General features: G+C 44.9%; 1 protein-coding gene across 4 annotated transcripts; it reads right to left on the bottom strand.

Moving 5' to 3' along the window:
• Positions 1-18534: 18534 nt before the first annotated feature.
• On the bottom strand, positions 18535-66181 carry SLCO4A1 (solute carrier organic anion transporter family member 4A1). Of its 4 annotated transcripts, none has more exons than XM_039498342.1 (13): positions 66006-66181; positions 62708-62824; positions 39754-40691; positions 37865-37955; positions 34945-35066; positions 33692-33803; positions 27123-27277; positions 26067-26262; positions 25288-25450; positions 23760-23932; positions 23234-23298; positions 22277-22425; positions 18535-20005 (listed from the first exon to the last, which is right to left on the bottom strand). In XM_039498342.1, the coding sequence occupies exons 3-13, from the start codon at positions 40544-40546 to the stop codon at positions 19859-19861; spliced, it is 2166 nt and encodes a 721-aa protein (XP_039354276.1). In that variant the 5' UTR covers positions 40547-40691; positions 62708-62824; positions 66006-66181; the 3' UTR covers positions 18535-19858. The 4 variants fall into 4 exon arrangements, with proteins under 4 accessions (XP_039354276.1, XP_039354275.1, XP_039354277.1 ...); XM_039498341.1 differs by lacking the exon at positions 66006-66181 and adding an exon at positions 63916-64005; XM_039498343.1 differs by lacking the exons at positions 39754-40691; positions 62708-62824; positions 66006-66181 and adding an exon at positions 38268-39726.
• Positions 66182-72089: the final 5908 nt, after the last annotated feature.

Below are 72089 nucleotides of genomic sequence, written 5' to 3'. Positions count from 1 at the left end.
GATGGGATCTGATAGCACAAGCTTTTCTCTCATTCCCATGCATGGAAGGGAGCATCCCTCTCCTTCATGCTGGTTTCTGGGATGGGATCCCAGAGGGTGAGTCTTTTCCTGTCTGATTGTGAGGAAGTACTGAGGTTCTCCTCTCTTACAGGTTTTCTGGGAAGGGGCTTTTCGAGCACAGAGGCTTCCTCCTTGGCTGGTACTTCCCACTACACTATGACACGATGGTGGTTTTAGTCACCCTGGCATCACAATGCAATGACGCACCATGGTGATGCACAGACTCCATCCTGGCCAGAAGATCCTTTGTCCCGCGTCACTTTCCAACACAAAGGCAAGCTTCTCTGGGTGATAAGATAGATCAATGTACCCCAGGGGACTGTCTGTGACTCCATGTTAAGGTTGTTGTGCCCGAGCAGTTCATATTTGATACTTTGTTGGTGAAATCTGTGTATAGAGCTCACAACCAACTTGAGCCACTCTGGACAGCCTGACAATATCAAACCACTCAGTATTACGTATTATAGGCCGATATTTTTTAAAACTGTCCTTCCTTTCTGTGCCTGCAATTCATGCAGGTAGTTAATTGCATTTACAGTTCATGTCTAAGTACTTGATTGCACCCACAAATCAGGTACTGAAACGTCTAATGACCCAAATCATGCTCACAAATAATTGCAGGAGCAAAACCGGGCCCACAAATCTTTGCTCCTGCCAAGAGGGAAGTTGAGTTTAGGCTGAAAACCGTGGTCAAATCCTGCTTGCCTTACTCATGCAAAAGTCTTGTTGACATAGAACAGGATTTGGATCTGAGTGAATCCGTTTATTCAGCTCACTCTGTGCAAAATATTTAGCGTACATCTTCACTGAAGAGTTAGCCTGGGTGATTGGCACTCAGACATGAGCACCCAGGTTAGCCTAGCCCAGGGTGTGATCACTCCCACTGCAAAGCCCTAGTCCCCATGTATGCTTCTAGGATTCTACAGGCCTATCCCATAGGTCTTTGTTCTGCAGGAAGCTCTATGATTCTTTCCCAATGAATTGTGGGAAAACTTGTCTGCCCTTCTGGGTACATGAGGGAATTGTGGGAAGGCACTGGAGGACTATCAGCGCTCAAGTAGTTTAGCCTGTGTCCTCACTGCAAAGTGGGCAGGTTACCAGCCCGAGCGAAAGCGGAACTTGGGCTCTGTCTCGCAGACCCGGCCACACTGTGTGGGTGGACGAGAGAGGTGTAAGGGGCAACACCCAAGTAAGAGCTCAGGCTAACTCTGCAGTGAAGACGTATCTTTACACTGCTCCTGTAGCAAAGAGCTACTAATGATGGGTAACAGAGGGAGAATCTCTCTCTTAATCAGTAAGATTAAGAAAACAAATGCTTGGTTGATAAACGCTAAGTGCAAGGTAATTAATCTCAGCTCTCTTTTCCCAAGTCACTAAACTGTGCAAATAAAACTCCCAAATGTTTTATAATGGCACAAATTTTTGCATATTTATATATAAACCTTCCAGTTAATTGACATATTTCCAACCAAAGGCAAACGAGGAGCTAGCAGAGAAGAGACATTCTTAAAGCAAGCAGCATTCTGTTTAATGATGACCTAATGAATTAGACATGCGGAACACTGACAACAGTTGTTTGTCTAATTAGATTAATAAAATAGGAGTGGGGCCCCTTCACTTTCTTGAAGATATACAGCACGTGCATCCCAAAGGACAGCACCCATATGGCTTTGGGATGCTCCTCAGGGACGGCTCCTCTCCCTACGCACCGACAGGCTGGCTGGGATCAGCTGAGGCTCGTTTATTGACAGTCCCTTGTTGTGCACTTTTGGGGACCACCAGTGGGACATTGCCAGGAGGTGATTTCCCAGCTGCAGAAGGTGCTCCCTGTGGTGGTCCAAGGAGGCCATGTTTATTGACCTCTGGACTCCCAGCTACTACAGCAGTGGTTCTCAAACTGGGGCCGCCACTTGTGTAGGGAAAACCCTGGTGGGCCGGGACGGTTTGTTTACCTGCTGGGTCCGCAGGTTTGGCTGATGGCGGCTCCCACTGGGTGCAGTTCGCTGCTCCAGGCCAATGGGGGCTGCAGAAAGCAGCGTGGGACAAGGGATTTGCTGATCGCCGCGTCCCGCAGCCCACATTGGCCTGAGGCGGTGAACCGCGGCCAGTGGGAGCTGCAGTCATCCGAACCTGCAGACCCGGCAGGTAAACAAACCGGCCTGGCCTGCCAGGGGCTTTCCCTACACAAGCAGTGGCCTCAGTCTGAGAACCACTGATCTACATAGCCAGGCTGTGTCCATTAAAATGGGTCCTGGGGTTGAGTGGCTGATTTCCCCCACAGGGGATTCACGTTGTGCATGAAACCCACTGGACCACTCTCATGCCCATTCCAGAGGCAGCTGCCACGACAAGCCATAGAGATCTCCAACATAGTGATGACAAAGGTATGACTAAACAGCACAAGACCTTCATCCAAGATGAAAACAGGTACCCGAATGGCACTCCAGAAGCAATCATGAATCTAGATGTTAACCCTAACCAGTGGGCCAGCAAGTGCTCCCTCACCAGAAGGGCCAGATACTTAAACCTGCCATGTTGTCTGGTAGCTTCTTTCAGCTGAACAACATCACAGCTCTTATTTATGTAACTCTGGGTAAGGGACATTTAAATATTTTAGAGATCAAAAAGAGAAATCCATTCCATCCTAAAGAAGTAGTTATGTAAGTGAAACAATTTTAATGCAGGTGTACAAAATGCAGAGATAACTTATAAGGCTTGCATGATAGGAAATGGGTGTTATCATGCAGTGAAGAGGAATAGAATGTTTTAACACGTTACTAAATAAACACTAATCATGCATTAAAAAGCAGATTTTCCACCCCAGGAGTGAGAATCTGGCTCTTCTACTGATGTGTGCTTTTTTCATAGAAGTTGGTTCTTTGTCCATGCACCGAACTAACCATTAAGGTCTGTCACTGTTCCAGCTGAGCAGATATTCAGCATTAACTGCAGGTCCATTTAAAAAAAAAAGTTAGTCAGGCGACATCTAACTGATTCTGATCAACCTAAACACACGTGTGTTCAAACTGAAGAATGTTTGATAAGAGTTTGGGAAGCTATTCTTGCAATTCATCATATTTCTACAGATAAAATCAAATAAATGGAGTGAGCTGTTAGAATTTAGACTGGGTTTCTGAAAGCTTCATTTATTTCGACTGTCCTACTCTTCCTGTTATGTACATGGGCCAAGAGACTCCCAGGTGATTAGGCACCTAACTCCTATTGATTTCTATGGAACTTAGGAGCCTAAATACCCTTGAGACTTGTCACATAAGATTTTCTAACTTGCTAAAGCAGTCAGAAATTGTGGTCTATCATGTTAGTTATAAGCAGGACAGATTACCTTGTCTGACAGTTTCTGGGAGCTGCAGTTGCTGTAGTTCCTATGCAGTGCATTTTTATTGCACTGACTGCTCTTGCTATCCTATATAGATTTTATAACAGAGCATCTAAAATGTTCTGCACTAAGAAACTGTTGGCCTGATGATTAGTATCTTCTGTTAATCTCAACCCCAGTGCGTAAACTTTTAGAAGATTTCTCAGCACCATCTACTAGCCACACTGTACATGGCTATTGTGTTGCAATGTCACTTGATAATTCTACATGCAACTCATGCCTGAACTGTGAGTCAGGCATGGCCGGCTACACATTTCCAGCAAACTGTGTCTAGTGTTCCCACCTCAGGGGCATGCTTCCTCTGCCACCACGGATCTTGTGCCAAGTGCATTGGCTACCACATTGAGCCAGGTAAGCCAGCTGGTTCGGTATGGAGGTGTTCTTGTCTTAAGCAGATCTACTACACTGCACCAGTAACTTCAAGGGATAAACCCGTCTCTGCTGTTAGGGTGACATTCTCTACCAGTAAAAAAATCCTGGGAGATCAGTAACTTTGTTGCGCTAACATATTATTTTACAAACCAGGGCGTTGGGCCCAGTCTTCAGCTATGGCAAGTTCACCCCCAGCACAGTTGAGAGGAGGGTGGCAAAATGGTTCAAGTCACCTCTGGCCCTGGGAATGCTCAGGCTGGTGAAGACTGGCATCTTTTGGGCTCTCATTTCAGGTCCATGTAGCATTTTAACTACACTCTCTGAACAACAAACCCTAAACGTCCACTGCTTTCAGCCTCAGGCACTGGCATTTGCAAAACAATAGTGAAGCTGCAGGGAAGATGAGATCATTATAATGGTATTTATTCTGTTCCAAGTACAATGCCTCTGGCCAAAGGAAAAGTTAGGGCGTTCTGCTTTTTTGGATCCTGTTGTACAATTCCCTTTAAGTATAATACAATTCATGTCAACAACACAACAATCACTGTACAACAGTGGTTCTCAAACTGGGGCTGCCACTTGTATAGGGAAAGCCCCTGGCGGGCCGGGACAGTTTGTTTACCTGCTGGGTCTGCAGGTTCAGCCAATTGCAGCTCCCACTGGCCGCGGTTCGCCGCTCCAGGCCAATGGGGGCTGCGGGAAGCGGCGGCCAGCAAATCCCTTGTCCCGCACCACTTCCCGCAGCCCCCATTGGCCTGGAGCGGCAAACTACGGCCAGTGGGAGCCACGATCAGCCGAACCTGCAGACCCAGCAGGTAAACAAACTGGCCCGGCCCACCAGGGGCTTTCCCTACACAAGCGGCGACCCCAGTTTGAGAAACCCTGCTGTACAACCATCGGTTTGTGAAATTTGTCTGGTCCAAATAACCCACCCAAATTACCCTGTTTTAACCTGCTGTACTTCTCTGGCTCCACTTGATTTTAAAGCAAGCCAAAAAGAAGAGTTATTCATAAAAATCTCATTCTAAACCCAATCCAAAGTTTGTGACTGAAGCCAAAGCCTGCTCAGTTCAATGGGAGGTTTTCTGCTGAACTCCATAGGTATGTGTTCTGGCCCCATGTTAGTGTTTCTATGCCCCAAAGAAATATTTGGTATAATCTCAGGAAAGTGGCAGCCGCGTTCCACACCAGAAACCAAGAGTTTCTTGATGACATCTACAGGTTTGTTTTCTGACAGCTGAATTCTTCTCTCACATCAGTTTTGACATCCAATAACTCAATTGAATTCTGTGGAGTTATTTCCACCTTTATAAGTGAGAGAAAAATAGGACCTGAGAAGCACAAGCATCAAGCTTGGGTTCCCCATCCCAGTCCTATGCTTCGGCTACAGCACAGCTTGGCCGTCAAAACCGATTGGTGCTCAAGCCTTCTCCTTCCGAGCTAAGTGCACAGTCATCTGCGGCCTCCGCTTGCCCGTCTGATCAGTTGTTCAGTGTTGGGAAATCCTAAGTTGGAGACTGAAACGAGGTTATAATACGGTGAAGCTCTTGTGGCGAAACAAAGTTGACATCCTCCATCTGACGCTGTCATGTTACAGGAGGAGAGAAGAGGGTGCGGTTACAGCTAAAGGGACTGGGCACCAGGGGGCTTTGGCACAACCTATCACATCCCAGTGAATACAACACAAGGACGTGTAGAATGATAAGTTGCCACCTCCCCACCATATAGAGAGGTTTATGTCAGTACAAAAATCTCTAGGAAGCCTGCTTGGATGGGACAGCCAGACTAGAACATGGGAAAGACCTCTAAGTAGTCACATATAGGAATGGGTATGTGTTAACCACTTTTCCTATTTGTAAGAAGCCCAGTTATGAAAACCCTGTTCACAGCCATATCCCCAGTCTGCCAGATTCTGAGTGCAGAATGTGGTATCGCTAGTCATGTGCATCTCTCAAACAATTCCCACAATATGTGCCCTATCTCCCGCCAAAGGGTCTCCTCTGTTCTGCCTTTCCCCTTATCTAATGGAAAAGATTTTGTCTCTGATATTTCTGGCTCCCTGACTCGTTTCTGTATCTGCTGATGTTCTGACTGAACCTAGCTGGTTGCTAAATACCAAATTTAGCATCAAATATTTCTCTGGTTCTCATTTTTGTTAAGATTCACGTGTTCTCAGAAAAATGACTTTTTTATTCTTGAGAACAGAGGCCAGCTCCAAATGGCTCTTTGTCCATGGAATTCTAGTTGCCTCTCCCTCAGAAACACCGTTGTGCTTCTCCCTAGACATTGGTTTGTAGAGGAGAAACAGTGAAGATTTCCTTAAATTATATTCCATATGGGAACTCGGAGAAACCATGGTCAATGTCAGAAGGGGTAAAGCAATGGGTAAACGCTGGACCTTAGGCCTGAATACTCCTGGAACATGGTCTCCTTGGATAACAGGGAAACAGATCCCCTTTGCAGGACTAGGTTAATGCACAGACCCATGCATAGGGTCCCATGATGACCTCAGAATCTCAGTTTTCATTTTCAAATACTATAGTCTAACCCCCCAGGATGTGAAGAAATGTTTAAACACATGACCAGCGTGTAAGCAGTACAGTGATGTCATCTGCCTGAGTCTGCAGACAGCCTCCAGCAGAGGGAGAAGCACCAGCCACAAGAGCCTGGGCCATACACACCAGCAGAGCAAATCAGCCTCCCCACCCCGCCATGTAGGTCACGGATTCTGCCATTGCTTTGGGGCCCAGTTGTCACCTCCACCACTGTGGAGGAGGGAGAAGCCCACCCCCATCTGTCCATGCTCAGTTGAGTAGTGGCCATGGGCCCCCCCATATGGGGTGCGTAGGGTGCCAGGTTGCCATAATACAGCCCTGTTTATTCATAAAAAACATTTGCAAATCCTTTTTTGTATTGTCCCGTTTGCTCTAGCTCTTTCACTGCTCATGGCGACGTAAAGACTCGCTTCTCTCTCCTGGTACAACCTATTACTGCCTCACGCTCCTGTTTCCTTTCATTTATTAGCAATTTGCAAGTCTTACGCTCTGGACAGGCTACAGCCAGAGCTTTGCTGCCCTAAGGTTTGTGCATTTTCTTTGGCATGCACATTAGCAATTTTTCAGAGAACACAGTTTATATTTGCAAGCACAAACAGGAGGAGCTTGTGACAGGGACGCACTGAAAACAGGTCTAGTAGTCAAATGATCATATGTTCTGGGCATGATTTTTCCAGGCCATTTCTTCCAGAAATAAGCCCCCTTGTTGGCCATGCAATCTGGATACATTTAAGGAGAGAAATTCGTCTACGCTTTAAAAACAGGGAGTTTATTTTTATGGACAGAGTGGTAAGACGGTTTCAGTGACCATGAGAGTGAGCCTGACCTCATTTACACAACATAAGTTGGGAGTAATTCCGCTAAAGCCCCTGGAGTTAGACCATGAGGAACAATGTGAGATGAGAACCAACTGTCTTGTGTGTCATCTGGACAATCTCTAAAATACGAGCTTGATCTTATATTACAGATAGCAAGGAGACCTGGATGGGAGCAGGATCTGGCCCAGTATGCCTACAGCTTAACAGAGCAAGGCTCTTATTCCTGCCCGGGACATTTCAGATACAGTTATTCATCCACAGCAGGTGGACCAAATGGCCCCTGTCTTGTTAGCAACACAGAGCTTAACTCTCCTCTCACTTGCGCCCATTGCCCCACTGGAGCTGGTCCAAAAGGAGAATGAGCCAGTGTGTGAACTCAATAGCCAGCAGGTCACATCAAGCTCCCTGGAGCAGCAGGTTTTCAGGCTCTTTCTTCAGGGTGCAAAACAGAGCAGGTCAGCTCAAGTCATGGTAGATCTTGCAGCCCTCTGTCCCAGCTCAGCAGCCCCAGATGGCCCGCTCGCTGCCTAGTGTGTCTCCGACCCCTTTCGCAGCCACGGTTTCTGTTCCTGCACCCTACAGGCCCCTTCCAGCTCCTCTCTCCTGTTACTCCCACCAGCACCTCTCTCATACCAAGTGCAGGCTGCTCCTTATAACTCCCCCAGAGAGGTGTTAGGTCAGTTCCCTGCTGAGTCATCTGAGCCGGGAAGGGCCGGCCCACACTGTCACACCCAGGGGGTTGAGAAATTAGTTCCACATTCAAACACTCCTGAGTGTTAGTGGGAGTCAGGTCTCATTCCAGGTCTGAAGTAGAACGTTGCAGCTTGCCACGACGGGGCAGATACACAAGGTGGGTTACAGTTCCACCCACCCCTCAGATGGCATAGTGAGGTTGCAATGACCCAGCTGCAAATGCCCAGCAGGGAATCCCCTTTCGGAGGGCCACTCCCTGTTGGGGCATCTGTTGGTTGAACCCAGACCTCCAGAAGGTGGCAGGTAGGGCTGTGCTATGCAGAGTGGGCACATCGCTTCTGCCAGATAGCGACAAACAGCTCTGGTTCCAACCTGCAATCTAAACAAGTCTGACTGCACACTCAGTAACTAGCCATTATAAAAGCATACACCAGTCGCAGCATTAAAATATTTTCCACCCAGTGAATCCAGGGAGCAGGAGCATTGTTTGTTCTGATTAGCTTGGGAAATTGGCTTGGGTTTAAATAACATCACAATCCACTCTGCCATCGTTATCCCTAGCGTAGAAGTGCAGTTCATTTGTTGACAAAGCCGACAGGGGTATTTGTGGAGAACAGAACTGGAAACAGCTGGTTAACTCAGCCTCCTGAAGTCACCTCTCCTTCCAAACTTGTGTCTTCTGCCATCATCTCCTTCTTCCATGGCTGAATTTGATTCACCCAGGAGAGGAAGCCTGGGAGATCAGTATGTTTGGAGACACCAGGTAGGCAGGCTATAATACTAGGACCATCTAATGAGCAGAACCTTTTCCTTCCTAGTCTCCTGCCTCTTCCATGGTGTCATTCTGAATGGAATTAGTGTTGGAGGGAAAGAGGTTGTGCTAGCAAGGAAAAGCAAGGGAGAAAGCAGGCTACAAATATGTGCTCAGAGGAGCTGCACCTCTGTGGCCAGAAAAGGATTTTAAAGTCTATATTTTGAAAACTAATTTTACACAGGCAATTTTATGGGAGCTGCAAAATCCCACTTGTGGAGGCTACAAGGTGCCCGTGTGTGCTCAAATCAGGAATTTTGCAAATACAGGCAATTGATTGTGTGTGCATACGATTCCAGGCACACATCTAGAAACTGGCCTGACACCCTCTTGACAATTTCCCCCTAAATATCAAAGGGGCTTGACCAGGATGAAGGCAAGAAACACCAGCTGGGAAATTTGCTTGAGACTAGCACATCCTGACTCTCTCTAGCTAGGAATTTACATGCCCCTTATTTCCATATTATCTAGCTTCCCTCATAAATAATTCCAAAGGAATGGGGAGTCCTCTATCTGCCTGACACGAGATCACACTTCACTTCGGCACATTCTTCAGCACTGATAGTGCCCGAGAAATCCTAGACTGCAATTTCTGTAATGATTCCCCTGGATGTCAATAGGTGAATCTGATGCAGAGCCTGATGGAGTGCCGCACATGTAACCAGTCTGAGACGCCAGACTTGGAACATGATAGAAGAGAAAACATCAAATGCTTCCATAGGGTTTGTTACTCATTTTTAAAAACAAGTATCTCTTTATTTACACCCACCTCAGTGGCTCCTAACTCTGTCCTGGCCACTTTATTCTGTATCCATCTGACAAGCCATTTTTTACACATGGTGCAGTTATTACTAGTGCCTATATATAGTGCTTTTCATTGGCAGATTTCAAAGTGCTTTACAAGCAGATACGTACCCATTTAACAGAGGGTAAACTGAGGCATGGAGAGGTAGCATGACTAGCCAAAAGTCACCCAGCAACAGAACCAGGGATAGACCCCACATCTTCTGAGTAGCAGGCCAATGTACTGTCTGTTAAGCCACACTGCCTTCCACAGCCAAAGCTTCACAGCCAATCTACTTAAAGGAGAAAAAACACAGGGTTTGTTTTGCTTTGGGTAGGTTGAAATAGCAATTGCCAAATGTTGTGTGGCGAGAAAGTACATTCATCTTCTAGTTCGCGGCTGACGCCCTGGCGAACAGCATGGAAAGGGGGATTTCAGCCGTACCCAGTAGCTTGTGCTAACAATATGCATAATTTGTAACTAGAGCTGGTTTAAAAAAAAATCAAAAACAGTTTGAAGAAAATTGTGTCCCAATTGTTTTCCTGTTTTTTAATTTGAAATTCAAGCTCATTTTTCACTGAAATTTCAACCTTTCAACCAATTCTACCCACAACCCTTCTCAGTTCTCAGATGACGCTATCAGAGATGATAACTTCAGGAAGGGAGGTGGGACCCAATAGCTACAAGTAAATGGAAGCGAGTGTCTGAAATCCTGAGCGTGCAGGCACAGGGATGGAGGCAGGGTTTATTCACATTCGACAACAAAGCCAGCCTTCCAGGAGCAAGCTGCTGATTCAGAGGAACATTGTAAAAACATGTGGGTGCCTCGGCTTTGTGGGATGAAAATGGGTGTCCCAGCCATAGCATTTCATTTGAACTTAATGTAGACATAAAAAGAGTGCTGAGCAGGGATGTAATATTAATACAACCCGCTCCAAATGAAGGAGGCTTGAGCAGTATTGCTAGTTGTCAGGTTGCTTGGGGGAAAAACAACAGGGAAACAAGCACCACAGAGCAGCTTGCTTGTTAAGTCCATCTGAGAACACGCACATACCCAATACACTAATACATTTAACTGTTGCCCCCAAAATAGCAACCAGTTCAAGCGCTCCAGCACAACGGTGGTAATTAAAAGGTTTGCCGAGTGCTCCCAGTCATTGCTGTAATCCAAGTTTTCATTCCATTTCAGCCAAATCTCCCATTATGTTGATGAGTTGTTAATACAATCCCTGTGTAATGTTCATACTTTAGTCTAGTGGGAGCAGATTCCAGCCTGGGCCATGTAAATGGATTTATGGGGTGGGGAGGGAGAAGTGACACATATACGCTATGTGTCTGAGGCTTCATTCCGAAACCCACCTTTCACAGGTTGATGGCTGGTCAAACTCTGTGTATATAAATATTGAGCTTTAACAGTCGACTGTTCAGTAAAGGGTTCTTTAGAAAACCAAAGCCCGTGTATCCCCAGCTGGAGTATGGTGTTGGTTATATCGCAGTCCTGTTATAAGGGATAAGTCTGTTAAGCTGCAGGGAATGTTCATGGTAATGCAGATACAGTCTCTTCTTGTGGGGAGAGCAGATTAGAGTTGGGAAATGGAGGGACATTATTTCCATCTACTAGCAGGGGAAGCGAGGGGGAGGGGTTAATAATTTCAGCTGTAGTGTAGTGTCTAAGCAAATGGAGATAATCTTTCAGGGGAAAATGCGAAAAAGGTGGATCAGGATTATGGTTTCTCTGCAGCTGATCCTGATGCTGGAGTAAAACCAAGACTTCGATTTGATGTCCTCCATTGCTGCAAAGCAGCCAGGGCAGGTGCAAGGGGTTACACTGAGTGTGCTGCATTCCTTCTCATGTACCTGTTACGTCTCCTCTGATTGTGCCAAGAAGAAATGTTCAATGATTAGACCACAAAGAGAAAGGTAGGATGAATTTCTGGAAGGAAAATCGTGCATTTGCTTTTCAACCTCATCTAACTCAAAAAGGGCCGAAGGGATTTGGCTAAGAATGTAAAAAATAAAACGAGTGACCTTTGGAGAGAGACCAAACAGGGAAAGTATCATCAGAAAAGCAATTTTTTCTGAACCATTCTGAGTGCAAGAAAACAGGGGCAAGGGGGGCCTATCATTTAAACTACGCTACCAAGAGCACATTACATGTGAACTGAGCTTTAATAGAGCTGTAACTGTTACACGTCTTGGCAAAACAAGCCCAGTAAATCAGCTTGATGGTCAGTTAGTCACTCGGAAGCTGCCCCCAGAGAACTGCATTACCTGACTCTGCCGTGTCAAATAGCACGTCAGAAATCCATGCACACAGCATCAGATCTCAGCTGGGCTATTGATTAGGACTAGCTCATCCCAGTCATAATGTGGCTCGTTTTAATTAAATAACTATACAGATGGGCATAGCAGCAGGATTTTTTTTTTAACCAAGCTTTTGGGCTGGATTTCTTTTTTCCCTACATCGTGTCTGAAGGAGCAGAAGAGGAGTTCAGGGCTGTGTATTACTCTGGCATAGGATTTCCCTTCTCACTACATTGCTGGACGTTGGCTGCCTGGCATCACTGTGTAGATTTGTGTTCCCAGATTTGTGCATGCTAGAGTGCAGATGGTAACACACGCGACACACACTGCGTCAGGGTACATAAGTTGTGAACCGTGATGCTAATTTTCAGCGTATGGATGGGCCCAACAACAGTGTGAAAGAAGGCTGTGAATTCTCCAGTCAAACGCTCCAATGCAGGGCAAATCTTGCTTCCTGCAAACAGTCTGAGTTCATGGGCTGTGTATAGAGGGTAACCATTGCTTGCTCCTTTACCTTTCTCCAGAGGTTTTGGCTAGCAGATCTGAGGTCATAAGATCTGCTGGCCACACAGCTCCGTGGGTCTGCTGCATAGCTCATGGCGGAGCTGTGCTTTGCAACACACAGGGGTGTGAGGTTGCACTGCGCAGCCTGCCCCTTCTCATACAGGGGCCTTCTACAAGTGCCACTGTGGTTGGGGTCTCCTGCTGTCCCTCTGCACCCAGGGTGATGTGATCCTTAGCCACTCACTTCACGCTTGAAGGCTAAACTAATGGTTCTGCTTTGTAAGTGAAAACAAAATGAGCCAAGGTATTCAAAGGGACTGGTGATTTTGGGCCCCTCAGCTTTTGTATGTCCAAATCAAGACCCCATAAGGAGCGTGAGTTTTGGAAAGTGCTGAGCACACACCCTGAAGGCAGCTCAAGTTGGTCCTCCAAAAATGGAGGCTGCCAAAATGGCTAGTCAGGGTGTGTTTTTGCAATGGCAATCCCAACTTCCCAAATGTAGCTAGCTATTTATCCTGTGATCATTGCGGGGGTATCTGAGCCCCTTCCCCAGACACGTAAAGCCTGCAGTTTAAACACTAGTGATCTTTCATCCTGTCTCTCCCAGCTTTGCGCATGGACCTTCTGTTAGTTTGTTTTAATATTCTCTTTTCTCCCGCTTTCCTTTCCCAGAGGTTATTGTAGGAAAGCTGCCGGAACGAGTGAGCTCTGATCGCACTTTGTTCTGGTGGTACTAAGCTTCATTATAAAGCCATTTGGCAGTTACCGGCCTACTTACAGTCACACGCTGCAGAGACAAACAGCTGTATATTGCTGGCAAAATAGGCTATGGCGATCCTGCCCTTTAAATTCATTTTGAATCAGTACCGGGGGTTAGTTTTAGTTTTACAATACTGGGGTGGGTTTGCTTCTGGGCTTGTTCTTTTCAATCTATCTACCCTTCTGTTTGTAGAATACAATTTCATCAAAAGTGGCTTTAAAAAAATAAAGTGAATTTCTCTGAGGTCCCTTTTCTGATCATATGCTCAACCATTTTATGGACAGAAATCGCTTTTTCCCCATGGGAATGCCTTTGGTTTCCACTTTTATTTGTTAAAGGTTTAGCATGGACCTTGATTGGTTTATTTATTTTGAAACTGAGGAACTCCCAAGTTCACCAGTGTAAATCTGGACTAAAGCCTATTAATTTATGTTTGTATGGTGCCTAACGCATTGGCCCCTAGGCCCTACCATAATACAAACAGTAAATAATACCAAATAACATTCACTGGTTACCCATACTGCACACCTTTCCTGGTCCTTGACGCTACAGAATTTTACAAAGGCATTGTCTGTACTGCCATCTAGTGGTGCGGTGGCAGCACTACACAAATGTCGTGAATCGAGAAATAAAACTGAAAACATTTTCTGGGGTATGTATTTCACTCTGCCTGTATCATCCATTCCAGAGATAGCCAACAAAATAGTATCAGGCAGGTGATGGCTGGTACAGTGTGTGTGGCTAGCAAGGGTCAGAGAGCACAAGAACCTTCCCGTCTCCATCCTCCTCCCCGCCCCAGGATCCAACGGGAGCAGCTCCAATCCTGGGTCTTGTATGCATTGAAGACAATGGGGAGAACGCATATAAGTGCACCCAGGCCATGGCCTCTTAACCTCTACAGCACCTGCTAGCAAACTGCAGACCGTGCAGAAGGAATGCAGACCACACCTCCAAAAAGGAAAGGTAGTAAATGCTATGATCTTCACAGGACGCCTTCCTCCAATGCTTCCTCCATTGTTTACTCCACAGGCAGAATGCCCCCAGTGGAACTGTGCACCTCTGAATCCACTCCCACTGTGGCAGATGCTCACCAAGCCACAACAAAGCCATAACTATGTGTTCAAGACAGGTTATGGATGGGCGAGCTCAGTGGAGATTGACAGACATTACCGGAGATCTTCTGGGTTTCATATAATAAGCTCAATACTATGTGAAAACTTTGTCCATACATTAATTCTATAATTATTTTAATGGTGAGCCAATTAAAAACACATGCTTTCCACCCTTCCTCCCAGGACGCGTGTGCTATGGAAACAATAAAGAGACCCACAAGCGAATGTGACATGCTCTTTTGTTTTCCTGTCCAGGAACAGTGCACATGATGATACAGTGGATTAGGCCTGATAAATCCAGCCAGATGGCTCCACTTATTTGTGACACCTTAAAACAACGCAGTGTTCTGTGAAGTCAGAGAAGTCTAGTAGAACATGGAGCTGTCCCCACAAGGATTTAAGTAAGTCCTGCAATCTGGTCTTATATACAGATTCAACATTTATACTAGGCTTGTATCTCTGTAATGCATCAAGCCAAGATCTCAGATCCAAACACCCCTCACTTAAGGTTTGGGGAAGCGGGGGGTGGGGAAGAATTGAAATTTAGAACCAAATTTTACAGCTTAGGCCTATCTCTAACTAAAACACTTTAAGGAATCATCTGTGCCATTGGAAAAGCTGCTCTTAGTTTTCCCATGAAACCTGAGTGGAGAGAGCCGACTGATCTAGTAAAATACTTTATTGATACAAGAATAAAAGGGACTTGACATGTAGTTAGTCTCATTTGAAGCCATGACAAATGTAATTATGGAATGCCATAGTTTGGGAGACTGCTGAGCCACGTATAACGTGCCATAATTTAACGGTAGCCAAAATACAGAAACATCTGAATGCCTACCAGAAAATCAGCACTAGATCTTAACAAATAAATTGAAAGCCATTTTAATTTAATATTTTATTTCAATGCACCAATACAAAAACAATGCAGGCTTTTATATCTCACATATACACAATAGATTTAAAGACATTTGCAATCTGGTTGCCTTTGTATCTCTTAATGTAGCTGTACTGTACACTGTTCACCAATGCCATGCTTTAAACATCCAAGAACCTGGAGAGTTTACAGCCGTAAAGCCCAACAAAGCTGTTATTTGTCCTCGTAATCAAGAATAACAAAAGGAAGAGCAAGAGTGGAAATTCAGCCTAGCAGGTGGCAATTGGTAACAAAGGCCCTGATCCTGCAGTTGAATCAATGCCTGGTGACCTTTACGCTCACATGGAGCACTGCTAAAGTCAGTGCAGCTCCTCGTAGACCAGAGCTGTGTGTGTACAGCTCCAAGTTCAAGATCAGGTCCTAAAACAATTCACTGGGGGGAAAGTGAGGTTCTGATCTTGCTCATTTTGTTCTTCTTTGATAACCAAAGACCTCTTGTTTTGCCCTTGCAAGGCAGCTCGTCCTGCTTGTGCAGAATCAGGGCCGGGTCCCCAGTGAATGTAAAGTGCCATAGCTCCATTGACTCTGATGGAGCTACCTCAATTTACGCCAGCTGATGATGTGTCCCTCAATATTTGACAATAATGCACTTGGCACAAGAAAAAAAAACGGTTTTATTTTCTAAAAATAAACCTATCATTGCATTCAGGTTGGCACAACAAGGAAAAGAAAATGAAACGAGTCCCAACTGGGCTGAGCGCAGAAGAGAAATCTCTCCTCAGAGCAAAAGCACACTGGCATTCTGTTTCGTTTGGTTGTGCTCACACTCTGCCCTATCCTCCTTTTCCCACAAAGATCCAAGAATAGGCTCTTGTTTCTACACTTGTCCTTGACCTAAGGTTGTCCCAGGTTCTTAGATTCTCCATACATTTTGATTCTGGGAATTGCTGTTGTCCTTCCACGTTGTCTCAACTAGCGATGAACAGTACCAAGAAACATAGTTGTGTTCTGAGCTCAGTACTGTAAGATGAACCCTAAGAAGTTCAGGAGATCCAATTCCCATGCCACCAAAGCTTCTCTCTACAACAGCTCACTGACCTGAGCGGGCATCATAGTGTGCTTTTTTCTCAAAGGTACTAGACAGAAGTCTTAGTGGCAGAATGGACCTTCTCTGAAACAGAATCAGATAGCTCCTCTTAGGTGTCTGCTTACCCTGAGCCTGGTCCGATGCCCAGTTAAGTCAACAGGAGGCTTTCCATTGTCTTCAGTCTGTGCTGGCTCATATTCCCTAACCTCACTTGTGTAACCTTCCTCCATGAGCGCAGGAAGAAAGGGATAGTAGTTAAAAAGAGAACCAAAGCTGTGGTGTATCAAAACTTCAATCACAATCCAAAGAGCTACCTGGCACTAAAAAGTACTGTGTCCAGAGAGTTGCTTAGCACCACACTTCTCACTGATTTCATTGAGAGCTGCAGGTGTCTATGCCCCAACTTTTCCAGCTGTGGCTACATTATAGCTATGGATAAGCTAATTCATTCCGTTTGCCTCAAAAACACCATTCGGAATCAAATGAAGCTGATCAAGACACACACAAAGGACCTGTCAAATATTGCTTATATTTCTGTGACATCATAGGAATACAATACTTCACATGAGATGGGGAAATGGCCTTTCAGATACCACGTGCACATACATACCTTTTTATATACAAATGTTGCCCTAATAGGAACAGGTTTTTTTTTGCTATTTAATTAAAATCAAGGATTTTCAATCCCACGTCAACATAATAAAACACCACTATTCTTTTGCTCTTGAAATGATAAATTCAAATAAATTTCACTTTATAAACACCACTAAAGCATGTCATATATATAAACACTTCTAACATCATAAGTACATTATGCACAAAATATTTCCCCAAAATAATGTCATGCAACTCACCAGGCTACTGCTTGTACCCAAAGTGTTGGGACTCTTTCTTGTTTCTAGTGTACTGGAGTGGCAGACTCCTGTAGATAGTGGTTGTCTTGCTCACAGGCGCCTGAGAAAACTGTTGACGGTCATGAAGAACCGTTTACTATTGGTCAGGGTTAATCTCTTTGGGCCTAGTCACACCCCTTAAACCTCCATGGGTGTGTAAGATGGGGAGTGGGTGTCAAGCAGCAGAGAGGGGGACGCCACACCCAGAATACTGCAAGGGCTCTGTATGCACCAGTGCGTAGGCGTTTATTCTGGGCAGGCACTACCAACAGGTCCATGACTACCCAGAGCTATTGACCAGGGATGCCTTCCAGAATGTCGGTGTGCAACAGGAGTTACCATGCTATGATAGCAGAGACGTTGCAGTGTTTCCCACTACTAGCTATTCTCTTTCAGGGTAGGTGTACATGGCATTTTGGAGCGAGCCCTTCAGCCCAGGTCAATGGCTCTAAAAGTTGAGGTATAGACAGTGCTTTGAACTTGCAGCTCGGGCTGAAGCTGCTGAAGTTGTGGCTGGGGCTGGGGGATTCAGAGCCCAAGCTCCAGCCCATGCCCCAACTTCAATGTGTTACTATACAGCTATTTTAGAGCAATAGTGCGACGAGCCTGAGGCTGAGAGGCTTGCTCCAAAATGCTGTGTAGACATCCCTAGACACTGTGGTGTGACAATGGTTGGTAAATATAGGCCTTTTAACGGCAGCTTCTGCATAGTAAATCCATGGCCTTGGTGGAGGAGGATTCACGGATGGCAGAGGAACTCTTATTCAAAGCCCGTTCCCAGTGAGTGTCAAGGAAAGAACGGACATTTTACTTCAACCCCGTATCTCCACCACAGTATCACCCTCAGTAGAATGGGAAACACCAGGCATGGTATAGGGCCGTGTCTAATGGTGCCGGCTGTGCTTGGGAATGTTTGGTCCTTTGCGAAAATACTATAAACAGCTTTTTAACCTTCTTCACTCTTTTACAAAAACATAAATATAAAAAAATATACAAAGTAGCTACAAAATCTTTCTAAATATTTTGTAGTGACCATTACATGTTGATTAAACAGCTCGTTAGTGGTTGTCCTATAATTCTTCACTACGGTGTTATGCAGGGTAAGGATTTCAGGGGCCTGCATCTTCAGAGGGGCCTCAATCCAAGTGCTGAATTTTTACCTGCAATTTTTGCTTGTGCAACCATTTGAAGAGCCAAATAATAAGATTCTGACACCTGCCTGATTTCGTGGGTGCGGGTGAGACAGCCACCCATAAATCTGGCCATCAGATGCTGAAAATCCATTGCTTGGCCTTGCCAACAACATACGGTTAATACTGCAGTGCATATTTAAAGGGCACGTTTGAAAATGTGGCCCAGTTTATTTGCAAACAATGGATCAGATCATCATCTGGTGCAAATCAGCACAGGGCTGCCCAGAGGGGGGGGACAAGTGGGGCAATTTGCCCCAGGCCCCGGGCTCCATGGGGTCCCCACGAGAATATAGTATTCTATAGTACTGCAACTTTTTTTTATGGAAGGGGTCCCCGAAATTGCTTTGCCCCAGGCCCCCTGAATCCTCTGGGCGGCCCTGAATCAGCATAGCTCCACTGAAATCAACAGAGCTGTGTCTGTTTACACCAGCTGAGAATCTGGGTGATCTTTTCATTAGCTTCATACAATAAAGTCTGTCGCTATGTTAGGTTTCTCTTTAAACTAGCAGTCTAAGAAAAATTAAATTAGTTCTGATTTTTCTGCATACTTAAAAACAATGTCTTTACAAAGCAGAACAAACAAAACATTGCATAGATCCATATCTTATGTGTTTCTGTGTCAAACAGCACAATAGCTCAAGGACAACAAATAATCCAACTGCCTTTACAGGACATTACAAAATGTGTCCATCTTAAAACAATAGAAGAAAAGCAGATTGTAACTATACTGCAAATCCTGGGACTGGAATTAGGAAACCAGAGGTAGTGACAGAAAAAGGCTTGGGTAGTGAGTTCAAAATAGCCGGTGGCATTCAAGTTTCAACAGTGTGTTGTATGTGATCGACTGATGAACTTCCCAGGGAATCTGTGATCTCAAACATGTCTTCCATTGCACAGTAATATGAACTATCGCAGTTAAATGTCTATAACTGAACTGAACAGAGAGAGAATACAGCGTGCATTACGAGCAACGCTGTATGTGCTACAGCAACACAAAAGACACTGTTCCTTGTTTGTTCCTTGCTTTGTATATCGTAGCAGACTGTCAACACGAGGATAGGCCGTTGATCAGACCTAAAAAGCCTGAACACGTGTGCTTTGCAACTGACGGCTCTATGATGTATGTGTTACAGGCCAGATTCTCAGCAGAAGTGAATGGTGCCAGTTTACACCAGCTGAGAATCTGGTCCCACAGTGGTACCCTGGCTTCTTTAATGTGGTTCAGGTTTGTTACAGAAGTGCTATAAATAGGGTGACCAGACAGCAAATGTAAAACACTGCGACAGGGGGTGGGAGGTAATAGGAGCCTATATAAGAAAAAGATCCAAAAATCGGGACTGTCTCTATAAAATCGGGACATCTGGTCACCCTAGCTATAAAGCTACCAGTGAGTAAAATAACAGTGTCTAGCTCCAATGCACAGATCCTCATATGGCATCAATGTACATATCCTCTCATGTGCTTCTGCCATTCAGAAAATGTTATGCCAAACCAGAACTTACTTCAAATATCCTTCTTTAAATAGAAAAACAAAGTGTAAAGCAATAGTAATAATAATAATAATCATAAAAACAGGAATAAACAATATCTTGACATGGTATTTATGAGGCTGAGAGAAAGTCCCTTGCAGTATTTACAGTGCTAGTCAGCAGCTTGGGTCTGGAGCGATGTGTTCTCCTGGAGGACACAGTTCCCATTTTCCGATGCATCTGAGCTCCCTGGTAGGGATTCTGGGGGAGGCGGTTTGTAAAGGAAACAGGCCAGCAGGAAGAAGACTGTTCCAACTACCTGTAATCATCAAGACATCCCCTGTTACTAACAGAGCCACTTTTAATACCCAGCATGACTCTAATTTATTTAAAAACCCAGGGCCAGCTCCCCAAATAATGTAAATCAGCACAGCAACTGTGAAGACAGTGGTGTTGCTGGTGCCAATGCAGCTACGCCAATTAACAGTGGCTGAGTAGCTCCCTCCAGGTTTCCCAGATCCAGATTAAAAGAGTTTGAACACGTTCCGAGGGAGTTGTAAAGACAATTTGATATGCAGGTGATTTGTGCAGGAGGATTTGGTTGGATTATAAAGACAAGGAAGAGATTAGCCAGGAAAATATATTAGTATGTGACTCTGGGAATATGCTCCAGTTGATTAGGAGCAGGTGTGCCTGCCTACTTTTTAGAAATGTGCATGAATCCTCAGTGAGCAGCCAGTTAATCTGCACAGTTCCCTTGAATGTAGAGGCAGCAGAGCAAGACTGCACAAGGGAGAGGCCCGAAAGCCTTATTTTACAAGCTCTTGCTACCATGTGAGTAGTGCTTAGCATGAGGGAAATTACACCTCTACCCCGATATAACACGGGTTCGCATATAGCGTGGTAATCCCTGGGCTCCAGCAGCAGGGCTCAGGCGGCGCTTTAAAGGGTCCGGAGCTCCGGCTGCTGCGGGGAGCCCTGGGCCCTTTAAATCACTGCTGGAGCCCTGCCGCTGCTACCCCGGAGCTGTGGCAGCAGGGCTCGGCCATCGATATAAAGGGCCCGGGCTCCCCGCAGCGGCCAGAGCCCAGGGCTCTTTAAATCACTGCTGGAGCCCTGCCGCTGCTACCCCGGAGCTGTGGCAGCAGGGCTCGGCCGGCGATTTAAAGGGCCCGGGCTCCCCGCAGCGGCCAGAGCCCGGGGCTCTTTAAATCACTGCTGGAGCCCTGCCGCTGCTACCCTGGGGCTCTGGCAGTGGGGCTCCAGCGGTGCTTTAAAGGGCTCGGAGCTCTGGCTGCTGTGGGGAGCCCTGGGCCCTTTAAATCACCGCTGGAGCCTTGCCGCTGCTACCCCGATATAACGGGGTTTCAGCTATAACGCAGTAGGGATTTTTGGCTCCCAAGGACCGTGTTATATCGGGGTAGAGGTGTACAAATAAAACTTCATGCCATTACACACACAATTTATGGTCATACTTCTTAGACCGACACTGTACTATGCTGTGGGGTGGGGGGGGTAGCGACTACCCATTAGCATTATGAGGGAGATTTATCCACATCAAACAATCCCTCATGATGATGAAGATCACATATAAACTTCACTCCTGGCCTCCCATTGTCATCTTTCTAACCCCCAAACCCTCCATTTAAACCACTGCAGCTTCAGGAAAGTTCAGCTCTGAAGCTGAACTTCGCAGTCATGACCTATCATCACATAGCACCAAACCCTGTCTGGAAAAAGGAACCGTGCCATTATTTTGGAAACAAACTGGTTTTCTTGCAGCTGGGATTTGTTTTTAAATGAAGGACTGTTTGGATTGGGGGTGGGGCAAGGTCTGCTCTTTACCTTGCTCTTGACAATTAGCCGGAGCTAGATTCTCTGATCATCTGACTCCATGACAGTAGTGCACTGGGACCGATGCTCCAGCCATTTAAAACACCTGGAACCACACTGCACTGAGCTACCTGGATTTAGAGCAGCTGAGGATCTGACCTGTAGTATTTTGCTGTGTATACTAGCATTGCTACACATATACCTTCTCACCACAGCTGCTGATTCCTCTGTGACCTGCAAGCCAATTTGGACTGAGCTAAAACAATGCTTTCTGCTCATAAATACTGAAACATTCACCCTCTCGACATTTTCGAGCTGTGATCAGAGAATGGCTATTTACTCTTCTTTACAGCATGAGCAGAGTGACCTGAGACACACTAGCTAATAGACTGCATTTATACACTCAACTCTAGTTCTAGAGTAAGTGATTTTAATAAAATGTGGGTTTTGTGGAGTTTTTCCTCTAAAATTTTTAGAGGAAAAACATTTAGCCTGGAAAATAATATGAAGTCAGGAGAATGATGGTACCCAGAGAGTTGTTAAATTGTGAATCATAAATGGAATATTTGCATTTAGTGGCAAACACTTTGCTGTGTTTTCACACCAAAGTTGCGTGAAGATAGGATTTGTGTTGTGATCAGAACAGCATAACAGAGGTTTCCAAAATTCTGCCACAGTTGGCGCTGCTCATCTAACCAGTCGTAAGCAAAAAGCACAGGCTAGGAGATGTGAAAGTGAAATAATAACTGGGCATCACCTTGTAGACAATTCCAGCGACCAGAGTGTATCGGCTCATGGCGGAGTTCTGGTAAACGTAGCAAGAACCTTGTTCTCCACACTGGTCCTGCCACACCAGACATGATAGATCAATCATTGAGCCGAAGGCAATAGGACCGGGAATGCCTCCTGCATGAAGACAGAATGGAACATCAGTTGATATAACTTCTATCTATCATCCTCAAGGTAGCCCAAAGCACTTTCGAAACAATGTGTCAGGTTCTGCAGGTACAGTGACTGAGTAGGCTAACACTGCAACCTGCATGGCTGGAATTTCCAAAAGACCCTAAAGGAGTTAGGCACCCAAACCCTACTGAGCTGGGTGACTAATGCCCATCAGCTCCTTTGAAAACCCCAGCCTATGAACTCAGCAATGGCATATGTAGTTATCCAGGGCCTTGGACAACACAGCCCATTTTCTTCTTGGAATGAGCAGTTGCCCACCGCTATTGCTTACTGCTTTGGAAACCTGTTATGGGAGTTGTAGTTTTCCGTCCAACAGCCAGCTTACATGGTTAACAAGAGAGCTCACTTCAGCATATGACACTTGTAAGAGTTCAAATCTGCATCCCCACCGGGACCCCCAGGAACTTTTGGTGTCCTGGCCAGGCTGGCGCCCTGAATTTACTAAACTCAAGCTAATGATATTGTATAAAGCTTTGCTGTTCTGTATTAAGTTACTCTACAGCTGGGTGAGCTATTCACAGTGAACAATCTAGCTGCAAAATTGAGCTATTTTTTTTTCTGCTTGCAAATTACATGCAAACAGGACTGGATGTTTATGAATAGTGTAGGTAGGTGAGAGAAAACATCCTCAAGCATCACATATCCCCAGTCCCCTGCCCTTAAACTATCTGTATTCGGCCCATCGACACTCCTGTGATAAGTGGTTTATAAATACAATAGGAAAGACATATACATTCACTCCATACTATACCTAGAGTTCTTACTACAATCCACTGGATTCCTAGTGCAAACGACCTCTGTCTGTCGGAGACACACCTGGAGTACACACAGGTAGAATTTTAAAATGTTGACATGAAGCAGCAGCAAAGAGAAAAGCCTCTCCACACCCCGTAACACCATCAAACAGTGTACTCTGATGATAAAGGGATATTCTTTCAGCCAGAATGAGGCTCATTCTCCTCTTTTGTGGACATATTGTGCACCAGCAAAATTTGTGTCCACGCTTTTGGGAATTGTGAGGGCAAGTCTGGGTATTTGCACATCTAACTACCTCACTGAGGGCACAAATGAGCTACATACAGGCACGAGCGCTCAGATTGTGCTCACAATTGGACCGAATGGAGAATCACGCTCGATATCGTCAACACACTGAAAACTGGGCCATTTTCATCAGGCCCTGTACCACAAGCGCTAGGATAAAATGAAAATGTTTGCGTTCAATTACTTCCCGCCGAAACAGGGGCTTTGTACGGTAAAGAGAAGGTTCCGCTGCTTACCGTAGAGTTGCGGTCAGCGCCGGAATACTGCATAGGAATGTAAAGAAAATCACAAAAAACATGAAAACCAGAAGGACAGTCCTTCTCTCACAGGAGGAAGTGCATTTCCCTGCTATCGCTTGGGCAGAACCAGTGGGATCATTCTCCAGGATACAGCTACACTCATGGTAAACCTGGGAAACAAACACCTCGTCAATTTCCCAAAGAGACAGTGTTTCAATAGTCATAATTTGGGCCATGACTAGAATTGCACATGGTCAGATCAGCTATTTTTACAGCTGGCTTTTGCTCCTGGAGCAGAATAAGGCAACCACAGCAGGGCCAAGAATTTGGCCTTATGCCAGTTTCCAGTGCAGATATTATCAGGTCGGGTGGCAATGAACTTCACAAGACTGCTCTGAACTCTGGAAACATTAGTTATTGCATAGTGTGAACACCCTCACACACACTGTCCCCTATGTGCACAAAATACCAACAGGGGATTAAGAGCACACAATGGGACAAACTTTGCTCTGAGAATGGGAATTATGTGCACACAACGGGACAAATTCAATTCCCAGTTATACCCGTGTAAATTCAGAGTTCAGTTATCAACAAATATAGGCTTGACATTAGATGAAGATGTCTGACCATCAGAGGAATAAAGTTCTGGCACAGCCTTCCAAGGGGACCAGTGGGGGCAAAAAACTTAACTGGTTTCAAGACTGAGCTTGATAAATGTATGGAGGGGACGGTCTGATGAATTTGCCTACAGTGGCATGTGGTCCATCTGCAACTGCTAGTAGCAAATATCTCCAACCTCTGGAGATGGGACATCAGATGGAGAGGGCTCTGAGTTACTACAGTGAATTATTTCCCAGGTGTCTCACCAACATGTTCAGGGGCTAACTGATCATCATATTTGGGGTCAGGAAGGAATTTTCCCCAGGTCGGATTGGCAGACACCCTTTGGGGGGGGGGGGTTCGCCTTCCTCTGCAGCGCAGGAGCATGGGGCACAAGTGGGTTTGAACTAGAGTAAATGGTGGATTCTCTGTCCTTTAAATCATGATGTGAGGGCACAGAGGTTGGGGGTCTATTACAGACGTGGGTGGGGGAGGTTCTGCGGCCTGCAATGTGCAGCAGGTCAGACTAGATGATCATGATGGTCCCTTCTGGCCGTAAAATCTATGAATCTATGAGTTATGCAGGATTTACATCAGTGCAGCTGAGAGCAGAATCTGACCCATTGCATGGAGTCTAGACCCTTAAGTAATAACATTTGGAATGTCAAACTCCAAAATGGAACAGCAGGACTAGGTCAGTGCTGAGCAGCAGAAGCATAATCAGAGTACTTGCATCTCAGTTGGTGCCCAATGCTCACAAATCCTATGTATTCACAGGGGGTCCTTCTACAGTTTATATCAGCTTTAAAGCAAAGCTCAAAACCTGAATAAACTTAATGTAACTTCATCAAGGCTGGCCAGAATTTATGAAGGCGGATGTGCTAACTAATGTTCTTTGCTAACACCTGGGTTCTTCAAACCATACCTTCTTGCCACTATCGAGGATTGATATTTTTTTGCACCCTGCGTGGCAGGCAGAGTAATACATGATGTCATCGCTTCCACAGACTGGACTGTAGATCTCCCTTAGACAGTCACATTCGGTATTGCACGCTGCAGTCAGGTTTAGGCTGCTTTCCAGTAAGATGCTAAAGGAAAGAGTGGATTAGTCAGCAGATGTTCCTTTAACCGTATCTTCCAGGGCTGGGTGGGGTAGAATAAGGGCTTGTATACATTACCCGCTGCATCAACGGGCAGCGATCGATCCAGTGGGGATCGATTTATCGCATCTAGCCTAGACGCGATAAATTGACCGCTGAGCACTCTCCCATCGACTCTGGTACTCCACCGGAGCGAGAGGTGCAGGCAGAGTTGACGGGGGAGCGCCAGCTGTTGACTCACTGCAGTGAAGACACTGCGGTGAGTAGATCTAAGTACGTCGATTTCAGCTACTTTATTCACGTAGCTGAAGTTGTGTAACTTAGATCAATCCCCTCTTCCCCCCAGTGTAGACCAGACCTAAGAGGAAAAGCAGGGCACAGGAGTGTGTGAGAGGGGATGCTAAGGCAGTGGGATGCTGGAAGGTGCTAGGCTGTGTGTAGTCATACACTTGGAACATGCCTATAAGGTTGGCCTTGCAACCATGCAGCGACATTATTCTGTAGTGCATTAATATTACCCTCAGTGTTGATCGCTCAGGTTTATCCTTGTGTTTCTATACCCTCACAACACACGACTGACGGGAACTGTGATCATTATTATTACCTTCGGTCGTACATCTGCGTTACTCCCGCCATAGGCATGTTAGGGCAATGAATGAAAAATATGAAAACAGCCAGTAGACTTGTCACTGTGCAAAATAAACACAACTTGATGATTCCTGAACAACGAAGCTTAAACTTATTCACGATGAATCCTCCCAGGAATGTGCCTCCTCCCCCCGCTGGCACAACAAGATAACCTAGGGGAAAAGAAACAAGCCTATAAATGTCAGGAAGGGAGTCTCTATTCATCTGAATGAATACACTACAGAGTTGGCATAATTGTAACTCCTTCTGTGCCACTGTTTCTTGACGGGAATTTATAGGACTTGAAAAGAAAAGAAAAGAAAAGAAAAGAAAAGAAAAGAAAAGAAAAGAAAAGGATACCTTCTGCCTTCAGTAGCTGCTCTGAAAGCCTAGCCCCAAAACTCAGAAAATAAGGAAATATTTTCTGCATATAGTGCAGTTCTGCCCTGAAAAATGACTCTCTAAGAATAGCATTATGGGGTTCCATGTTTTTTGTATCCCATTGAATTCAGATCAAATTTGCTCAGTTTGCCAATTTAAATGTATTAACCTATGTGTGTATGTGTGTATATATCAGCCTGGGATCTGAGAGTGAAGCTGGGTTCTTTCCAGCTGTATGTTACCAGTAATACAGGTTCCATAACTCAGATACTCTCCTCATTTGCACTTGAGTAATACTTAGATACCACTATTGACAGTTCTCTTGATGGTGCACAAAGAGGAACAAACCCCAGCTCACTCTGTGTTGGTTTGGCAGGATCAACTGGTGTAAAAGTTGGAAAAACATTTCCCACTAAAGTTAGTAGATATAACACTGACTATGCACACGGTGCAGGTCTGCTGGGTCGGATGGTGCCATTTATATCTAAGATTGCAGCCACATTTTACATGATACACACAGCATCATTACCGCATAGGGTCAGGACTGCATTTGACTCTGTGATAAAAGAGATCATCTCCCTGATCATGAGATTTTAGTATTTTTAGACAATATAAAATTTACATGGGCATTATTGAAAATCTGTTTTCTTACCAAACAAGGTAGCAGCTTCAGAGGCACTTAAACTATACTGTGACTCGAGGAACTTGGGTCCAAAAGTAGACATTCCCGCAATAAGCGTGGCTTCAGTTGCTCCAGCTAAACAGAGGAAGATGAAGGTCGGGTTCTTCAGAAGCAGCAATAATGATCTGTCGAGTCCAAGAGGCGTACAGAAAAGACAAATATGAGGCAATTGCACTGGGTGGTGCAGTTTTACTTTGTTATTGTCTCTTTGAATCTAAAGGCCTAGAGGGGGGTCTTTAGGCTCATCCGTGCATATGGGTGGTACCCAGCAGCCCCACCTTTCATTGGAAGAAAAAAGAAAGGAAATAGTTGATGCAGCTCTTTGAAAATGCAGCGTGCTTCTCTCCTCATGCTGATTCAGTCATGGCACCAAGGAGCAGCACCCCTCTCTGACCACTCCCTCTCCACCTACTCAGGGTGGGGACTATTGGATGAACATTGTTGGGTAGCATCGCCTATCGGCAGTCTCCTCCCTTGGAAGTGGAAAATCTCGAGTTTGTCCACTGAGTTGGATCCACGTTGTAGGGGTTTCTCAGTATTTTTTTCCACTTGCCTATTCATGTAGAATGATGATTTCCCTGGATTGCACCTGCAGACTTTGTGAATGCATCTGTTGTGCCCACCTAGCTGATATTTACATAAGCAAACAGGGACCAGCATATGCAAAATGGGTGTTGCATATGCAATCATTGACATCATAGGTACAAAATAATGTGGGTCTTGCAGACACCAAATGGTGAAATCACAAATTCTGTGGATGCAGTTTAGATGGTGAGTTTTTAAAATTCGGGGCTTGTGTCTGCAAGGTGTTGAGTGTCCTCAATTCCCATTCAGGGCAATAAAATCTGAGGGTGCTCAGCACCTTTCAGAATTGGGTCGGAATTGAAGGACAACGTATCAATAAATACCACTTTTAGATCCTGATTCTGCTAGCTGTTGAATACACTCAGTTCTCATTACAGTTTATGGGAATTATATCAGTAAGCAGTGATCTTAATCTTTGTAACCCTAACCCAGACCAAGTGACTGGGATCAGGAAATAAAGCAGTGTCTCTTATCAGCACTCCTGTGTGTCACATGTTTACTATTCTACAACTCAAACCTAATACGTTTTTTTCCTGCTCTAAGTACTTTCATAAAGATGTTATCGTCCTACTGTAAAGCAGCAATCAACACAGGCCAGACAAAGTGGGTCCCAGTTTAAGTTTAACTAGTATGTTTAGCAAATACATTTTCCTTTTGACTAACTGGAATTTATTAGGGGAAAGCAGACATTCCAGACAATTTGCCATGTGCCATATTTATGCAGAAAGATGATCCAGCAGTGATCCTTCTGTTGGATACAGAAAAAGCCCCAGGCTTGCTTGATAGTCTCAATTCTGCAATATTGATTTAGGAAATCTACACTGCTTTGCTGGGATTTCTTTTGTTAACTGACTTGAAATTCTGTCATGTAACTCTATTAGCCTACTCCAATTGCTCCCCTCTGAGGCTGTTATGTGTAATGAAAAGTCCTGCCAGAAGCAATTTGGAACATACTGGTTATCTCTGGAATGACAGAGTGATGTACTCATCAGAGTTCTCCATACAGACAGATGATGTGTGTGTGTGTTTTATGTCAAAATCACTTGACAGTTGCTTATTGCTTTGGAGAGAATGTGGAATGGGGGCAAAACTACTGCCATGCAACTAGATGTCACATGAGTAGAGCTGGTCAAAACATTGCTGATGGAACTCTTTTCTGCTGGAAAATGCTGATTAGATGAAATCAAAATGTGGGAGTGTATTGATTCTGTCAAAACTTTTGATGGAAACCAGGCAGGTACGTAGGTGGGCCAGCCTCCATATGTTTCCCAGGCAGCTGCCTCCTGGAGCTTCTGAACTCCTGGGGCAGCCGCTTCCCAGGGCTGTCTGCTCTGGCTCCCACGCTACCTACTCCTCGGAAAGCTGGCTGCCTGTGGAGTTGGGCACCAGGGAGTTGGTCAGCCTCCATTTTGATTCTCCTGAAATGGAATTTTTCATCCCATGAAATATTTCAAATTATTCACTTTTCACCCTGAATTGAGATTTTTTCCCCTAACAAATTGAAACATTTTCAGTGGGAGGGAAGTTTTGTTTTCGGCCAGTTCTAATGCGGGGTCTCTGCATCATACGTTCTGGGCATTTAGATATTCATGAGCGACTACCACTGTGCTGCATGTGGCTTCTTTACACTCAAGCAACCAAGAAAGAAAAGAAAGAAAGAAAAATGGTAAATTCCTATAATGTAATTTCACAGGACCCTATTGCAACCGTTCTCTCTCACTGTTAGAATCAGTTTAATTCCTTGAATAGTCTTCCAGGGATGACCTTTTCTTTTTCCCTCTAATTATTTCCCTTAACTGTAACATGAAAGAAATTAATCTGCATGACTGCATTTTATTTGGAAGCGTAATGCCTAATCTCTTGACTAGAAAACGTATGGCTGATTGTGTATGTTGTGTGACAGCTCCTACCTTCTACGCACAAGAGAAAATAGAGCAGTAGGACAGTAGTTATTCCATCACAGGAGAGCCATTTTTGCCTGCAGAGTGAAGGTGTATGCATCAGATCCTCAACTGGTATAAATCAAGGTAGCTCCAGTGACACCATTGCAGGATCTACCCCGTCTTCTATTGCTAACACATGTAGGGACTGATCCTGAGCGGTAGTGCCCAATACAAAGGTTACTGAAATCAATGGGAATCTTTCCATTTATATCAATGGGCTTTGGATTCAGGGAAGCTGCTGTACAACTCCTGAGAAGTCCTGGATGTCCTCAACTCTTGAATTCACTGGGAGCTGAGGAAACTCACCATTTCCCAGGAATAAGGCCTCCTATATATTAAAGTCTGATCCTGCAACCCTTTCCCATATGGGTAGCCCTTACTCATTCAAATAGTCCTATTGACTTCACTGAGCCCACCAGCAGGATCTACTCACCTATGCAGAATAGGGACAATGGGTTGTCAGAGCATTCACAGTCTAGTTACATTTGAGTAAGTCAATAACATGCTACTTAAAAACTCTACACTTATGTTTACATCATTTTGGTGAATGTGCATGGGGACTTTTTCATCTTTTGAAAGGGTTATTGTTAAAAAGCACCAAATGAAACTCAATGAACTTCCTCCCTTTCCAAAGCTAAAACAGTGTTAAAGTTGTGATGCAAACCAACAGTTCCTCCCCTCAGGTAATCCAAAAGGCAGGAACGTAATATTGAACTCAGCTCTTTGTTTTGCAGATCAGTGCATTGTGCATGCCTGATATACCAATGAGCAATCCTCATAAAACAGATGTTTATCAACTTTGTATAAAACTCCCCTTCTCTGATCAGCCCCAGCAAACTATTTATCAAGCGTGTCTCTTGTATATTCTGTTTAAATGTCTATTGGATTGACAGCAGTGGACTTTTTCATGTGCACTACCAAAGTGGAATATGCGATAGAAATCTGCAGAGGGAAGTAGAAAAAAAATGCAACTTTTATCAAGCTTTTCTGAAACAGGAATCAAGCCGCAATTCACTGATTGACTGTTTCATCATATTGGCTTCATTCCTGGTTGTTGCTGGCTGCAAGAATAGTATCATGTTTTAAGCAGTACATGCTTTCTCAGGAGCAGAATCAGGCTACTTCAGGGGTTCTCAAACTAGGGGTCAGGACCCCTCAGGGGTCACAAGGTTTTTATATGTGGGGTCACGAGCTGTCAGCCTCCACCCCAAACCCCGCTTTGCTTCCAGCATTTATAATAGTGTTAAATATATAAAAAGTGTTTTTAAATTTCTAAGGAGGGGTCACACTAAGAGGATTTCTATGTGAAAGGGGTCACCAGTACAAAAGTTTGAGAACCACTGGGCTACTTGGATCGCACTGAGTGGTACCTTATTCTACAGGTAATTCCACATATCTCAACGGAACCCTCTCACTCTATAGAACATGAGTAAATGTGCCAGAGTCCGACCCCTAATTAACATAAAACTAGAACGGTGCTCCTATAAAATTAAGCTGCCTTTTGCCCTTGTAACTGCCACATCAGCCCATTCATCCAAAGCTGCCTCATTTACAGATGTGATCCATTCCTCTAAAACAACTTCCCTTTAGGACATTTTCTCTTCTCTCAAACCAAACCAGAAAACACAGACGCATGTACAGTTGGGGTTTTTTTTTAATAAAAGGGACAACTGACTCATTTTTTAAGATGCATAAAAATACATTCAGGTCTAGACTGGCTCTTACTTTATCTGATCTGGTTTGCCCATCTCTAATTATTTGCCATGTGTTCTCCAGGGACTAGGCACATTAAGGAATGTTCAAGGCCAGTGAACTGATCCTGCAGCCCTCACTCAGGCAAAGCTCCCCTGAGGTCAATCAGAGTTTTGTTTCGGTGAGGCCTGCGGAGTGTGAAGCACTGAAGTTTAGATACAGCTCCCTTAACATTATTTAAATGCAGGTTTTGAATTTAATTTCCGTGTGGCGAGTCATGACCTCCGAAAATGGCACTGAGTCAGGAATTTCATTTAATAACAAGGTGGAAATCGGTTCAATGCAATATTCTTCACAAAACGTACTTAACCCCTGGTGAACTGCTTTGGTGTTGCCCTGTGTGAATAGTTGCTTAGAGTCAATCAGAGTTGGCTATTGTATGAGGTAAATTCACCTGTGCATCTCTGTTTCAATCCTCCTTTTCATGTGCAGAGGCAGTTAATGATTCTAAAATTCACAAATGACCCTTGGCAACAGGATTATGGTTCTGCAGCAGCTATTATTTTTGTTTGCATTGTGTGGGTATAACCCGTCAACTGTAGTTGTATCTAAGAATGATACTTGGAGAGGTTGAGGAAGTAAACCTATAGCTGCGGGTGTTATACTCAGCTTCTACAAAAAAAAGTGCATCACAACTAACACAGAGCATTTCTCCAAGATCCAACTCCTGTACATTCAGTTAAAACAGAACTCCAAACATTATGTGCAATAGCATCATTCAGTAACTCCCAAACATTGCCATTTGGTATCATGTAGCTTCACTACATGACCCTTTCTGTCTCCCACACTCCTCCAGTTAAATGCTAACTGAAAACAGCACAGAGAAATTCAGTAGTAAGATGTTACCTGTATCTTATTTAGGTCAATTGTTCATTGACATTTCCTGCTTTACGTTTCCAGAAAACAATTACCGATTAAACTGGATTTTGGCCTGTGCGTGTGGCTACGTTTACACTATGAGCTAGGGGTGTGATTCTCTCATCAAGCTTCTGTGACTATAAATAGCAGCGTAGCTGCGGTAACATGGGAAGTAGCAGATGAGGCACAGCTCAGCCCTGCCTCCACTGCTGCTACCCATGCTACCTTGCACACACTGCTCTTTATAGTCGTGCTAGCTTGATGAGAGCTAGTGCAAGCATATGTGTACGCAAGCAGGGGAATTACCCCCCTAGGCCATAGTATAGACATAGTATAGACATAACCTGTGTGTGTGCCTACACAGAGCGCTGAAGATCGGTCCTGGTCCTGGTCCTGCACTCTGCCACAGCTACTTTGCATAAGGAGAGAACAGAGGGAAAACCACAAAGAAGCTGACTGGCATAGGAGAAAGGAAATGGAATAAAACAGAAAGGAAACTGAGATAAAACTAGGACAACAGGAAATAGATTCTAAACAGAGATACTGTATTAGACTTGCTATGAGCAAGAAAAGGAAACAAAGATGAAAATTAAAGGGACATATGAGGAAGCCAACATGGGACTAAAATAAGAGGAAAATAAGAAAAGCTCAGCGAAGACAAAGATGAGGAAACACTGGACAATAAACAAGTGAGCAGTGATGCAGAGTGAGCAGTTTATAAGCAATTTAAGGGGAAGAATCAAATGATGTACATGTAGTTTAGATCAGTGTTTCTCCAACTTTTTGGTACCGGGGACCAGCTTGCTGCCTTCCTAAACTGTGTCAGGGAGATCTCAGGGACCAGTGTCGGTCCATGTACCGGTCGTTGAGAAACACTGATTTAGCCTAGTGGTGATTGGTATTAAGCCACCTGCCGTAAACCCCACCATGTCACATATCCCGGATGGTACATGGGTCTCGGTGGGCACAAAATTGTGCTTATGAAAACAGGTAACAGTTGCTGTTACACACTGTGATGCTCTATGCACTGGACTGGGTTTTATTTCAAAAGCTGAACACAAACAGTTCCATGAATGTAAACTGTCCCCATATCAACTATGGAGCTGCATTTGGTGTCTAAAGTTCCTAGATTTATTCCTGGCTCTACCATTGAATCTGTAAAATGGGGTTGATGATACCTATCTGTACAGGAGCATTAGAGTATTAATGTTTGTAAAGTGCTTTGGGGACGATTGGCTTGATCTTGGAAGATGTGGAGTGTCGTCAACTCAAACTGATTTCAGGAGTATCCTACAGGATCAAGCCCCAGGTATTGCAAAGTATTTCAATTATTATTGTAGAAAGCCAGATGGAATTTTGGTAAGAGCTCTATGAATGTCATGCACACGCAAAGGTACTCACCGTGGAAGATCTTTAACTGTTTTCCCAAAGTCGGGATCCGATGCCGTCTCTTGGCTCCCATCTTTCAGCTGATGAGCCTCGGAGACTCTCATGATGATGTAGCGCTGGGATCCTGAAAACATTGATGTAGGAAATAGAGACTCTATGAGAGGAAGGTTTATGTGCCACACAAGTCACAAATTCATGAGGGAAAAAAGCACCATGGTATAAACCTGATGCTAATATGACTCAGCTAGTCAGAAAATGCTCAACAAAAATGTTTCCACGTAAAAGAGGATTTTTTTTCCTGCGAAATTTTTTCCATTGGACATTTCTGTGCAAATCTTTTACCACTTCCCAGCCAGTCCAACAAAGAGCAGCTAGGTGCCCAACTCTCTTTGAAAGTTAATAGGAGTTGGGTGCTTGACTCCAATTTATTCCTCTCTCCAATTCCTTTGTCTCCCATTTATGCCCACTCTCTCTCTACTCATTCATAAGAAGCATAAAGGGGCAGAACAGAGAAAGACAACGAAACACTGGGAAGACAGGTGGCTGTGAAATGGAAGGTGTGAAATCAATGTATAAATTACACTTTAAAATACAAGAGCTTTTTTCCCCAGCCTATTGTTTCCTCATTTATTGGCATTCATCCCGAAGGGCAACATTTAGTCAGGCATATCTCAAAACAGGAGGAGACAGCCTGTAGGAGTTAATGACAATCAAAGTATTATGCACATCTGCAGGACAGACAGAAAATGTCACATTATCTCACGTGTTCAGCAAATGAGAACAAAAGACAAAAGACAGAGATGGAGGGGAGGACAGAGAAGCAAACAAAAGACCTTAACGGGGAACAAAATACATGGGTGAAATTGTATCCTGTTCCTTCCCCGTGTATAGGCAGAGCTGATTAGCGTGCAAGCTAAGGATAACTGCCTGAACGCAAGTGGTAGTGGCATAAAGGACAGCATAAATAGCAGGCTAATAGTAACAAAACAAAGAAATAGTGTTCTGCCCCACTGGAGTAATTAACATCTAATGACTAAGTTCTTTCTGCTCCAGCCTAAAGCAGCCAGTTTGCATGGCCTCCTCCATAGACTTATCAAATCTGTGACACTGAAATGAGAAACAAGGTTTGTATCACAGCAGCAGCAGCAAGGCTCAGGCAATGGCTTCACTGAAATACAGGCTAATGAGTCACGGCAGCCGTCCTCCATTAAGAAGATCCCCAAGTGTTCTACCCAACGTTATTCAGGATTTCGTTCTTCGTATACCTGGCAGCCGGCGAGGGTAACCCAGAATGGGAATGGCAGTGAGAAGGGCAGCAGCTCCAGCACCCAGGAATCCTATCCACCAGGCCCCAACCCAGAGAGTATTATCTGGGGTTAGATCAATTCTATAAAAGAACAAAGGGAGGAAGGCAGTTACTCACTGGGAAGGAACATTAGAGGTTTCACCCTAACACTGGCATGGATCAGGAGTAGCAGGTGAAGTCAGCAAAGTAAAACTGGTGCAAGGTGGAGGGCAATCTGCCGCCAAGTATATTTTGTGCACATGACAAAATGAAAACTTGGAGCCAAATTCTGCTCTTCCTGACACGAGTATAAATCTGAAATAATTCCCCTGGCGGCAATGGAGATAGCAGATTTCTACTGGTGCATCTGAGAGCAGATTTTAGTCCTTGGATTTTACTTCTTACTGAAAAATAAAACCACTGTCCAAGGGGGCTCTGTGCTGTAAGGAACTAGAGGAGACTTATCTTTACTATTAAAAGATCACTATGGGCTAAATGTTAACATTACAGCCTGCCTTGGCTAAGGGGCTGTGCTGTCCCAGGGGCAAACCCAGAGAATGAACTGAGACCCAGAGAGTCACAGCTCCACCCTGCTTTCCTTTCTCTGGGGAACTTGGGGTACAATATTTCCCCCCTTTTTACAGAGCAGCTTTCTCTCCTCCACGTGCCCAAACAGCTACTGGGGGGGGGGGGAGGGGGGGCAGAACTAGGGCTCCTCCCACTCCCAGCAGTGGAGTATCAGCTGAGTAGCCCCTGCTGTCCCTCACATGGCTGCAATAACAATCTGGCCAAGGCTAAGCAGGGGAATTACAGGGCTTTAGCCCCCATATTCCCCTGTATGGCTGAGTAAGGACTGTGGCAAGAAGAACATGTGACTGGGTGTTCCCAGCCTGGAATCAGTGCTCAACAGCAGTGTGAAAAGTACTGTCAGCCCCTGGCATTCTCCTGTAAGTCAATCACAACAAACCCCAGTACAAAAGGCTGAACACGCCTGAGTATTCAGAACCCTCATCTAACTGTGCAATGGAAGCTCTGCCAAAGGGCTCTTTATTCGCAAATAAACTGCACAAATAATCCTTCTGAACTAAAGGCAAATTCAAAGGCTGGCACAGGTGAGTTCCGTCGGTGACACAACCCCTGGGGCTGCCGCTTCAAAGCTGCTCCAAGCTCAGATGTTCCAAACGCCTCTGCGGTTTGCCAACGGTGTGTCTTATCACATGAGAGAGCAGCAGAGTCAATTTAGCGCTTGGCTTTCGTGACTGGAATCAAAGGGGAAGCGAAGTACTCCAGCATTTTCCACCCCTTTCTGTATGTAACCCAAGAGCTGAAATCTGATCAATGTGTGTGGAAACAGCGTGAAACTTAGCTGAGAATATAACATCAGACAAACTCAAAAGTGCTCAGCATTTGAGGCAAGATTTGCAAGCGAGCCCAGCTCTTGTCTCGGCAGCTGAGCAAAACGAGCTGAATTCCAAACGTGCCCAGCACTCTACAGGTCCCACTTTGGCAACAAGAGCTGCTGGGAGCACTTCTGAAAATCTGCCTGTTTCATTTAGGTGCCGAAATGGGAGCTAAGCTCTGCTGAAAATCTGGCTGCTTCTTTTGCATGCAAAACTGGGAGACGGAGGTGCTGAAACCATTGCAATCAGGCCTCTAATGTGGTGCCCCTATGATTTGTGCATACAAGCAGGTTTCTGAATGAATAAAGAGAATATTTTTACACCTGGCTACCTATGCTAATGCTCAAATGTGAGCTTGCTACTGTAAGCCACCCCACCATCTTGGCCAACACAATTTGTCATTGGTACTTATATGGCCCCTGCTATTGTAGTACCTCAGCTAGGGTGACCAGATAGAAAGTGTGAAAAATCAGGACACTTTGGTGGGGGGGGGCGGGTATAGTTTCCTATGTAAGACAAAACCCCTAATATTGGGATGGTCCTGATAATATCGGGACATCTGGTCACCCTAATCTCAGAATTTTATAATCCTTAATGTCTTTATCCTGACCACACCCCGGTCAGATAAGGGAGTACTATCATCTTCATTCCACGGGTGGGAAACTGAGGCACAAAGAGACTTGCCCAAGGTCACACAGGAAGGCCATGGCAGAGCAGACAATTGAATCCAGGTTTCCCAAGTTCTAGGCCAGCACCTAACCACTGGACCATTCTTCCTTTCAGACCCACAGCCTGATTGGCGACTATAACAGATCATTCATGACAATGAGCCTGAAAACACGAGTTGTTTAACGCTGTATTTATCTCTGAGCACTCATCAGTTCCGGGTTCCATTTTCATTTCTATTTTTGTCACCCAGGCCTGCGTTCAATAGCAGATCAATCTTTTGCTACAAGGCTTGTTGCCGAAAGAAACAACAAAACAAAATGATTCTGTCCACTAATCTACCAAGCGTCACATCAAAATGACAGGCCAGCTTGCTCATAAAACACTTTTGCAAGGATCATTCATTTGCTAAAAAATGAAAAAGGACCCCCTTCTCCTCCCCCCCCCCCCACAGGGTAAACCAAAGAGTGACGAGGTGGCACTGCAGTATCATTGTGAGGCATACTGGAAAAGGTGACATGCTGCATACACAGGGGAACTTATTCAAGAAATCCTCTTGCTCACCACAGCTCAGCTCCAGCACATGACAAACCACAAAGATGATGGATTTAGAAATATAAGGCTTGTGAATAATTCTTTTCCATTAATGAAAACCCATCTTTCTGGCTTCAACCATATCCACACACAGCCCACTTACAAATTCACTGCTGGACAAAACCCCTTCAAAGGCAATGGGTAGTTTTCCATTTCAGTTGCTAAAGGTTTCATTTCATTTTTTTTAAAGGAACTGCACAGCGTAAAGGAAAAGGAACAAGATTATTTTTACCAACTTACTGTTTGCCTATTTCAGTATAAATATTTAGAAACATTCCTCCTACCAGATAACCTGCTGCGGGCCCAAGGATTGCAGCAGTGTAGAAAATAGCTGAAAAAGAAAACAATCAGTGTTACAGAATCCTTTGCATTTTACTGAAAGCCCTGACTCTGCTCTTTCTTTAAGCTAGCCCTCAAATGAAACGGTGCAAAAAATCCTAGGGTGACGGTAGGCACTGCCCTGGGCAAAGGAGTGGCATGAAAGTGCCATGATCTTAAGTGCAGCTCTGGAAGGAAGTGTGCCTCACACAGGGCCGTAACCAGGGTGAGGTGAGCGGGACAGCTGCTCCGGGCGCAAAACCGCAGGGGCAGGAAAATGGACCGGACAAATGCTGAAAAAAATGGCAGCAAATTGCTTGCTCACCCTGGGCGCTATGGGTAGTTACAGCTCTGGACTCACACACACAGCTCTGGTGTCTCAGCTCCCTTCCGCTGTGGGGTAACGGTCAGTGCTGAGGAGGCTATGGACTGCAGCCAGCAAAGATCCTCCTTCATTTTGCAAGGCGGGACTCTGGACTGTAGGGGGCAGAAGAGCCTGGCTGGCTGTAGTTTAGAGCAGGTTCTCACAGCGGTGCCAGGTAACATTTAGATGAAAATATATTGGTTGTTATTAAATACAAGCTCTCTGGGTGGTAAAAAGAATAGCAAGATCCACCCCCTGCTTCTTTCACTCAGAGAAGACAGTAATTTCCTGCACGTCTTTACTAGCAGCAAATCATGACGCTTCCCCACACTGTCTCCGTAAGTAGAAGGATGAACTATGACTCTGCCTCCTTCCTGACCCTCCCTCCCCACATGCTCCAGCAAAGGGGTAAGCAGGCACGCGGACCTGGATTCGTACGGACTTGCATGGGCGTACAGTCCAAGTCACACCTTTTCCATTTATTCCTCCCATGGTTGGGACATAGGCAGATGGACAATCATGTATTTGGGACTAGTCCAAGTACCCTTGGAGGCAATGCACGTGCATGTGTTTGTAAGAGGGGAGTGGAAATTGGTTTCAGCAGAAAAACTACTATGTAATTTGGAGTCAACTTTTTTTATTATTTACCAGTCAAGGGCTTGATCCTGTTAGCATGGACTACTGGGCATAATGCTGGGAATACTCCTGTCGTCTCACTACTGACTGTGGCAAGCAACGTGCATGGTAGTGACGGCAGGATTGGAGCCTACGTTTTGCTCTACCCATCACTGTCATCAGAATAGTCACATGGACCATGGACCTGAATTGTGGTTTCTTCCTCTATCTTCACAGCCCTCCGGTATTACAGCTCAGGGCCATAGGTCTATCCAAAGCCAACTGAAGTCAACTGGAGTCTTTCAATTGACTCCAGATTAGGCCCTTAGTGAACATGTTCTCTATCAGGCCAATTTATATTAGAGGTCTTTTGCCATTCCCATATGATTAGCCATGCATAGAAGAGGATCTTTATTATTATCAATGCCCTTCTCATGCTGTAGCACTAAAAGGAGAAATGTGATCTTCAGGACAGCATGCTTTGGGGAAGGGCAAAGAACCAGTGGATTGTGTTCTAAGTGTAGAAGCTGAGGTCAGACCTTATATATGGGGGAGGATGAACCTGGAGATTTAAAGTAATGCATCTAGTTGCTGTAATATTCAGGCAACTCACAACATTCTTCTTGCCTGTAAAACTCAAAATCTTCCAGCCTGTTGCTTCCCCTCTCCTATTTTCATCTCTTCTGATATTTGGAACAAATTACTTGGATTACCCTTGGCGAGCGTCTCCAGCACTTTACATTCCGGGCCAGCACAGATGCATTTGATTTCTCTTCAGCCAACATGACTGAAGAGAAGAGAAGGCTCTTCCTCAGTAGGCTACTTGACTTACCGATATACACAGGGGAATAGTTAGACTTGACATTTTCATCTAAATAGGTCACTCCAAGAGTGTAGAGTGGTGTCGCTCCAATACCATGCAGGAACTGCCCAAGCATGAAGACAAATCTGTAGTTTGAGAGGATCGAGATGCTTTCCGCACATGGCATGCTCTGGTGGGAAGAGCACATGCCGGTCTTTTTTGAGACGCGTACTTCAGACTGGCTAGTGGTGAAGTGGGGCAATGCAAAGACAATGGACCCGACTCCCATAATGAGCACTCCCCATCCCAGCCACCGTGGTTTATGCCCATTGCCCCCAAAGTAACTGACAAACGTCAAGCAGACACATGCTGCTATGTCATAAGAGCTTGCAATCAGTCCGCTCTGGTAGCTGTGCAGGTCAAAGCGCCGTTCTATTGAGGTGATGACTGTATTAATGAAGCCATTCACTATCATCCCTTGCAAAAAAGAAGCCACACAGAGGAATAACAAAACCCCCTTAGGTGTGTTGAAGAACTGTAAACAAGCAGGCGTGAAAGCCCCCCACCCACACTCGAGTTTGTCTCCTTCGGAGGAGACATATTTAACTCCTTTGTTGCTTTTCTTTTCGGATGCTGCATTGCAGAGAGGTTTCACACAAGAATCTGAAGGGCTGTTTGTGCTGGAATATAAAGTATCATTGCTCAGTGGTGTGTTACAAGGCTCCTTTAAGCTGTTCTCGACTGGACTGGATGCGCTGGGTACAGTTAAATTCTGGGGGGAATTGAATTCATTTTCTCCTGTCGAATTATAAGACATTTCCATCAATGGGCAACCAAAGGCTTGTTTGGCTGTTTCTGGCTGAGGATCTTTTACACGATGCAGTGACGATTTGGCTCCCTGTGTGTTGCAATTTATGGTCAGTTGTAAGCAGGCAGAGGGTGAATGTCAGGTTCTGGACCACTTCATTCTGTGACAAGAACATCAGAAGAAGTTAGTAAACATGACATGTCAAGCAGTTCACTGTTCTCACTGATTTCTGTACCAAACCTTCATTTCTGAACCAATTCTCCCTCCAAGTTTAGCAAAACACTCAAGCTGCAGTGAGAACTTCAGATTTACTCAAAGCCTAATCCTGCCAATGGACTGAAATGTGCAGAGTCACCTTGAAAAAGGAGTAAGAAAACCCACTGTACATTAAATGATAGTCACGGGCAACATAACACTCTTACAAAAGCAAGGGGATTCTACGTTCATTCAGCAGCAATGTTTCCCTTTTCCCTTATTACTACAACAGTTTATGCTGAAAGTGTATCTCAGTGTGTCTCGTGCCAGGAAATATTGGGACAAATTCTCTTCTCAGATACACATGTGCAACTTCCATGGAATCTGAGGGCAGAATGCAGCTGCTAGTCATTCTGAAAATGGTCAGCACAGATGCTGCAATGTACAGAACCAAACTCAGACCATGCCCAGCCTATTTGTCTGTTTTGTCCACCTGTTTTGTCCTGTCTGCCATGTAGGTGGCGTGCTCCTTGGGTCAGAGACTGTCCTCCTTGTTACTCATCTGTACAGGACTGACCACAATAGAGCCCATATCCTATCGTAGAGTCCCTAGGCACTGCAATAATAGAGATAATAAATAATGTTTATTATGATGCAAGACCTGACAGGTGGACCAGCCATAACAATCCAGCTCCCCTCACCAAGGTGCAAGTATTACAGCTGCTCAGTGCTGTGGTATGCCAGACCTCTAAGGCAGTGCACCGGTGTACCATGACTTAGAGGCAAGTGTGCTGCCCCCCTTGTAATGGTCCCTCGCCCTCCCACTGTGAAGGAGGCCACTCAGTCCGGTCCTGTCTGGCCAGGACCAGAGTCCACAGGTCTTGTTGCTAGGCCATATAAGCACTACCCCAGGTGTCCCACTAATGACTAAGACACATGGCTGAAGTGAACAGGTATCACACTAGAACTGGCAGAAAGGGGACAATAGCAGATATCCTCAGTACAGTGGCTTAGGCAGTTGCAATCAGGGAGACGCTCTAGCTATAGCCAAACTAGGCAGCTGCTTAGGGCGGCAGATTTGAGTGGCACTGTGACCCCATGCACCAGGTCGCAATGCCACTCACTCACATTTGACCTGGCCACTTCTCCATCATGATGGATGGGCGGCGGGGCCAAATATGCTGCCATAGGCCTATGAAGGGGGATGTAGTGAGGCCAAGTGGCCTCCCTCTGAATGGGAGAGCAAGGGACCATTACATTTCCCTTGGAGGGCGGAGCCTAGATCAGCCCCACCCCCCTTGCCGGAAGTACAAGGGCGTGGCTGGAAGTATAAAAGGCAGGCCTTGCCGCACAGTTGGGGCAGAGCCTGCGGAGGCGAAGGACGCTCTGCTTGTTCTGCAGCATCCCAGAGGGGAGCCTATGCCTGCCTGTTCCCGATCCCCAGACACTGACGAGGACTGGCCCGGAGTGCCTGCCGCCGTGTCCCTGAAGGAGCCAGAAGAGGCCTGAAGGTCACAGGTACCGAACCCTGGGGAGGCAGGAAGTGGCCCGGGGCAGCCACGGAGCAGCCGGCTGCAGAGCCTGGCGTGGCTCAGTCGGCGTGTTGTGGCTAGATCCCCACCGAAGCAGGTGCAGCTAATCCTGCCCCTGGCAGGGCCCCGGGCTGGGACGCGGTGGAGTAGGGTGGGCCCGCGTCCCCCTTCACACTCCACCATGGGGTGGCTGACTCCCTACACTGTGCCGGGAAGCTCTAGCCCTGAAGGAGCCTCCCTTACCAGCACCTGTGGACTGTTTGCTTTGCTGGCTGCCTGAGCGCCGCCCAGGCTAAAGCCAGCCCTGATACACTGTTCTGCTGCTGGCTGCCTGAGCCTCCTCAAGCCCAGGCCCCCAGCTCAGTCATGGACTCTGTTTAAAGGCTGACAGGTGACGCCGGCTAAAGCCTGACTATGACTATTGATTGCCCAGCCCTATTGTGGGCTCTTGGCTGTCCTGCGGACTCTGGGCCTGGCCAGACAGGACCGGACTGAGTGGGCTCCCTCCGAGTGGGAGAGCAAGGGACCATTGCGGGGGGGGCAGCACACTGAAGTTTTCCCTATGGGCACCAGATTGTCTTGAGCAGTCTATGGTTGCAATTTAAGGTAAAACAATAGTGGTTCCTATTTGGGCCCCTGGGAAGGGTGGCAGTCCAATAATAAAGGGTTAGGGTTAGGTTTCCTCAGGCCTAGTGCCATCTCTATTGAGGACAAATATGGTTTCCAGGCCAGTGGTGTATCTCATTGGGGCACCTCTGCACAGGCTCCGAATCACAGGACAGGATTCTACTCAGTGCAAATCTGAATTAATTCCATTGGCTGCAGTGGAATTACTTTAAGGACTTGTCCACTTGGGGACACTTCGGAAAATTAATCTGAAATAACTAGAGGTGTGACTTTAAAGTGGATTAGTTAAACTGCATTAAACCTCTGTGTGGGTTCATTCAGAATTACAGTGGCCTTACTTCAGTTTAGTTTGAACAGAGATTTCTTGCAATTTTACTAATCCACTTTAAAGCCATATATTTAGTTAACTCAGATGAATTTTCCTCAGTGTCCCTTGTGTAGGCAAGCCCTAAGTTTACAACTGGGGTAAGTGAAATCAGCATCTGGCCCAAGTTGCTTACCCTTGATAGATACAGGAAAAGACCAGTGACGCAGCAAAGGCAGAGGGATTGCAAGGTAACAGTCAGCACGCATCTGATCATTTCCACCATTTGTACTTGTTTTAATGTGTAAAGACAGTCACTCTTTAACCATCTCTGGGGAGAGGAGCAGAGGTGTGGCAGTGGAGGAAAATCCTTTTCGAAGAAGTGAGTCTGAAGCGGAAGAGGGCATATCATTTGAATAGCTGTAAACTACAGGAAAAGACCAGTGACGCAGCAAAGGCAGAGGGATTGCAAGGTAACAGTCAGCACGCATCTGATCATTTCCACCATTTGTACTTGTTTTAATGTGTAAAGACAGTCACTCTTTAACCATCTCTGGGGAGAGGAGCAGAGGTGTGGCAGTGGAGGAAAGTCCTTTTCGAAGAAGTGAGTCTGAAGCGGAAGAGGGCATATCATTTGAATAGCTGTAAACTACTGATCGCTGCAGTGGCCATAAAGCAACAGAGGAACAGCTTATCCTGGTAATCAACGCAGATGTGACCTCAGCAAAACCCTGCTCTGTATTAAGAAACTTTTAACAATTGCTACGTGGAAACCATGAATTTCACATTGTAAAAGGTCCCATGTGCTCATTCTTGGATGTTGTTTAATAACAGGTTGTAACTATCACGAGAACTTTCCACACTTGGATCAATTTTATTTCAGGCCCTGAGATCTATTTGCAATTATTCTGTGAAGTCTTCTCTATAGCTAATTAGACTGTACATGCCATTTTAAAGCCAGGGCACAGACAGCTGACTATAAACTGATTACTGATGAGGATTGCCTACTCTCAAAGAGATTCTTAGGCCGGGTACTCTTGGTGGCTCCAGTTTCCCCCGTAACTAGTTGTGAAATACACTGGTTGAACTATAATATGTGGAGACAGTGAGGAGCCCCATTGAACACTGGTCTTAAATAAATTAGAAAATAAGATATTTGAATTGTTTAGTGCAGGATATTTTCAAAGCATCCATATTTCACATTAAATCCCTGCATATCGGGCTGTTGATGAACCTGTGACGTGCTGCCAACACTTGCACAAGAAGCTCCTATAAAAATGTTTCCCTTTAGACTGCAATAAACCTCATGTACCAACAGTGCCACGGGCTTGCAGAGAGCAGGGGTGAAGGAGAAGAAGAAACTGTTTGTTTGTTTTCCCTTTAAAACAAAAACACTTTCTGATCACCTTAACCCAGGGGGAAAGCAGCAGCACTCGGCAAACCAATTAGTATTAAGCTGAATTTTGCTGGAAACACTTATAGATTATTTCTTTGTATCTATCTATATATATATACTGAGTGCATCAGCTTGGTATAGATTCACCGCTCTGTGTGTCTGTGTGAGTGAGAATTTGACATCCAGAAAACCACTGGAACCAACTTGTGTGCAAAGTAGGAGTTTGTGGCTGCAGAGTACAGGTGCAAATACTGAGTGTGCAATTTTACACTGCCAAAACAAATGCTGACCTTGGAAAATTCAGGCCTAGGGTGCTATGAGAGGTATGGACCTTATGCCAATGTTATTAACTATTTCACTGCTGATCATTTGGGGCTTGATCCTGCAAGTTGCTAGGCACTCCGGCCCCCAAACCTGTCTTCAGTAGTTCAACAACTCACACACTTAAATTTAAGTGCTTTTGGATCACAGCAGAAAGTGCCTAGCAATTTTCTGTACTGAGCAGTTTACCAGGAATGTCCAGCTACTGTGGGACTGTGCGTGGAGTGTGGATTTGTGACCAGAATAGAGAACAACCATTCTTTTTGTTTTCCCAGTTGAACTGCTTTCAGCAGGCTGATAATCTAAGAATGTATTCACATTTCATGAGTCATTTTCACCGAGATAAAATTTATACTCTTCATGAACTGTCAGTTCTAAGTCCTCCAGGCTACTGCTAGCACGTGCTAACTCTGAAACTAACCACACACTTTGAAATATAAGTGCAGTGCCTAATTTTTAAAAAAGGATTATCATAAAACGGTAATGTCATAAATATAAAGCTATCTGTGACTTTTTTTACCTAGTGGCCTTATTACTGCCATCACTCTTCATTTATTTTCACTTCTTTTAATACAGAACAGGAAGCAATAAATAAAAATGCATCAACGTTCTATCTACATTAAAGTAAAAACATGGCTACTGCTTTGAGAGACTCTAGGCTACACGCTAGAAAATATATTCAGATGACCATCTATACTATGCACCAGTTTCTTTACTGAAGTTTACTTTAGCATGAAGCCATAAAAAAATCAGTCTCCCAGAGTGTATCATTTTTGCAAGCTCATCTTTCTGGTATTCTCCTTGCACTTGCTCCTAATAATCTAAAGATAATAAACTCTTAAACTACGGATGTGTGTCGTGGTATACAAACCCCGCACCCTGGGCAAGCAGGGGTTAAAGAACTGCTCTGGGCTCAGCCAGCCCTGCCTGCTACACCTGTAGGAAATACTCTAAATGGGGAAGGAGTTAAAGGCGGAGGAGCAGCTCAATTGAGGGAAGACCAGAGAAGAGAGCAGACCTGAGCCCTGTAGCTCCAGCAGTGGAGAGCGGAGGGCAAGACAGAATCTCTCCACACGACAACTGCCCAAAGATCCCTCCCGGAGGAAAGGGAGCCCCTGCTGCTGAGACAGCTTGAAAGGGAAGCATTTCCCTCTGCCTCTCATAGGGACTCCGAGTTTTGTTCATTTCCCTCTATTTTGTTTCAATGACCTCAGCAGGGGAAAGCCCTAGGACACAGCTGGCCCAGGAGGGTGGGTAGGCCATACTGCTGAAGGAGAAAGTTGCTGCCCAAGAGATGTAGAGAGCTACACACAGCTGCCCGAAGCTGCCTTGTGGTGAGTGGACACCCTTCACTCCGCCTAAATGCAGATGGCAACTGTGGGACCATTGCGGGGGAGGAGAGGACAGGCAGAAAGCGGCACGGGGAGGGCAGCCATAAGCTGCCCAAGCTGTCAGATCACTCATAGCCCTCAAAGAGCTTTGGGCTGGAGCCTAGTGGCATGGAAGGGCCCCGGACTCCCTTACCAACAACCCCTCCGCAAGTCATGGGCCTACGCCTTGACCACTAGGCAATGCTACCCTACTGACCAACCCCTGAGAGAGGACTGTCACAGGATGTTTTATCTGATTTTTTCCCCACACAGAGAAACTTCATTCTTTAAACTGTCAGCACTATCTGCCTTTGTAGTCATATCCTGACTGACTCAATTTGCACCTACATGCCACATGAAGGAAAACTGCACTGCTTGTATATAATGTCCAGCAAACCAATTTTTACTTAGGGAAGTAATTTAAAAATAGGGCCATATTAAGTAGGAGCAATTCACTTCCATAGGGGAGTGCACCTCCTTCAGAGGACAAAATACAGCCTTTAGAAAAGAGAGCTTGATTTAACGACATACAATTCCTAATTGTCACTGTTTATAGGCACCACACAAGTATCGCTTTTCACTGATCTCGATTTTTAATGACTCAGCTGATCATTTCCAGATTATTTTAAATACTTACAGATTACTTTGCATACTGATTACACTATCATTTACCCATCTTTCAGAAAGATTACAGCCAAACTATGCTTGTAAACTTTCTTGCTTGTAAACCTTCTTTTCTTGTAAACTTTCTGTACAGCCAAGCCTGAATGGTCAATTTAGCAAAAGCAGCAAAGCCACAAAAGTATTTGGCTTGCGTTTGATTATGAGATTAATAAAAGATCTCCCCATGCTCCCCCCACCCCCAAATATTTGGCATTATATCAACAGTGAAAATGACAAAGGTTTTCATTGGATTAGCATTGAATATACCACAATAAGTCACAGGACCAAATAAAAACACTCTGGAACTCAGTTGCAGACCTCAGTTAGAGGAATGGCATCTGACATAATCCTATTTGCTGAAGCATGCCCAAGAACAGTTAATCTTCCTTTTTACTCTGTGGCGGTTGGACTTTTATAGGGTCCTACTGTCGCAAATGACATCCTTTCACAATTTATGCTTTCCCATCGGTGAAAGTGGCTTACGCTATGTGGGTAGACGTTGAAGTACCATAGCGTCGTAAGGAATATTTGCTGAGTAACTGAATAAAAACCAAGCCCCTTCTTCAGGAGTGAGGAAGGCTCACTGATTCTGAATGCCCATCCATGACTCCCTGGTCCCATGGCTTTCTAGCAGCACCCCTGACTCCAAATCATTTGCTTTCAGGCTAGATTGGGGAAAACACAACCAGGTGGCTGAGAAGCTTGGTGGGTCAGACCAGGCCTCATAGCAACAGCAAAGCCTATCCCTGGGGGAATAATGGCCTGTGGATCAACCAACCTGCAAAACCACTTATGGCCCCTGCAAGCCTGCCCTTGCCTGGCTGTCAATTCACCTTCATGACAGCATGCTGAAAGCTGATCTCCATAGCAACCCCTCCACTATGGATTCTGCACATCCATAACCTCTCCCCCTCACCTGTTCTCCCGCATGTAGTAAAACTGTAGTTGTATTTGTATTAGTCAACGTATGTCTGAGCGGGTAATACAAAGCATAGAACAAACATTCATTCAGTATGTATAGCCCCAAAATATGGTTCATTAGAGTAATAGGTACTGTACTGGTTTCAGTACTTCTCATATGGTGTATGAGTGATAGTCACTGTGTCCTGTTCCCTTATGCATGGTGTCCTGAACCAGTTAAAACAACTGACGACAAGATATGGTGCCCAACCTAAATCCTAAACCCAAACACCTCAGACTTTAGGAAAGTTCAGATCTAGACCCAAATTTTGCATCTCAGGCCCATCCATCACTCAAGAACAGGCCAAATTCTTCTGGCCCCATCTGGTTAATTTATCTTAGTAACATGTATTAAATTTTTCATGGATTATTTAGGTTATGAGGATTATCCATATTATTTCTATCACAGATAATAAACTCCATATGGATAAAGTATAATCCACTCATTGGTTTAGGAATGGCAAAGCCTCCCAAGGAGTGTCACAAATCCACATGATGCTTCTGGGAACTGGCTTTTGCACTGAGAGTGCTGATTTAGTAAAAGATGGAAAAAAACAACATGTAGAATATACTGACTATATTGGGATCCTTCCCTGGTATGTGTGACACTGTAAATAATTTCACTATCCTAAAATGGCTAAGGGCCTGAGATCTTTTACTTTGTAATCAGTCCAGGAAACAGTGAGTAAGAGCTGGCCTCAAGAAAATATATTCCATTTAATAATTGCAAGGTAATAGTATATTTCAGATAAACTCCCCCCTTTCCCCTCCAGTTTGATAAAGGCTCACTGTGGTTCATTGGGGCTGTGCAAGTGTGATGAAGGGCAAAATTTGGCCCTCTGTATGAATGTAATTTACTCCATTCCAAGGCCAGACAGGACATCTGTGATCATCCTAAGAGCTATCTTCTGCTTCATATTGTGAGGTTCCTTCCTCCCTCATTAGGTCCAGTGGAGTCTATGGCACCACTTGAGGAGCAGGGACTACTCAATGCGTGTAAGACTAGTAGGATCTGATCTTAAATGATCACTTTAGCAAGGCTCCATACTACAATAAAATATTATTAATAAATAAAGCTTAGCACATACAGAGCATTTTGCACTTTTTCAATGCATTTTGCAATCATTAACACATTTATGTAATAATACTATTTTCTCACATAATGTATTTTGATGGGTTTCAATTAGTTACTTGATAACATGTTGGAGATGAATCAACCCAGATTTTCAGAGTGTATTTATTTATTTCAGTTTATCCATGCAACTATAAAAGTGCTTGTGCACGGATCTAGGTGTCTTAGACTCTAACAACACACAGCTTCAAGTCAAGGAAGAGATTTAACAGCATAACTTTCATTCTGGCAGAGAAAACATTACTCAAACATAAAGTTTGGCCTTCAGTAATATAATACCCAAGCCTCTCCCATTAATACCATTCCTCTTTTAATGCCTTTCTCCCCAAAAGTTTGAGCAAATATATGGAAAAGTGTGTGCTCAGTTGTTGTGCTCACCATCCTGTACAGTAATGGTGCTCAAATGTGGCCAGTTGGATGTTAAGTGAGTGCACATTTACTGTGATGCAAGATAATTGCCCATGAAAAATTAGGCACTCCAGTGCACATGGACTTTTGTGCACATGCATTTCTGAAAAAGAGTTAAGTATTATTGTTTTCAAGCAGTTACATTCTTTAATCATATCTAGATAAGTTCATTGGTCAGAATAAAATTGCAGCATAAACCTTTCAAAATCAGCTTTTCCAAACTGTTGTCACAGTGTAACTGCGAATATCTCCTTTTTTAAGGAGAGGGGGAAGTATATTAATCACAATATGGATACTACTGTGGCTGACATTTTAATGCCAACCACTATCTCTCTCACTTCTGTACCCTCTCTATATATTCATTAACCAAAGCAGAAACCTGACTCCAAAAACTATATGCCAACAATTTTTAAAAAAACCACGGATTAGCAGAAAATAGATAAATCTCTCTCTCTTACTCTGAAAGTACGCATCTATTCAGTAGACACATCAAACCTCAAAAGAGTAGTAAAAAGAACTCTAGCATTGTTTTCCACACTTTACATTTTTTAAAAACTTCATCATTAGTGAAACGAAATATCATTACCAGGCATAATCTTTGCAGATCATCTACAAACGTCAGTTTAATCCAGGTAGCTACCTTAGCAATGACTGATAAAGAACTACAGTCTTCTTCAAATTCTTTGTGAATAGGACTTTTTTGTACAAGTAACAATTTATTAGCCATCTCCTGTAGGGCCCAATCCTGGAGTAAGATCGGGCCCCTGAATGCTGTGGTTTGACAAGCCTGGCTCATTAAATTGCACTAGTGGCTTAGGCAAAAGTTATTACTGTTTTGTCCATAGAGAGGGCATATTAGATCCATGCATAGGGACTCACCTGATGGAAGCAGAATATTGGGATAAAGTCTATTTATTTTTTATTTTTGCTGGATACTTAATGTTATGTGTCTTTAACAAATTTCAGATAAAAGCAAACTTATAAACTGTCATTCCCACTAGGTTACATATTTTCAAATCTTTAACCTCTACTGCTTTCCTCCAGGGCAGCAAAGTTTCACACTGATAAGAAATGATTAAATTCCAGTGTCTATCTTGGAATCCACTTTCCCTTTTAAAAAAGAAAGATAACAACACTGGAGAGAAAAGGTCAGAAATACATTCACCGTGAAAGCATTCGGCAAATTTGTTTGCTTTATTAATTGTTCAAAAATAAATGGCCAGACTTTTCTAGTACTTCCACTGGTTTTATACTATCTTGCTACTGTTGCATTGACTTCAGTGGAGTGACTCATTTATGCTGGTGTCATTGAATCAAGCCCAGTGGGTTCTACCAATTACAATTATTGCTAGCTCAGAAGAAAGCTAATTGTGAGATGGTCCAAGATTTTTTTTTATATAAATCTCTTTTAAATGTGGGACCTAATCAAACATTAAATTACCGGCTGGGGTCGGCGACTTTAAATCCACTGATATAAAATTAATTAAGCCATGCATCAAAAGAGAAGGCTGGAGATGGCAGGGATCCAGGTCCTTCTTGAATCCAGGATTATCCAGGAACAGCTCATTAGTGATCTTTAGAAACACTGGTATTTTCAGTATGTGTAAACTGGACAAAAATTAGGACTATAAGCGGAACTGGACATTGTGTCAAGGTCTGCCAATATTTTTCTATAGCTGACAGCAGAATCATGCTCTGTCTTCTTCCTTTACGTTAATTTTCTCCTTCTATTGTTATTATTTGATACTGTGGTCATCAGTACATGCAGCAAAGCCAGGATTTATGTACTTTGGGACCTCCACAGTTTCCTCCAAGTTTTGGCCGCTGGCTGCCTGGGAAATGTGGTCAGCATTCAACCCTTCATCACATTCTTGCACTCCCACTTCTTGGGCTTTCACCAGCTGCACAAGCTCCCTCCCAGCATTGTCTAGAATGTGCACCTTTTGGAAGACGGAGGAGACAATCTTAGCAAGCAGGGAGGCCCTAGTTTTGAAAAGCTTACGTGGGCAAAACACCCATTGTCTTTAATTGATGATAATACATAGCACGCTGATAGTGGTTTTTCATCTGTAGATTTCAACATGCTTTAGAAAGGTGGGGAAGTGTTATTACCTCATTTTACAGAGAGGGAAACCAAGGCATGGAGAGGTTCAGTGTCCTGCTCAAAGTCACACAGCAAGACAGTGGCTGAGCCAGGGATGGAACCCAATCCCCATTCCTGTAACAGACTCTGTGTGGCTGGACTTCTGTGCCCGTGTGAAACGTCAGTGGAGGTCTGCTCACATCCAGTCCATTGCAAGATCAGGGACCAAGTCTCTTGGCTCTCAAGCTGGAGTCCACTGCCTCTGCATGATCGGCCTCGCAGGAGCAACAATCATGTATAATTATACACATGGATCTATCAGTAGCTATGGAACTGCTGACCACAGTGTGGGAAATTTACCCCTGTGCATAAAAACGCTATGCTAAGTCATATTTAATTGTTCTAAGTAGGGTGAATTTCACCCAATATCAATAGAAAGCCACAGCAGATGATTAAAGCATTTTAAGTAGCGCCAAGATTACGTAGAGCCAAGATTCCAAGATGGCTGGAAGTTAAAGTCAACAAAATTCAACCAAGAAATAAGATGGACATTTTTAGCAGAAAGGACAATTAACCTTTGGAACAGACTACCAAGGGCTGTGATGAACTCTCCATTGCTTAGAGTTTTTAAATCAAGACTAGATGACTTTCTAAAAGAGATACTCTAGTTCAACCACAAGTTGTTGGGGTAGACTTAGGAATCACTGCATGAAAGCCTAAGGCCTGAGTTATGTAGATCAGATGATCGGATTGCAGGGTTCTTCGGGTCTATCTCGCTTTCAAACAGTGCTGGAAGGGTGTGATCTTTACATGCCATAAAGGCTGCAGTGGAACAAGGTACACAAGGAGTGGCTGTCCAGCTGAAATAGTCCTGCTTTGCTTAAATCACTTCCTTAAAATTATTTTAACATTGTTTTCACTGTAAGTACACTGCTTTCCAAACAATGTGCAGAAAGGAATCAGTTTCTTCTTGCATCACTTCTTGACTCTCCCCAAAAGCAAACTAAATATAAGTTTTATGATTCTTCCTCTTACATGAAATACTATGTCAGCTTTTAGCTAATCTGAATACTGCGGTCTTGCTGCACACCACCACATTATTACATTAGCCAGAATTCTGCATCCTGAAAACCCCCCTACATATTGCATCATTGTATTATTACATAGGCTTTTGAGAGGACCCGAACTTCCTGACTCCGAATGCAAATATCAAATCCCCAGGTTGCATTCACAGCTGCAGGAGTTGCACAAGGACACTCGGAACTCCATCCTGCCGAGCTAGGGATGAAAGTTGTGACAGAGTAGCCCTGAGTCAGCAACAGGGGCTACTGAGCATGACATTTGGGTGGTCACAATACCACAGGGTGAAGCAGAGTAAAGAGAGGAATGGGATGACAAGAACAGTGTGGCCAATAGATATCATGAGACACTGAGCAGCGGGTCAGGAACAATATGGTTTTCACAGAAGCCCTGGATGCTTTTCGGTCAGTGGCTGGCCTCAGGACTGCCTCAGCTGTAGGCTTCTACAGTGGCTCTGGACTGGAAGCAGGAGACATTGAAAATCCCAGGTGTGCTCTCTACGCATTCATTGGGTTGCACACAGGCATTCTGACTTGGCCGCACCCTGTCTTCATCTCCCTGCATGCCTGTTTCTCCCTCTGCTTGCTGCCCTTTCTTAACGGATGGTCGTCAGAGTCTAAATTAATAAAAATCAGACCATCCGTTTTGTAGCAGAACTCCCCTTTGATTTCAAAGAAGAGAGCAGACAGCACATTATGACCCTGTGTTGTTAAACCTTTCCAAGAAATTAAAATTCACATAAACCAGTGACCCTATACAAATACAGATCCATGATTTAAACAAACAAACAAACAAACAAACAAAACAACTTTATTCCAAGGGCTAGAACACTGGCTTAAAAGATATAAACCCTGATGGCTTGTAAACCTCTCTGCTTCTTAGAGGGCATTTTCAAGTCACGGAGCCATTGATCAGCTCAGTGATTTGTTCCCATGGCCAGCCAGCAAATTGCTGCCAAATGGTATTTCTTCCTGAGATAGAGGAAGAAACGAGTGTATAATGTTCTCATTGTCAAAGCAAAACATCTGCTGGAATTCGGAGTGGTTTGTTGTTCGTGTGTGGCAGTGAGAAAGCCTACGTTCATAGTCGCCACTCTCTCTCACACATGGGAAATGATAGTATTACACAGCAGCTGTTGGAGGATACGTTTACTTGGAAATCGGAAATCTGCCTTTTAAGGATTCTTGCCTTCCTTGAAACAATCGTGTGATTTTCATTCATGATTCGAGAACATTTTATTGTTGTCCACAAAGGGCCGGGCTGTATCTTGCCAGTTCCCTTACCCTTTAGAATGTTAAAGGAGATGAATACAATGGAAGAAATTCTGCCCTTCAATTATGAACATGGATGGGTGTAACGGAGGGCAAAATTTGGTCTACTCGCCTTCTCCCTAACAAACTATGGGCTTGATTTTACCACCCTTACTCACCTTGAGTAGGATTTATTCACACAAGAAGTCCAGTCAAGGTCAATGCAACTTCTCACAGTAAGTAAATAATACTCAAGGAAGAAAGAACCCGGCCCCCTATGTGATGGAGTGTGAGAAAAACTTGCACTTGAAAAACTGCATTGTTTAAAAAAAAATTAAGGTGGAGATATTCAAAGCTGCCTAGTGAACACGGGTGCCTAATTCACATCCACTGTAATTTAGATTTTTTAGGTAGCTTTGAAAATCTTCTCCTAAAATACATCTTTCAATGTTTTCCCTCAGGTTTTAGGAAAAAAAGTCCAACCAAATGGGTCACACTCTAATCTTGGTTACCCTAATGTCAAAGGAGTTATTCTGGATCAACCCTGGTGTAACTGGAATCAGACTCTGGCTTCAAGGAGCCAGATCCTCAGTCCAGAGTAAATCTACTTCAGCAGCACAAAGAGGACTTAAAACTGCCTTCAGGAGGCTGCTAGGGATTCCCTTGTTATAGGGGAATCCCCTGGTAGCATAAAGGGCCGTGCCATCCACTCCACCCTCATTCATCTAGGGTAGGGGTAGGTAACCTATGGCACACGTGCCAAAGGCGGCACGCGAGCTGATTTTCAGTGGCACTCACACTGCCTGGGTCGGGGCCACCAGTCCAGCGGACTCTGCATTTTAATTTAATTTTAAATGAAGCTTCTTAAACATTTTAAAAAACTTATTTACTTTACAGACAACAATAGTTTAGTTCTATATTATAGACTTATAGAAAGAGGCCTTCTAAAAACGTTAAAATGTATCACTGGCACATGAAACCTTAAATTAGAGTGAATAAATGAAGACTCGCCACACCACTTCTGAAAGGTTGCCAACCGCTGATCTAGGGGATGTATTGCAGTGCTAGGCATGGAAAGAATGCGCTATGCGTTAGCAATTCTGGGCCAGCAGAATGGACATTCCAGCTGATATGAGTTAGAGCAACCCTGCACCTGCTCTAACTTGCACCAGGAATCAGGGTTGAGTCCATGGTCTCTATGTGGCCCCCAATATGGAAGAAATTTTAAAACAACAATTTTTAGAATATCCTAATGTTTTAAATTTGGATTTGAGGTGGTTTTCTGGGAAGGGTATATGTAGGAACAGAAAAGGGAAGCACTTTTGGGAACCCTTAAATTTGTTTATCAGGTGCTATGCTCATTTATCAGACCTCTATAGTTTGTATTTATTTTTCTATATCCCTGACAACTAGCAGAATAAAAGTCCTATCTCATTGCCACAGCGTGTCCCGAGAGATGTATTTCACAAATGTGAAATTGTATCTCTGGAAATATAGAAAAATACTTTTGCTAGGAATTTCTTCAGACAGACCATAACAAATCCTTATGTATCTCCTTTAAAAAAAACAAAATATGATCTTGTTTTCTCAACATGTACAATTACCTCCTGCCTCCTTTAAAATCAATTAAAAAACCTGTTAAGTGTTACACATTTCTTCTTAGACTTGTTATCATTCAGAAGAACCTGTATTCAGTTCCATCAGTTTGCCATTCTGCAAGTTTGCATGGTAAAAAGTTGTTCATGTCACATATAAAATATACATTATATTTTAAAATTAGGAGCCAGGTCATCCCTGGGATAGCTCTATGTAAATCAGTGGAATTACACAAAGGATGGAATTGGCCTAACGTGTTTAATTACAATGAGAATTTCAAAGACTAATCTAGATGCTTGCCATTTTACTGAAAAGTAAAACACAATCGAATTAGAATAAAAAGGATGTTTTGCACGTATACTGCGCTCCAGCTATGGATCACAATAGTTTTTAAACTTCATTAAACCCCTAAGAGACGGCTAAATATTCAATAAATGGGAGGATAATCAATAGTGCATCTGAGACTAGGACTGGAGATTAATGTATGTAGTTATATTCAAGAAGGGAAAAAAAGTGACCGAGTACTACAGGCCTGTTAGTTTAACATCTGTAGTATGCAAAAGTCATGGAAAAATCTTAAAATTTGATGACCTAAACTGGAGGAGTATTAGTAATAGGATGAAATCAATAGTGAGAAGTGTAAGTTTATGCATTTAGGATGACTAACAAGAACTTTAGTTATAAGCTGGGATGTTAAAGGATGAATTCAAACAAACGGGTAGAAAAGAAGGCCAATGATCCGAGGAAATGGAATGGAAGTCCTGTGAAATGGAAGGAGACTTGAGAGCGAGCGGTTTTTTCCTTAACTAAAAAGAAAGATAAAGAGGAGATAGATTACTTAAATATATATATCAGAGGGATAAATACCAGGGAAGGAGAGGAATTATTTCAGCTCAGTGCTAATGTGGCCTGCATCTTGCAGGAGGTCAGACTAGATGATCATAATGGTCCCTTCTGATCTTGAATTCTATGATTTTCTATGATTTTTAAATATAATGACATTACTTTTTGACACCAGCAACATGGAAATCTTGTGAAAAAGGTTAGCTAGCCTCTGTCCAAACAGAGGTTTAACATCCTTTAACTTTTCTGTGTAAATATTAAACATTTTGCTTAAACAGTCTACCTACTTACCTCTCTGTCTTAGGTATTCCCAATGCAATGGCCACTGTAGCAACTAAGGGCATAGGGCAAACCCCACTGAAGTCGATTACAGACCTTCCATTGACTTCAGCACTCTTTGAATCAGTTCTTATGTCAAATCAGTACATTTCCTATCATGATCGCCAAAGTAGGATGGACATGTTTGGTTGGGAGTTGTAATGGGATGGAATCTATGACTCCTAGGAGGTCATTGTTTCATATGGTGATGAATATGGTAATGACTGAATATCATGGCCAGCTAGTAGCTCTTCAGTGGCCTGCATGACAGAGTTGGGGATGGGGGGTTGCTCCATCTAATTTATAATGGACAGATGTCCACATCTAGAAACCATCATAACAATGGGTCTGATCCAATATCCTTCCGTGTGAACACTAATGGGCATTGGATTAGGCCCAGTATGGTAGTTGAGGTACATTGGCAGGGCAGTGTATGGAGCTTTGAATTGTCATTGCTTTTGCACATCTCACGCTGAAGATAAAGGACTGAAGACCCAGATCCTCACAGACATTTATGTGCCTAATTCCCTTTGAAATCAGTGGAAGTTAGGAGCCTAAATATCTTTGAGGATCTGGGACTAAGATTCTGATGCTGTCACTCCAGCATGTTTCACAGGCTCTAAATTCACTAAGGCCAGAATGGAGCTATGACAATTTATGTCACCTGAGCATTTGGCTCGAAATTGCCTTAATAACAACAAGAACAACAACAAACAGGAAAGAGAAAGTGGTTCAACGATATTAAAGGAGCACATGACAGGCCTGGCCCTACTACCATTGAAATAAAAATCAAAACTCCAACTGACTTCAAAGGCTGTCACCCTGAAATGCCTGCTAGGTGGGAATTTGTAACTAGCACAGAGCGTGGTTTTTCAGACCCACCTTAAAGTAACAGCACTGGAAGAAGGACATGATCTTACATACCATAAAGGCTGCAGAGGCATCAGGCTATGAAGGGGGAGACAGCATTAAAAGGGGAACTTTTCCTTTGATATCATACTCTATTTGGCTAACCACCAAGCCTGCAACAAACTAAATACAAGCACTGTGATTCTTCGGATTAGAACAAATACAGCGTCGGCTCTTTGCTCAATATTTGCATAGCAGGATCTCACTACGCATTACTATATTATTATATTAACCAGAATTCAGCATGATGGAAAAACTCTCTCATTGCATAATAATCTTACTCCACACCTCACCGACAGGAAGATGACGTAGTGGTTAAGGAACAAACTGGAAAAGTCAATATTCTATTAATGCTACCCTAGTGTGTTCTGATCATGCTACTGAAACAGAATTCAAATACAATGCCCAAATACTCAGTTTGTATTCCTAGAGTAACTGTACCTGCATAGCAGGGACTCAATCCCGCAGGGGTCTGGAGGAGGTCTTGTGAGAGAGCGAGAGGTTGCTGAGCACGGGGCTTTGTTACTCATAATCAGGGTGGATAAAAATCAATGATTAAAAAAAATAATTTAAAAAATCGTATTTTTTTTATTTAAATGGGATTTTTTTTATAAAATGCTTTTTGAAGAAAAAAGATACATTATAGCTCAAAGATATCTCATCAAGGAATAGGGATTATAAATTCTATGTATGAGACAATATATTCATGTCATGTTTAAGAAAAGTTTTGTAAATGAGTTCCAATAGTTCATGGATTAGAGACCCAATCTTACGGGGTTCCAGGGGCATATGTATAGATTATTTAGGTTAATCTTTCTATCTACCCAATGAGACTCAGTGCTCAGTCTAGAAGATACCATCAGAGATGCTTAGTTTTGCAGTTCTCAAACTGCGGATTTGTGTCTCCAGAGATAACATGCTTGTTAACAGCAAAAATGTTTTAAAATAAATAAACTAATGATATATAAAGGTGACAAGTAACAGACCTCAACCCTATTGTCCCTCTTCAAATGTGTGTACACAGAGTCAATCCCTTACCTCTCTCTAAAAGTGCAAAGTTTCAAAAAGTTCAATGAACAGAAGATTGTTGGGGACAAAATTCTTTCACTAGAAGGGAAAACCTATAACGGCAGCAGGCCATAAAAGAGACCCAGTTTGGGTCTCACCTATCTCCTCTATCTCTGAGTTGTGAAAATATGTATTAAGGTTAACACAACCAACAAGAATGCACTTTTATGTAGAAATCCATGATTAAATTGAGTCTTCCTGACTAGTGATTTAAATCAAATCTACCCTGCTCATAATAAAAGTGAAGTAAACCAAGGAGAGTGATCACTGCCACGTGTTGGCTTGACAAGAAGAGTATGATCAGCCGAGATCATTCTAAAGCGCTATGCCATCCACTCCACCCTCATTCATGTAGGGGACGTGTTGGGGTGGATTAGGCATGGGAAGAGTGCCCTGTGTTCTAGCAATCATTCTGATTGATTTATGGTGCTGCGGTAGTGCCTAGCGGCCCCAACCACAGGCCAGGGTCCCATCATGCTAGGTGATGTACACACACATAATAAAAAGACAGAGCTTGCCTTGGTGTGTTTGCAATCTAAGATCACGCAGCACTGAGTAGTTGGATGCTAATTTCTTTGCACCCTGGGGTGCTTTTCCATCAGTGACTGACTCCCCACACTGTCTCTGCTAAATGTCTCTGCTAAATGCAGCTCTGAAGTAGTAGCAACTACTCCTGGTTGGCAGTAGAAGAGATTGAAAATCCTAGCTGCTATGCATGGAATCTGAACTCATGGGATTGCACTCACCTTCTTTGCCATGGTCACCCTATGGGCCAGATTCTCTTCTGGTGTAAATCACTGTAGCTCTAGTGACATCAAAGAAACTTCTTTATGTCACACCAGCTGAAGATCCAGCCTTTCATCTAAACCTTCCCTCCCCAGCATGCCCGCTCCCCCACCCTCAGTCAACTGCTCTCATTTCAGAGCACACACAGGTGTCAACTCGGGCTGCTGAGCTCATTGTCCTACACTACATGGAAGCCTCTCTGCACTTCTGAGGGCTGAGCCCTGGGCATACGTATACATTCATTGCATGCATCCCAGCACCATGTTTTGTCAAAACCCCAGACACATTCTTCCATTCCCATTATTGCTGATTACCAAGATATATGCAGTATAAATACAGGGCTCACTTGTATCCCTTTCTACTCAAGTGATTCTGCACAGTAAATGGTTTGTTTTTTTTAACATAAATTCATGTCCAACACTGCAATGTATACACCAGGAAACAAGGTATGAAAAAAGCTGAGGATCATGTTGGGATATCCCCGTGTCTGGGTGAAAATGAACGATCTGTACAAAGGCGATAATGGCTGTGCTAACCTACCTCACTGGAAGTAGTGTGGAGCTCACTTTGCTAATGCTAAATGCCATTGAGATCTCAGCAATGCAAAATATGATATGAACATAATTATGATGAATAATATCCCAACAAATAGACTAGCCTTGCAAAGTATAGCTGGAAACATGGTTTGGCAGCTGCTGCACTGTGATCACTGCTTACCACACTGAAATAGCATTTCCCCCACCTGTTGTCTCTCATCTTATACTTAGATTGGAAGTTCTTTGGAGCAGGGAGCATCTTTTGTTCTGGTGTTTGTACAGCCCCTAGCACAATGACATACTGAGTCCTGATTGGGACCCCTAAGCAAAAAGATAACAACAATACACATCGTAATTGATGTGGGTCAAAAATATCAAATGACAACATTTTAGTGAAAATAGGGCCTTATTTTGAAAATCCAGTTAGGTTTTTTTGTGGAAAATTATCAACATTTTTCTTTTTCTTGTGAAAAACATGCTTTTTAAATTTTTTTTCCATTTTTAAAATAAAAAATCTGATTGAAATGCATTTAATTTTGTTTTCAGTAAATTACAAAAAACTTAAACATTTCAAGAATGTTTTCAATAAAAATGGAGGAGGGGATTTCGATTTGCGAAACATTCTGAAAACATTGGAAAACAGATCAAACGAAAACAACTCCAATTTTTTTAGTTTTTTTCCCATGAGAAATTTTCCATGGGCATTTTCCATTGGGAAAATTACAAAGACTGAGGCTGGGAACTCTATGGGATTCAGCTCAGGGAGTTCGCAGTCAATTATACACTTGAAGAGAAGGGTATTGGGTGAAGTGAAATGGGCAGGAGTCGTGGCCTCCACTTCCAATGGATTCTGATGTTCCAAGACAGAGGAAGGCAGAGCAGAGTGTAATGGTGTGTCTGCATAGAAGGCTGGCCCCAATTTTCCCCTGGTAGTGTAGTTTTTTTGTGGCAATCGCAACTGGAGAGGGGCCAAGAAGGAATTAAAGCCAGTGAAACAGCATTAATTTCCAATCAGGTATCTACTCAGGTTTCTGTGGGATCAGCCAGGGATGTCACTGCATAGAGAAGCTGGTCCACTATTCCACTCCCTCCTTCCTCCATCAGCTTTAAAATCCCATCAAGCCACATCCCTGCACGCCCCTTCAGGAGTCTACACGCTCCCAAGAAGGGATGGTGCCGTGAAGTTTTCTATTTATGCCCACAAGGACAGCCACTGGATTGGCATCCCCTCTGCCCAGGGAAGAAAAGCAAATGATCCAATTCATGCTCATTATAAAAATGGTGCTGTGCTCTGATTGACAAAGTACAACAAGATAAAGATAAAGAAAGAATAAAATGCATTACTATTGTTATTTTATTATTAACTATACTTATTGTTTACTTAAAATTTGGAACATTTCAATGGTACCTTGTGATACCATTGCACTGATAAAAATATTGCTTAAAAAAATCACAGAAAACATCATGGAAATTGAAAAATGTCAAGATTTTTGACAAATTCTTTTTGCCGGAATTTTTTTGGAAAAAAAAAAAAGAAGGCATTTTCAAGTTAAAAAATGTTATTCAAAAAAAGTCAACCAGCTGTCTGAAAACTATTCATTATTATTATTATTACAATAAGATAAAAAGCCTTCACTATTGCACTAGAGTATTTCTACTTTCTAAGAGATCATATCATTTGATTAATACCAAGCTCAAAGCATGACGACGTCTCAGTACGACATGCATTGTGCCCGAGTTGCCTGCTACTGTATCAGCCCACGTATGAGGCGGTAAAATGTTCTGTGCTGCTCATAATGGTGTGAGTTGAAAGGTGACCTCTAATGAGCCATTACCTCCCACATATGACTTGGCAACCCGCAATAATGCTACAGGAAATAGAGAAAAGGGTGCGGACCATTTGAATGTGGTTTGAGTGACCTATCGTAGATCTGAAAGTTTCCAAGTGGGGCAGTGATCATTCATGTTCTGGATTTTTTGCTTATGCCACAGGATTAAATTTAGGGCCAGATGCTGCTCTCACTTAAACCAGTGTTAATCTGGAACTGAACTAAGGTCTGGTCTACACCTAAAGATTAGATCAACCTAGCTACCTCGCTCAGGGCTGTGAAAAATCTCACTCCCTGTGCAACATGGTTAAGTTGACCTAGCCCCGCACTGTAGATGCACCTATGTTGATGGAAGAATTCTCCTATCAGCTACTACCTCTCGAAGAGGAAGATTAACTACACCTATGGAGAAACCCCTTCCGTCAAGGCAGGACACATCTACACTGCAGCATGACGGCGGCTTAGCTACAGAGCTGTAGGTGTGCCACTATGGTGTAGACATACCCTGATTTACTCTAGTGTACCTGAAATCAGCATCTGCCCCTTTATGAGCAAGATTTTAATGTATCTGGGTTAACTCCATTGGACTCCACACAATTACTCCTAATGTACACTGGTCTGAGCAAGAGCAGGATCTGGCCCTTTATGGGAAGCATTTCAGTTTCATTTGATCATTAACTCAAGCGGGGGAGGGGGTGGGCAGGAACTGCAGAGTAGCAGAGAAAGAGACTCATTTCCTGACAGAGGGGCAGGCAGGCGATTGCCTTGTGGCAGCAGCAGGTGCATGACCGAGAATAACCCGACAGAGTGCTGGAGCACAGGCAAGTCTCCCTCCCTTGCCTCAATTAAATAAGCCATTAGGCCCCTCCATCTCCAGCCCCTCCTCCTCTATCCTCTTGTCTCCTGGAAAAACTGCTCCGAAGCCCCAGCCCTCCCCAGGGCCCCCGGCCCAGGCTGAGTGTACACTTACCACACGGACTGCTGCAGGAGGAACAATGCTGCACGCTACAGAAGCAGGCAGTTTTCAGAGCATGTGGCTGCAGTGCTGCGTCTCCCACGCACCCTCACCCAGCTTCAGTGAAGGTTTCTGAGGAGAGGTGAATAAGGTCACCCAGCTTAACGTGAATTCAGATCACCATCCCACATCTTTGCCCCCCAAGCAGAACACAAAACTGCCCCATCAGCATGCAGGCCAGTGGCAAAATGAAAAGAAGCAGAGCTTAAAAGACCAACATATGCCTATCGGCAGCCTCTTCCCTCCTGTTCTATTCCCCCAAAATACCCACAGCCAATGATCAGAAATTATAACAAAATACTGCTGCTGGGGGGGGGGGGTCCCTGCTGTCTCCTTCATAACATGTCCTCTTCCTCCCTAGAGGTTTCAGCCCATTCCATGTGCTTTGTGCTCCCTCTCAGACACATGCAAAATTGAGCTATTTAGTGACCAGAACAAAAACCAATAAACACCAAACAAGCCAGGATTTCACTCAAATTGTGCGGCCTGATCATGCTGCTATAAAAACAGGGAGGGAGGTAACGTGACATCAAGTGCTCATTCATTTGGTCTTTTTACTACAACTTTGTCAGCCATCCCAGTTCCCTGGCCACGCTAATACATTATTTATATCTACATGATTTAAACGGGGTGCCTAGGCTGTGCCGATGGCTGTCTGTCTGTCTGTATCCCCAGAGCTAAGTGCTAGGGCCCTACTACCCTGTGGAGTAACTGCTACGCATAACCCAACAATCAGAACACATAGCTCCCATTCATTCTGCGCTGCCGCTCTTTGGTCAGCCATTGAACACAGAATAAATATAAACTCATCCATGCTTAGTCCATACCTCTCCCCAGCCTGTATTTCCTGCCAGCCCTTAGCTGCCATCCTACTTCCCTAAGGCTGCCCACCTTGACCATTTACCCCCCTGCCCCCCAGGGAACTGAAAATAATATTCAGCAGAACAGATGCTCAGAGCTCTGAGTTTTGCAATAAACCTCAGCACAAAAGGGACCTAGATGAAAACAGGGAAGTCTAACCTGGATCCCTATCATCATTATTCCATAGTCACTATATAGATAATTTATGACCTTACAATCTATTCCACTGTCTCTCTTCATTATTCTATACACACAGTCCTGGCTACCCCACTCTCCCCACCCAGCCAGCCATCCACATGTACCTCCTCCTGGCCTCTGGCAGCTGCTCTCTCCTTCTGTGCAGGAGTTTCTATTTCTCCCTCCCTCCTTCCCCATTCAGTACCATCTGGAGGCCCGGCTACTAGAAATGATTGATGCAGAGCCAAACCAATCCAGGCGGATTTAAGGTGGTGGCCTTATCCCAGCTGGACCAATAGAAGCGCATCCCCAGCGCAGGGTGACTTTAAAACCGAAAGTAGCAGCTAGCGAGAGAGAGAAAAGACGAGCCGAGCCAAGCCTCCAGGGGTGGGGTGGGGTGGGGTGGGGGCTTGCGACTGCCTGGGAAAGCCCTGCAGTGAGGTGGGTGAGCAGGGTTGGGGTTACCCTGGGGAGAGGAGGATGGGGAAGGGAAGAAGAAAAGGGAGAAGGAAGAGAGGATGGGGAAAGGGAAGAGAAAGTTGGTGAAGGGAGGGAAGCGGAGATAGGAGGAAAAGGAAGAGAGGAAAGGCGGATGGGGGGCAAGGGGAAGGGACGGGGATGGACTAGTTCAAGGGGGGCGGTCAGTTTTATTTCCTGACCCCAGACACTGAAAAAGATTCTGTGTGTGTGTGTGTGTGTGTCCGTCCATCCTTTTGGGCATCCCCCTTTGTCTGTGCCCGTCCCTCTTTGGGTTTGTGTGTATCCCCCTGCATGTCCCCCTTTGTGCACAAGCATCCCTATGTGTGCACATCCCCATGTGTGTGTGTGTGTGCGCACGCACGCACACACGCACACTTATTCGCCTGTATCCCTTTGTCTGTGTGTGTTTGTGTCCCTCTGCATCTTTGGGTGTGTCCCTGTTTGCGTGAGTGTGTCTTTGAGGCTGCATCTTTCCATTTGCCTACCTGTGTGTGTACATGTCTGTGCATGTACACGTGTCTATATCTGTGTGTGTGTTTGTGTGCGTGCATGCCTGTTTGAGTTGGTGTGCGTCTGTTTTGTATGAAGTGGGTGAAGTAAAATGCATAATTTCCTGTCCTGGCCAAGGAAAAAAGTGCCCTGGGGCGTCTATATTTTTGAAGAGATTCTTCTTTCGGTTTTATTGAAGCCCAGGCTCTCCGGGAAAGGACAATGAGTCAATGCTATTTTCCGGGAAAGGCCAAGGTAGGGACACGCTGCAGCTATTGTTCTCTGGCGTGTTTGGGTGACACACTCCAGCATACCCATTATGCACAGCTGGAGAGTTCAGAGCCACACCTCACAGTGCATGTTCCTTCTAAAATGTACAGGGCTGGCAAACAAATGAAAGAAACAATTACTGGTGAAACTGACAAGGCTGCAACCAGCAATGACAGATTTTTAGTCTTTACCACCTTATATTACAATGGAACTCCAATAAAAATAAATATTTTCAAGGTTTATGTTGTTGTTTTCTTTTCATGCACAACCAGATTATCACAACATTTATCTTTATGAATAAAATAGAGGGAAAAATAGACAGCGCAATAGTTCCCGCAGAACTAAGAATTCCAGCTGAAATGCCACTTTACCATTAAAATGTCTGAGGAAGAGCTCTGTGTGGCTCGAAAGCTTGTCTCTCTCACCAACAGAAGTCAGTCAAATAAAAAATATTGCCCTACTCCCTGATCTCAGAATAATCATAGGAAGAAACAAGGTTAGCCAAAGGGAATGCATCAAATGCCCTGTAGGCAGAATGGGCCCAGTTTTCAAAATGTGCCCCCCCTCCCCAGTTGTTTGTGTAAATAACTTGCATATGCAATTATTTTTCTGCATTGTCACTTGCATTCTCCAGTGATGGATTTTATACACATGGGGATCCTGGTCTGAATTATTATGCTTGTGAGTCCCTTGACCCAGCAGGGATGTCTGTGCACACCACCGCATTCAGGTTGTTCATGCCGTTGGCTGAAATAACCTATGTGAGGGGGTTGTACGCATGTGAGGCTGCTACCAACCAAATCATGAGCACACATCAGCGTTTCGGCAGCTTGCATGGACTCCCATTTTAAGGGCCATTTTGTTAGGCTCTGATAGAGGCCTCCCTATGGGATGGGGGAGCAGGCAGATACCAGACACAGTGTTGGTACATAATACTCTAAATATTTTTATTGATTACAGTATAAATCCCACTCACTCCACATTCACACTCCTTTCATACTACACCAGAAACTGAAGATCCGAAGGAAACCCCGATGGCCTGTCAAAATTCATTCTGATCACAAGGCGTGGGGAGCCTCACGTTACACGCCTCTTCTTTTTCAGGACGCTGAGTTGATGTCTGATTCCAACTTCAGCTATAGCAAACAACCTTTTTCATAGACCAGTCTGTTGCATCATTAGTTCTTTGTCTGATTACTAAGCCTTTCATCCATAACTCCAGAAGAGCAGTTCTGGGCAGGCTGCCATAATCCAAAACATTCCATTTCCTCTTATAGACATGACCAAGTTTGTTTTGCACAGACAATTCTTGACCGCTCATAACCTTAAATCCTTGCTTCAGCTGCCAGCAGGCAACTCATGTCCTCATGCCGAGCATACAGCATTTATACTAGGCACATGCAGCCTATAGCGTATTACATCTACATCACAACAATTTCATATTGTTTAAGAATTTGACCCTGTGTTTGCATTTTAAAAGCTAAATCATTCCATAATCGAATATGTGCCTGTTTAAAGTATAAGCATAACTTAAAGTCTGCCCAGGCTGTCCATACACCTGCAGGAATGGCAGAGAACAGCAGGTACGATGCAGCAATGTAGCCTTTCCCTTTGCAGTTTGGCTGCAGTGATATTAAACAATGGCTTGTTGATGACCAGACTGCATAGGAAGCTGCTGCACGTCTGCTCTGGGCTGTTCACTCTGCCCAACAGCAATTTGGAGATGCATGAGCCTCTATCAAGTTTTGCTCGCACTTAAGAAACCAAATCAGAAGCTCCTGCTTAAGCTTCTTCGGTGGAAGTTAGATGTGAGAGGCCTGTTGTCTGTGACGTGCTGATGGCAGTAGCAAAGGGAAGGATTCATTCAGGGAACCTTCAAGGCTTTGAGCTTCACTTTTTGCCAAATCTTGGTTTATATTATTATTATTTATAAATAGGTCCTGGAGGTCACAATGGAGATTGAGGCCCCACTGTGTCAGGTGCTGTACATACACATGATGAGAGACAGTCTCCGAGCCAAAGAGCTTATATTCTAAATAAACAAGCACAAAGGAAGGGGAAGCAAAGCTCAGAGAGATTAAATGACTAGCCCAAGGTCAGACAGCAGAACAGAACTGAGGTTTCCTTGTCTGTTGACTCATCCAGGGCCGGCTCCAGGCACCAGACGAGAAAGCACGTGCCTGGGATGGCACATTGTAAGGGGCAGCATTCCGGCCAATCTTGGGGCAGCACATTCCGGCCGCCCTGCCGTGGTTCTTTTTTTTTTTTTTTTTGCTTTGGCAGCCCGGTCCGCCGCTCCGGAGCCCCCGGCCGGTTCCCTGCGCTCCGCCAGTCCCAGCCCAGCTGGGGCACGACCTAGCAATCCCCGCCGCTCACCGTGCCGCCGGGCTCCCCGGGACGTGCCACTCTCTGCCGCCTGCACCGGCCTCTGCCTCTTGTGCCGCTCTGAGCCCGGCCCGGGCAAGCCGCCTTTAAAGGAGCAGCTGAGCCAGCACCTCCTGCAGCCCCCGGGGGCTCCGCCTGCCCGGCTGGGAGAAACACCCCAAGGTGCGAGCGGGCTGCAGCGCCGCCCTTCACCCTCCTGCGAGCCGCCTTGACCGCCCTCCACGCGCTCCCTGCCACTGCCTTTTTTTTTCCTTCGGCAGTCCGGCAGGCAGTAGCAGGTTTTTTTTTTTTTGTTGTTGTTTTTTTTGCTTGGGGCGTCAAGCTAGAGCCAGCCCTGGACTCATCTACTAGTAGATCACATTGCTTCCTTTTTAACTGGCCACCCAGCCTGCGTTCAAGATGGCCTCCTCCCTGAGCCTCACCCATGACAGATAACTGTGCCCAGACACCACTGGCCTTTTAAGGCTGTCATCACTGCTGTGATGCAGAGCTTATGTCCCTGGGAAGTCCACTTGGGTGCAGAGCTCCCTCTAGTAAGCTTTTGAATAAAGGCTTCTTTTGAACATTATTTATTTTGCTACCTTTCCTTATAGCATCCAAAAGTGGGTGAGGTGTTTGTCCGATGTAGACTAGAGGCCAGGGACCCTGTCCCTAACAGCTCTGCAAACCACTGTTTGATGTGGCACAACGAGGTGTCACACACAGCAGGGAGGGGGTGGGGTGAGGATGGGCATGGGCATGGGCAACCTAGACGAGGGACGGTTTTTATGCAGGGATTTGAATGAGGAGTGGTAGTGGCTTGGCAGGCCCAGTGGCACAAACTCTATTGGTAAAAGCACAGCTTAGTTGATAGAATAACTGCATCTACACTAGAGACTTCTCCAGCACAGCTCTGTTGGGCAAGGAACGCCTCTCTTCCCACCCCTGACTGGCATACCTGTGCCAGGAAGTAATCAGTGTAAATCCTGTACAGGAGGCTATGAACTGGGTAGCAACTTCAGTAGAGGGGACACATTTAGTAGGTATGTTTAATGATAGAAAGATTAAAGAGCTAACAATTTTACAATTCCTCAGTGTCTCTCACAGCCCTCACTCTGACAGGTTCTCTATCATCATCTCAGGTTCTGTGTGATACACCCTATGTCAGTAAAACATCTCTCCTGCACAACCCTTTGGGTTAACACACCTGTTTACTGACCTCAATACAACTACATGCATTTGTACCAGCTGAGGATCTGGCCTAATTCAGACATTTAAGAGAGTGAGCTAGAAATGAACAAAGGAATTTTTTGCCCCAAATGCCATATGCAGCTCAAAAGCCACAGCACATTGGACTCCTATTATTTTGGAGAAGTCCTGCAGGATTCATCATTGCTTCAGGAGTTTTGATTTAAATTGCTTTGGTTTTAGTCACTGATTTCAATAGATGGCGAAAGAAAATCTCTCTCTCTCTTTGTTTGCAGTGAGAGCTGCAGCATGTTTTAGCCAATGGGAAATGTATTTTATGCCTCCTCCGAAGGAACCAAAATATCAAGCTAGATGCTTAACGACAAAGCTTGACCTTGAAAGTGACTAAGCACCCTCATCATCAGGATCATCAAACATGCACAGGCTACTGAGGACAGTTGTGATCATGGTTGGTGGAACTGCACCAGTTATCGTGTAGTGAAGTTCCCAGAAGTTCTCAATCCTGCAAATCCACAAAGCACCTTCAGATCCCAAAGAAATCAATGTCTTCCAGAAGGGACTCAGCACCTGCCAGGATTGGGCCCATAAAAATGGTTGCTGATAATAACAATTTGATGCTAGAGCGTAAGAGCCTAAGAGTAAAAATGGCCATAAACAAAAGTGATAATGCAGTGGTTCTCAAACCGGGGCCGCCGCTTGCATAGGGAAAGCCCCTGGCGGGCCGGGCCGCTTTGTTTACCTGCCCCGTCCACAGGTCCGGCCGATTGCGGCTACCACTGGCTGTGGTTCGCTGCTCCAGGCCAATGGGGGCTGTGGGAAGCGGTGCGGGACAAGGGATTTGCTGGCCGTCGCTTCCCGCAGCCCCCATTGGCCTGGAGCGGCGAACTGCAGCCAGTGGGAGCCGCAATTGGCCAGACCTGCGGACCCGGCAGGTAAACAAACCGGCCCGGCCGGCCAGGGTCTTTCCCTGCTTAAGAGGCGGCCCCAGTTTGAGAACCACTGTGTTAATTACTTTATTGACTTTCGTGGCAGAAGATGAGAAAAATTTAAACAAAATAAACAAACAGCGCATAACGTAAAAAAATTGAATTTAATTACTCATTCAGTTTTAACAATCTGTGGTGTTATAATCAAATAGCTCAAGAAAAGAGTTTTTTTATGCTATTTGATTTTTTATAGAGTGAATATCATTTTAATATAATTCTTTCCCGGATGGGTTCCTCTGGCAAGGTTATATCCCAGAGTTTTTAAGAGATTTGTGAAGTTCTTGAGTCATCTTTGCCACATTTGCTGATTATATCTTTGTTTACAGAAGGACGGACAGTATGGCCATGTTGATTCACAGAAAGACAAGAAAGGACCAACTATTCTAACCTCCTCCATAGCCCAGGCCAGAGAACCTCATCCAATAATTCTTGCATCAAGACTATAACTTCTGGTTGAGCTGCAGCATAGCTCTTAAAAACATCTAGTCTTGATTTAAAGACTTCAAGTAATGGAGAATCCACCATGGCCCCAGATAAGTTGTTCCAGCAGATAACTACCCTCACTGTTAAACATGTGTATCTGATTTCTAGTCTGAATTTGTCTAGCTTCCGCTTCCAGACACAAGATTTAATCATGCCTTTTTCTGCTAGATTAGAGAGCTTTCTACTGTCAGAAATCTCCTCCCCATGTAGGCACTTGTAGACTGTGATCTAGTCAACCCTTAACCTTCTCCTGGATCAATTAAACTGATGCCTTGTGTAGTCTGTAGCTCATACATTTTTGGTCTTCTTGTCCTTCTGTGCTCTGCTTGTCAGAAAGTTTGATTTTCTCTCTTCAGCTTACAAACCTATGGAGGGGAAAGGTTGAAATGTAAGTGAATGAAAAGGGCAGAATATAGAAAATTACAAGTGTGAACAAACTACCATAATTCTCAGACTAAATAATGCATTCACACCTTGGTTCTTCACTCTCACAAGGGTGGTAAGAAAACCAAACAACGGGCACAATAATCAGCCTTCTTCTCTCTCTTTTTTTTTTTTTTTTGACAGAGAGCTAAATACTGCCCTAGATCCTTATATGTGGCTGTAGCGAGGTGGTGGGATACCCCACAGCCCCGCTGAGGGATGAGCCTCCCGTAGCACCAACGTGGGCGGAGCTAGTGGATCCTGCGGCCGCCCCCCAGAGGTCACGGCGCAGGACAGGAAGTAGAAAAGCCCCGTTGCAGAGCTCAGTTAAAGCAAGCCGCCAGAGAGACCAGATGCCTGTGGCCTAGCTCCAGGTTGGGGGACGCCGGCAAGCTGTGGCTGACCCGACGACTGGCCAGGCCAGCCCAGCCTGCCCCTGGCCAGCCACCCCGAGGAGCAGCTGAGCCTGCCCCTGGCCAGCCACCCCGAGGAGCAGCTGAGCCTACCCCTCGCCAGCCACCCCGAGGAGCAGCTGAGCCTACCCCTCGCCAGCCGCCCCGAGGAGCAGCTGAGCCTACCCCTCGCCAGCCACCCCGAGGAGGAGCCGCGCCTGCCCCTCGCCAGCTACCCGAGGAGGAGCCGAGCCTACCCCTCGCCAGCCGCCCCGAGGAGGAGCCGAGCCTGCCCCTCGCCAGCTGCCCCGAGGAGCAGCCGAGCCTGCCCCTGGCCAGCCACCCCGAGGAGGAGCCGCGCCTGCCCCTCGCCAGCCACCCCGAGGAGGAGCCGAGCCTGCCCCTCGCCAGCTACCCGAGGAGGAGCCGCGCCTGCCCCTCGCCAGCTACCCGAGGAGGAGCCGAGCCTGCCCCTGGCCAGCCACCCCGAAGAGGAGCCGCGCCTGCCCCTTGCCAGCCGCCCCGAGGAGGAGCCGAGCCTACCCCTCGCCAGCTACCCCAAGGAGGAGCCGCGCCTGCCCCTGGCCAGCTGCCCCGAGGAGGAGCCGCGCCTGCCCCTCGCCAGCCGCCCCGAGGAGGAGCCGCGCCTACCCCTTGCCAGCTGCCCTGAGGAGGAGCCGAGCCTGCCCCTCGCCAGCTACCCCGAGGAGGAGCCGCGCCTGCCCCTCGCCAGCCGCCCTGAGGAGGAGCCGCGCCTGCCCCTCGCCAGCTACACTGAGGAGGAGCCCACCCTGCCCTTTGCTAGTTACCCAGAGGAACCGATGGTGCTGGGCACCGCCGAGGACGCCGGCCAAACCCAGGTACCTTACAAGGGGGAGTCCGGAAGTAGCCCGGGGGCAGCCGACCCTGGCCTGGCCGCAGCAGGGCCAGAGCCAATGTCAGTGTGTTGCGGTCAGGATCCCCACTGACGCAGCAGCTAGGGCCCCGGGCTGGGATGCAGCGGAGCGGGTGGGCCTGCGTCGCCCCTGCCACCCCACTCACGGGTGGCATCTCCCCCTCGCACCAGACGCTCAGAGGCCTGAGCTTCTGACTGTGCGTTTGCTGCCCCGCCCTGACCTAGGGCCAGGGCTCCGATTGGACTATTAGCTCAGCCCCCGCCTAAGGGCCCTGAGCCCCTGACTGTTTGTTTATCGGCCAGCCCTG

Source organism: Mauremys reevesii, linkage group 13 (genome assembly GCF_016161935.1).
Source record: "Mauremys reevesii isolate NIE-2019 linkage group 13, ASM1616193v1, whole genome shotgun sequence".
NCBI classification, from domain to species: domain Eukaryota; kingdom Metazoa; phylum Chordata; order Testudines; family Geoemydidae; genus Mauremys; species Mauremys reevesii.
Note: the sequence above shows the minus strand (reverse complement) of the source record. Positions and strands in the feature narration are given on the sequence as shown.

Excerpts from the sequence above, each read along its gene's own strand:
- SLCO4A1 (XM_039498342.1), bottom strand. The coding sequence starts at position 40,546 with ATGGAAATGTCTTATAATTCGACAGGAGAAAATGAATTCAATTCCCCC. Across the intron at positions 23,933-25,287 it reads TCCTCGATAGTGGCAAGAAG|GTTTACCATGAGTGTAGCTG; the intron begins GTATGGTTTGAA and ends TTTGTTTCCCAG. Across the intron at positions 23,299-23,759 it reads GCGCTGACCGCAACTCTACG|GTGTGTCTCCGACAGACAGA; the intron begins GTAAGCAGCGGA and ends TGTGTACTCCAG.